Source organism: Podarcis cretensis (genome assembly GCF_951804945.1).
Source record: "Podarcis cretensis genome assembly, chromosome: 7".
NCBI classification, from domain to species: Eukaryota; Metazoa; Chordata; class Lepidosauria; order Squamata; family Lacertidae; genus Podarcis; species Podarcis cretensis.
This window is the reverse complement of record NC_137176.1, coordinates 92,740,001-92,790,943: the sequence shown is the minus strand read 5'-3', so window position 1 is coordinate 92,790,943 and position 50,943 is coordinate 92,740,001. Positions and strand designations below refer to the sequence as shown.

At 47.3% G+C, this 50,943-nt stretch overlaps 2 protein-coding genes across 2 annotated transcripts; both read left to right on the top strand.

Annotated features, from left to right (window-relative positions):
• Nucleotides 1-1,675: 1,675 nt before the first annotated feature.
• Nucleotides 1,676-20,742, top strand: LOC307220528 (ras-related protein Rab-19-like). Its single transcript, XM_079984545.1, has 5 exons — nt 1,676-2,325; nt 8,049-8,336; nt 13,667-13,829; nt 15,400-15,519; nt 20,110-20,742. Exons 2-5 carry the CDS (start codon nt 8,148-8,150, stop codon nt 20,229-20,231), a joined length of 594 nt encoding a protein of 197 aa, XP_079840671.1. The 5' UTR covers nt 1,676-2,325; nt 8,049-8,147; the 3' UTR covers nt 20,232-20,742.
• A 6,395-nt stretch (nt 20,743-27,137) lies between these two features.
• On the top strand, nt 27,138-49,591 carry ZFTRAF1 (zinc finger TRAF-type containing 1). Its single transcript, XM_079984422.1, has 4 exons — nt 27,138-27,587; nt 39,282-39,520; nt 40,510-40,721; nt 43,845-49,591. Exons 1-4 carry the CDS (start codon nt 27,228-27,230, stop codon nt 44,234-44,236), a joined length of 1,203 nt encoding a protein of 400 aa, XP_079840548.1. The 5' UTR covers nt 27,138-27,227; the 3' UTR covers nt 44,237-49,591.
• The last annotated feature ends 1,352 nt before the right edge of the window (nt 49,592-50,943 follow it).

Sequence of the window (50,943 nt, the reverse complement as noted above, 5' to 3'; positions counted from 1 at the left end):
TTTCCTGGGTGCACTGCTCAGGAAGCCAGGCCGAAGGGGAACGGGTGGAAGTTATTAACTCAAGGTTTTGTTGCAGCAACCTACAAAGGCGCTAGGTGTGTCACAGCTGTGAAACCAACAGGCTACTGGTTAAAAGGGATCACGTGCCTCTTGTCAGCCATAATAATAATAATTTATTATTTATACCCCGCCCATCTGGCTGAGCTTCCCCAGCCACTCTGGGCGGCTTCCAACAAAATATCAAAATACCGTAATACATCAAACATTAAAATCTTCCCTAAACAGGGCTGCCTTCAGATGTCTTCTAAAAGTGTGGTAGTTGTTCTTTTCTTTGACATCTGGTGGGATGTTCCACAGGGCGGGCGCCACCACTGAGAAGGTCCTCCACCTGGTTTCCTGTAACTTGGCTTCTCGCAGGGAAGGAACCGCCAAATGGCCCTCGGCACTGGACCTCAGTGTCTGGGCAGAATGATGGGGGTGGAGATGCTCCTTCAGGTATACTGGACCGAGGCCGTTGAGGGCTTTAAAGGTCAGCACCAAAACTTTGAATTGTGCTCAGAAACATACTGGAAGTCAATGTAAGCCTTTCAGGACCGTTGCTATATGGTCTTGGCGGCTGCTCCCAGTCACCAGTCTAGCTGCCACATTCTGGATTAGTTGTAGTTTCCGGGTCACCTTCAAAGGTAGCCCCACGTAGAGTGCATTGCAGTAGTCCAAGCGGGAGATAACCAGAGAGCAACCACTCTGGCAAGATAGTCTGTGGGCAGCTAGGGTCTCATCCTGCGTACCAGATGGAGCTGGTAAACAGCTGCCCTGGACACAGAATTGACCTGCGCCTCCATGGACAGCTGTGAATCCAAAATGACTCCGAGGCTGCGCACCTGGTTCTTCAGGGACACAGTTGCCCCATTCAGGACCAGGGAGTCCTCCACACCTGCCCGCCTCCTGTCCCCTAAGAGCAGTACTCCTGTAGCCTGCCCGGGACTGACCAGCCAGGCAGAAAAAGCCAGGTATTCCCTTCATAGCTCCTCCTGGTGGCCATCAAACCTGTGGGCTGCCTTAACCCTGAGGGGTCACCAGTTGTCCTGTGATTTACATCAAGGGTCCTGGGGCTCCATGCGCAGCCTCTCTCATATGGGTCTTCCTGCCGGGTAGGGAGTCAACAGGTAAACATTGCGGTAGCTGCAAACACAACGAGTATTGCGCAGTGGTAAGAGTTTTGGACTTGGACTTGAGAGACCAGGGTTCGAATCTATCACGATGCTCACTGGATGACCTTGAGCTAGTCACTGCCTCTCAGCTGAGCCTACCCCTCAGGGTTGTTGTGGGGAGGAGAACAACCATGTATGCGTCTCCACCCCCATCATTCTGCCCGGACACTGAGGTCCAGTGCCGAGGGCCTTCTGGTGGTTCCCTTGCTGCGAGAAGCCAAGTTACAGGCAGAGGGCCTTCTCGGTAGTGGCTCCCTCCCTGTGGAATGCTCTCCCACCAGATGTCAAAGAGAACAACAACTACCAGACTTTTAGAAGACATCTGAAGGCAGCCTTGTTCAGGGAAGCTTTTAATGTTTAATAGGTTATTGTATTTTAGTGTTCTGTTCGAAGCTGCCCAGAGTGGCTGGGGAAACCCAGCCAGATGGGCTGGGTATAAATAATAAATTATCATTATTATTATTATTATTATTATTGCCACCTTGAGCTCCTTAGAGGAGAAGGCAGCGTATACGAAATACAGACAATAGTTCACCTGTGACAATGTCCTCCCAGTGCAGATTTCCAACACAGAAGTGATGGAGGACGGGGTACCCTAATAAACAGCCGCCTGGGACCTCGGTTTCCCCAGATGAGTCTGCCAGCTGCCTGCTTCCTTTGCCACTCCAGGCAACCTCAAGGGCACTTGGCTGCGCTTCAAGCGCCAGCATTTCACGGTTCGCAAACGCGCCGTTTCTGAGCTCGGAGGAGAGGTGAAGAATTCTCGCGGCTGTAAAACTAGAAAACAAACAAACCCCAGCCCCACATAAAGAGGCATATAAAGATCTGATGTGACGTGGGCGACATTTGCCCTGCTTCTTGCCATCTCCCGTCGGAGACAAGGAACTAGGCTGGGTCAGGGAAAGGCGGCCATCGGTGCCAACCTCTTACCACACCCCCGGAGGCTTAAGGCCTCTTCAGGAGCTCCTGGAGGAGAACAGACGGCCCTCTCTGGACATTGGCCTTGTGACTGGCATGTGACTGGCAAGGCGAGGATCTCTCCGGGGATCCCTCAGAGGAAGAAGCCTCTTGGTCAAAGTGGGTGGCTGACTCGGCTGGCGCGAGGACAGACAAGGTAGATGAGCCCTGGCAAGACATTCCATGTCTCAGTTGGTGGAGGAGCTGGGTTGGGATGGGGGCGCCTCTTTCTGGTCCTGTTTTGTGGGGTTCTGCTAGGCTGTCCCTCACCCTGGCAGAAGGGGGGTGCCCTCAAGGGCGGGCTGTGTGTATGTCTCTGGTGTTTGGACCAAGGATCCGAATACCAGTGGGGGCAAATGTAAGGTTCTACACAAAGGCAGGAATAATCTGGATACACACATACAGGACGGGGGACGCCTGGCTTGGCATGTAAAAAGGATGTGGGGGTCTTGGTGGACCACAAGCTTAACATGAGCCAACAGTGTGATGCAGCAGCAAAAACAGTTAATGCAATTCTAGGCTGTAAAAAGGTACAGTCATAGCTCAGGTTACATTTTTTCGGGTTACAGACCCGTCAAAACCCGTAAGTACAGGAACGGGTTACTTCCGAGTTTCAGCAATCGTGCTTTGCGCATGCACAGAAGCGCCGAATCACAACCCACGTGTGGCAGATGCGCCACTACGGGTTGTGAACGCTGCGGGTTGTGAACGTGCATCCCCATGCACTGATCACGTTCACAACCCGAGTGTCCACTGTAAAGGTAAAGGACTCCTGGGTGGTTAAATCCAGTCAAAGGCGACTATGAGGTTGCGGCGCTCATCTTGCTTTCAGGCCGAGGGAGCCGGTGTTTGTCCACAGGCAGCTTTCCAGGTCATGTGGCCAGCAGGACTAAACCGCTTCTGGCACAACGGGACACCATGACAGAAGCCAAAGCGCACTGAAACGCCGTTTACCTTCCCACCGCAGCCGTACCTATTTATAATAATAATAATAAATTTTTATTTTATTTCTACCCCGCCCTTCCCGGTTCAAAACCAGGCTCAGGGCGGCTAACAACAAATTTAAAACACTTAATTGTAAAAGCAGCATAAAATACAGTATAAAAACATGAATAACAATAAAATTCAAAAATCAATTTAGGAGAAATAAGCCTTAGATAATCCCCAGGGCTAGCTGGCTGAGTTGGTCCTATTTGGGCCAGCGAGGAGGCCAGGGGAGAATTAGCTGTGGGGTCTCAGAGCAGGTGATCTTCATAAAAAGGGAGGGAAGAGAAGGGAAATAAAAGATCAGGCTGAATTGAAATTAAAGGCCAGGCGGAATAGCTCTGTCTTACGGGACCGAGCAACGGGAGCTCATTCCATCGTAGGGATTCAAACAGCTGACCTTCCGATCGGCAAGCCCAAGAGGCTCAGTGGTTTAGACCACAGCGCCACCCGCGTCCCACCTGAAGTCCTCTGTCTGGTCCTGGGTACATTAGTTTATTATTATTATTATTATTATTAACAAGTTGGAAGGTGGGCAGAGGAGAGCAACCAATATGATAAAGGTTCTGGAAATGAAGCCATATGAAGAACGGTTGAAGGAACCAGGTATGTTTAGCTTGGAGAGGAGAAGATTGAGAGGTGCCAGGATAGTTACCTGGAGGGCTGTCACAGGGAAGAGGGAGCAAGCTTGCTTTCTGCTGCTCCGGAGTGTAGGACTCGAACCCATGGCTTCAAGTTACAAGAAAGGAGATCCCAACTATATTGATTTTCATGGAGGGGGGCGGGTATCGATGGCTCCTAGCCAGAATAGCTCTGCTCTGCCCTCCACAGTTGGAGGCAATGAAGCTTTTGGCTCCCGGTGGAGTATAGGGTCAGGTTCAAGTCTTGACCTTTAAAGCCCTTTGTGCCTTAGGGCCCTCGTATGTACGGGACCGCCTCTCCTGGTCTGCCCTGCAGAGGACCTTAAGGTCCATGAACAACCATAGTTTAGAGGTCCCGGGCCCTAAGGAAGTCAGATTATCCTCCTCCAGGGCCAGGGCCTTTTCAGTGATGGCTCCGAACTGGTGGAATGCTCTGTCCCATGAGACCAGGGCCCTGCAGGATTTAACCTCCTTCCGCAGGGCCTGTAAGACAGAGCTATTCCGCCTGGCTTTTGATTTGAATTCAGCCTGATCTTTTATTCCCCTTCCTTCCCTCCCTGTCCCCTTTTATGAAGATTACCCTCTCTGGGATCCCACAGCTAATTCTCCCCTGGCCTTCTCGCTGGCCCAACTAGGTCCAATTCAGCCAGCTAGCCCTGGAGATTATCTAATGCTTATTTCCCCTAAATTGATTTTTGAATTTTGTTATTCGTGTTTTTATACTGTATTTTATGCAGTAAAAGGGGGGTGTTTATTTCCCCATGGAAAAGGTAGCCAAAAATGGAGTTTCACTTAAAAAAAGGTTATGTGTGCCATTTAATCAGCCAGATCTTTTTCTGTACACGTTTTTGTCTGCTATGCCTTTCTGTTGAATGCGCTTCAATGTTTGCTAAAGAAATCTGCGCTGAATGTCATGCTAAGTTGGTGCTGCCAGAAGCCTTTGTTTGTTTTTCCATTTGCCAGCCGGTGGTTTTTAATCTTCACATTTACACCTGTCGTGACTCTGCAGAGAAGTAATCTTGCACTGATGTTGATGATCATCATTATTACAGTCATATGTTGTGTTGCATTTGCTTCAGGCTGAGCGTTTTCAGACTGCGTCCCACGGTGACCCGGAAGTACCGGAAAGGGTTACTTCCGGGTTTCGCCACTCGCACATGCGCAGAGGCTCAAAATGATGTCACACGCATGCACAGAAGTGGCGAATCGTGCCGCTGTGGGTTGCATTCTGCTCATGTTGCGAACGGGACTCTGGAACGGATCCCGTTTGCAACCAGAGGTACCACTGTATTATTATTATTATTATTATTATTATTATTATTATTATTATTATATTTATACCCTGCCCAGCTGTCTGGGTTCCCCAGCCACTCTGGGCAGCTTCCAACAAAATATTAAAAATACAATAAAACATCAAACATTAAAAACTGCCTTCAGGTGTCTTCTAAAAGTCAGATAAGTTGTTTATTTCCTGACGAGAGGGCATTCTAGAGGGCGGGTGCCACCACCGAGAAGGCCCTCTGCCTGGTTCCCTGTAACTTGGCTTCTCGCAGGGAGGGTGTTACAGGAAAAATCCGAGGGCTCCCTTGGACAAAACAAAGACACCAACCAGGATAACTTGGAGCAAAACAGCAGCCTGTAGGCTTGGTCTTTATTGAACTGTTGCAACAGGGTATTCCCCTCACTTGCAGGAGAGAGGAAAGACCCAGAATAATGGTGTGCAAGACCTTATAAAAACTTTTGAAATTCCCCTCCTCTAGGTCTAGCCCACCCCCAGAAACATCATGCATACATTACAGAAAGGAGGGGTTGAGGGAGGAGTTGTGGTGGTAACATCATGCATACATTACAGAAAGGAGGGGTTGGTGGTAACCTGAGTGTCTTGTCACCTGGCTGGTTCCTCCTTTCCCCCTCCCCATGAGTCACTTCCAGGAACTTCCAGGAGACAAAGGGGAGTTTGCAGTTTCCTGCCCCCTGAGGGAAGATCTGATCAGTGTCCTTTGTTTCAGTCCATGCTGAATCCACTCCCATATGCAAGTTCTTTGTGATCTTGATTGTCTTCTGTCTGGGACCATCAGGGTTGGCATAGCAACTGGGCAGGGCACCTGTGTATGTGCTGGGATAGGTAAAGGTAAAGGTACCCCTGCCCCTACGGGCCAGTCTTGACAGACTCTGGGGTTGTGCGCCCATCTCACTCAAGAGGCCAGGGGCCAGCGCTGTCCGGAGACACTTCCGGGTCACGTGGCCAGCTTGACATCGCTGCTCTGGCGAGCCAGAGTCGCACACGGAAACGCCGTTTACCTTCCCGCTGGTAAGCGGTCCCTATTTATCTACTTGCACCCGGAGGTGCTTTCGAACTGCTAGGTTGGCAGGCGCTGGGACCGAGCAGCGGGAGCGCACCCCGCCGCAGGGATTCGAACCGCCGACCTTTCGATCGGCAAGTCCTAGGCGCTGAGGCTTTAACCCACAGCACCACCTGCGTCCCTATGTGCTGGGATGCTGAAGGGATTATGGCTGCCCTGTATCAAACCTGCCCCATTTTGTAGTCCTTCCTTCATGGAGTAAAATAAAAGTGGAACAGTGCAAATCCAATGTATGGTTGATTTTTCTATGAATTTATAACAGAAGCATAGCGTATGTAGTGTGTGAGTGTGAGTGTGTGTGAAGTTTGTACAAACAGAATGATTGGGGTGGGGGGGTTCCTGCTACAAGGGAACCACCAGAAGGCCCTCGGCGCTGGACCTCAGTGTCTGGGCAGAACGATGGGGGTGCTGACGCTCCTCCAGGTATACTGGGCTGAGGCCGTTTAGGGCTTTTAAGACCAGCACCACACTGAATGAAGCAGTCCAATGCACATAAGTAGGCATCCTTCAGTTTCTTTTTTTTTTTTATAAATATTTATTGAGTTTTTTTTAAATACAAAATGCAAAAATGATAAACAATGTAACATGTATCATAACACATTTTTCAAAACTTCTTTGGACTCCCTCACGTCTCCCACTCCCACTTACATCATTGTGACCTTTTTCCAGCAATTTATCATCTTGTTTACATTCTTAAATCTCGTTCAATTAATTTAATCTAATAATTCTCCAAAAATTTTATATTTTCCTCAATCTCACTTATCGTCAAATTCAAATCTAATTCAATGGTAGGCAGTTATTTATGATCTAGCATCCTTCTTAGCCTTCGACCAAATTGCAATACTTTTGTAAATAAATCTTGAATTTCTTCCAGTCTTCTTCAACCCTCTCTTCTCCCAGGTCTCGAATTCTACCAGTCATCTCGGCCAGTTGCATATAGTCCATCAGCTGCATCTGCCACTCTGGCATCCTTCAGTTTCTGTGTCCCCTTTGTGGGTCCACATTGTAGGGGGCTGGACTAAATGACTCTTTGGTTCATATTCCAGCTGTACAATTCCATGACTCACTTAAAAAACAAACAAATCAGAGATCTTTCTTTTAGGCATTTTACCACTAGAAATTAAAAAGAATTCTTGTGGCAAGCAAGAATTCTTGTGGCGAGGAAGTGGGAAAACGAAACAGTACCGACAATCACAGATTGGCAGATACTCATGTTAGAATATTTACAACTAGCAAAACTGACAAGGAAGAGTTAGAGGAGTATTGAACCAGAAAATATCTGGAGAACGGAGAATATTTAAGGATTATATAAGATCATATTGTACCCACCACACCATATTAGCAGAACTTGAGCGATACCTGTAAACACAACAAATACCGTTTGTGGAGTAGACGGGAACAATATTAAAGAATATAAAGCTGTGGGGGTGGGGAACGACAACAGTATAAACAGTACAATGAGAATGATTGGAAGACTCGTTTTGTCAGAAGTCTTTTTTATTTAAGTATTAATTAGGAAGATTAAGTTTTTTAATGCCCGTAAATCTGCTTTTTCTTCTTTCTTCTTTCTATATTTTCTTTTCTTTTTCCTTAATTCTTTTTCATTTAATTTTCTTTTTGTAGTATGAGATAGCAAATTCTTTGTGTATGTGTGTAATTTAAATGAATAAAGATTATTATTTTTAAAAAATTAAGAAATGTGGAAATTAAGGTGATCCAGCTTGGGCAGATCTCTCCTAACTAGCTTGCATCTGGATCTGGGCTTTGCCTCTTCCAGCAACGGGGAAGTGTTTGCGTACTGGATCCCTCCTTCTCCAGAAAAGAGGGAGAGAGAAAGCAAACATCTATTCCCCTCCTTGAACAAACCCCGCCACATTTCCTCCTCCCCACAGCTGAGCCGTGACTTCAAGGTCTACTACTCTCGCTTGGCCAAAGAGCATCTCTGCCCGTCAGGTGTGTGCCACACCTGCTGCTGGTGAAGACGCCTAGCCATGGCAGGGACGAGGAGCCCCAGGTTCAAGATGATCCTCCTGGGCGATTTTGGGGTGGGGAAGACCACGCTCTTCCATCGGATCAAGCTGGGGCGTTTCCTGGAGGGCGACCACCCGCCCGGCCAGCACAGCTACACGTGTGAGAAAACCCTGCCCCTGAAGCTCAACAACAGGAACTGCCAGGTCCAGGTAAGGGCCCGCTTCCCGGGCAGCTCATTTGGTTGGTGGCTTGCCCCTGGAACTCCCTGCCTCATGAAAGGGGGAAAGGGAGAGGGAGAAACAGCAGGGTCTATGCCCCTTCGTAAGCTAACTTGGGTGCTTGGGCTTATACAGGGTTGGAGTTGATGGCTTGGTCCCTCTTACGATTCTGAGAGGCGCAGGGGCTCAATTTCCTTTAAAAAAAAATATTCAAAATTGAAACAAAACATATTATCCAGAAACATATCATCCTTATTTTTTTCCCCATTTTTCCTCCCTCCCCCCCCACAACCCCCCCCAGCTTCCCTCAGTTCCAGTCTTTGATTTCTCTAAGAATGCTGTTTTCTGCATGTTACACAGTTGTATAGATCCTCAAACTTTTTAGCTGATTATCATCAATAGAAAAGTTTGTGCATGTTTATTCAAAGCCAGCCAAGGAGTCCAGTTCGCTTTGTTGCGTCTTTGTAAAGGGTTCCCATTCATCTTTAAAGTCACAGTTATCCTTGTCCCGTAGCTTGTATGTCAGTTTTGCCAGTTCTGCATAGTCCGTCAATTTTTCTTGACATGATTCTTTAGTTGGAATTGCTTCAGTCTTCCATCTTTGTGCTACCAGAACTCTCGCGGCTGTTGTCGCAGACATGAAGATGTTTTTCAGCTTTTCTGGCAGATCTTTCCCTACAATCCCTAACAAAAATGCTTCAGGTTTTTTAACAAATGTTAGATGGAACATTTTCTTCAATTCGTTGTATATCATTTCCCAAATTTTTAAAATTACATTACAATCCCACCACATATGATAAAATGTCCCCTCCTTTTCCTTACATTTCCAACATGTATTTGAACTAGTTTTATACATTTTCCCTAACTGTACTGGTGTCATGTACCATCTGTACATCATCATCTTATAATTCTCCTTCAACAGGGAACAATCTGTAAATTTTAAATCAGTTTTCCATAATTTTTCCCAATCTTCCATCATAATGTTGTGACCTACATCTTGTGCCCATTTAATCATAACTGATTTTACCTTTTCGTCTTTCGTCTCCCATTCTAATAGTCTGCTGTATGCGGCCTTCAGTAATTTCACTTTCCCTTCAATCACTTCCGTTTGAAACCTAGATCGGGGCTCAATTTCCTGGGGGCCACAATGCTTGCTGTGGAAGCTGAGATTCTCCTGCATGCTGCTCTGCATTCCCCTCTCAGAGAGGAGGAGGGCTGTTTCTGTCATGGAGGACGGGGATATAGGGTATTGTGACCCATGGGGGTGTGTGGTGAATAATAAAAGAACCGGCTGGGTGTGCCTAGATTCAAAATTTGGGGCTTAACACACTCTCCAGTGGGAGGGAGCCCCTAGCAGCAGAGTTTAAACTCACAAAGTTGGACACCCTTCCAGCTTGATAAATGCAATGATTCTACAAATTAAACCTCTTGCATATCCTGTTTGCAAAGCATGCCCCTCTTTCTACTCTTCTTGCAATGAACAGACCACACCCTGTTAAGTACAGTCATAACTCGGGTTACAGATGTTCAGGTTGCGTTTTTTCAGGTTAGGGACCCGCCGAAACCCAGAGGTACCAGAATGGGTTGGTTTCGGGGGTCACGCATGTGCAGAAGCACTAAATCGCTCTTTGTGCATGCGCAGAAGCGGCGAATCGCAACCCGTGCATGCGCAGACGTGCCGCTGAGGGTTGCAAACGTGCATCCTGCACAGATCACATTCGCAACCCGAGCGTCCACTGTAACTTTAAAATGATTTACTTACAAAACATTCCAAAGGTCCAATTCATGCATTTATCCAAGCAGCAGCAAGGAGAACGTAGGCAGAATCCTCTAGGGTAGAAAATATAGAAGATAGTTCCAAACACATGTTCAAAGCTTTGGAGATGGCTTCGACGCATCCCACCTGGTGGGTTACATGGTGTGGAGAAAAAGTGAGGCACAGGATGAGAAGGCTTAACTTCTTCACTCATCAAAGAGGGGCATGACCTAACTGAGTCTAGGAACACAGCTCTATTGTCTTAACCCCTTCATGTACCAACTAGTACTCATGTATGTTTGACTGCAATTTTCCACATTTATGGCACCCAACTTTTCGAACTCCTGGCATTGAAGTCCTGAATAAATCCTAGCACTGACAGGTGAAGGTCTTCTTCTTCTTCTTCTCCTCCTCCTCCTCCTTCTCCTTCTCCTTCTGTGATTCCTGCATTGCAGAGTGTTGAACTAGATGACCCTTTAGGATCTACAGTTCTATGATTCTGTTTCCCAGACTTCACCAGCTCGCCCCAGGGCAGGTTACAATAATTTGAAATTCAGAATTAGAAACAGTGAAAGCAAATCGCTGTCACAGGAATTGGGTGGATCCTGAAAACACACATCTCAGGTATCAAAGATCAGGGCAGAGCGGTGTGGCTTCAGCATTTGCTGAAAGCTGCATAAGGAAGGTGTCAGGCTCGCTGTGTGGGGAATTCCACAACCCATGAGCTGCCACAGAGACTCCCTTTTACGATACGATAATCTTTATTGTCATTGCCCCATACAGAACAACGAAATTGAAAAAATCTACATCGGACATTCAAAAACCAACAAGCCTGCTATCCCAGCTATCCCAGCCTGGTTAGCCCCCTAAAAACTCTGATACCCCATAATTAAATACAGTATACTCCCACAACGACTACCTTACACTGCGTTTAAAACCAAAATCGCATTTGGATAGAAACTGTTTCTCAGGCGGCTAGTCCTAGTCTTTATAACCCTGTACCTTCTTCCAGAAGACAGAAGTTGAAAGAGATAATTTCCGGGGTGCACACTGTCCTGCGCTATCTCTGCAGCTTTCTTATGGCACCTGGAAGTGTAGATTTGATCCAAGGTGGGAAGAGTGCAGCCAATTCTTCTCTCCGCAGTCTTTACAACCCTGGACAGCGTTGTTTTTTCCCTGACCATTCAGCTCCCAAACCACACACACAGACCATAAGTTAATACACTCTCCACAGTACAATGGTAGAATGCCATCAACAGGTCCTTTGAGAGATTGCTTTTCCGGAGGATTCTCAGAAAATATAAGCTCTGCTGTGCTCTCTTCATCAGGTCTTTGCTGTTTTCTCCCCAGGTTAGATCATCTCTCAACTCCATTCCCAGAAATCGAACACCGAGACCTGTTTCACACACTTCCCCTCAATAATGAGCAGCTGAATATTCAATTTACATAATAATAATAATAATAATAAATAATAATAATAATAATAATAATAATAATAATAATAATTTATACCCTGCCCATCTGGCTGGGCTTCCCCAGCCACTCTGGCCAGCTTTCAACAAAATATTAAAATATTTAAAAATGCATCAAACATTAAAAGCTTCCCTAAACAGGGCTGCCTTCAGATGTCTTCTAAAAGTCAGGTAGTTGTTCTTCTCTTTGACATCTGAAGGGAGGGCATTCCACAGGGTGGGTGCCACCACCGAGAAGGCCCTCTGCCTGTTTCCCTGTAGCCTCACTTCTCGCAGCAAGGGAACCGCCAGAAGGCCCTCGACCCTGGACCTCCGTGTCCAGGCAGAACAATGGGGATGAAGATGCTCCTTCAGGTATACTGGACCGAGGCCATTTAGGGCTTTAAAGGTCAGCACCAACACTTTGAATTGTGCTCAGAAACATACTGGGAGCCAATGTAGGTCTTTCAAGACCGGAGTTATATGGTCTCGGCGGCCACCCCCAGTCACCAGTCTAGCTGCCGCATTCTGGATTAGTTGTAGTTTCCGGGTCACCTTCAAAGGTAGCCCCATGTAGAGCGTGTTGCAGTAGTCCAAACGAGAGATAACTAGAGCATGCACCACTCTGGCCAGACAGTCCGCGGGCAGGTAGGGTCTCATCCTGCCTACCAGATGGAGCTGATAAGCAGCTGCCCTGGACACAGAATTGACCGGCGCCTCCACGGACAGCTGTGAGTCCAGAATGACTCCCAGGCTGCGCACCTGGTCCTTCAGAGACACAGTTGCCCCATTCATGACCAGGGAGTCCCCCACACCCGACCGCCTCCACAATAATCTCCTTTGTTTTCTTTAAGTTAAGGAGTAAGTTGTTTTCTCAGGAAGCCATCGCTTAGATCTTGACAGGGTCTGCAGGAAAGAAAAACGACAGAGGGCCATGTCATACCTGACTGTTGTTGTTTAGTCGTTTAGTCGTGTCTGCCTCTTCGTGACCCCCTGGACCAGAGCACGCCAGGCCCTCCTGTCTTCCACTGCCTCCTGCAGTTTGGTCAAACTCATGTTTGTAGCTTTGAGAACACTGTCCCACCATCTCGTCCTCTGTCGTCCACTTCTCCTTGTGCCCTCCATCTTTCCCAACATCAGGGTCTCTTCTCATGAGGTGGCCAAAGTCTTGGAGCCTCAGCTTCACAATCTGTCCTTCCAGTGAGCACTCAGGGCTGATTTCCTTCAGAATGGAGAGGTTTGATCTTCTTGCAGTCCATGGGACTCTCAAGACTCTCCTCCAGCACCAGAATTCAAAAGCATCCATTCTTCGGCGATCAGCCTTCTTTATGGTCCAGCTCTCACTTCCATACATCACTACTGGGAAAACCATAGCTTTTACTATACGGACCTTTGTTGGCAAGGTGATGTCTCTGCTTTTTAAGATGATGTCTAGGTTTATCATTGCTTTCCTCTCAAGAAGCAGGCGTCTTTTAATTTCGTGACTGCTGTCACCATCTGCAGTGATCATGGATCCCAAGAAAGTAAAATCTCTCACTGCCTCCATTTCTTCCCCTTCTATTGGCCAGGAGATGATGGGCCCAGTGGCCATGATCTTTGTTTTTTTGATGTTGAGCTTCATACCTGACTAGGTAAAGGTACCCCTGCCCGTATGGGCCAGTCTTGACAGACTCTAGGGTTGTGCGCTCATCTCACTCTAGAGGTCGGGAGCCAGCGCTGTCCGCAGACACTTCCGGGTCACGTGGCCAGCGTGACAAGCTGCATCTGGCGCACCAGCCCAGCACACGGAACGCCGTTTACCTTCCCGCCGGTAAGCGGTCCCTATTTATCTACTTGCACCCGGAGGTGCTTTCGAACTGCTAGGTTGGCAGGCGCTGGGACTGAACGACGGGAGCGCACCCCACCACAGGGATTCGAACCGCCCACCATGCGATCGGCAAGTCCTAGGCGCTGAGGTTTTACCCACAGCGCCACCCGCGTCCCATACCTGACTAGGCCATCACAAAAACCCAGATGAATCCCCCTCTAGGTTCCAGTCGGTCTCTCATAAGTTTCCTGTGGCAGGGAGTTCCCCTGTTTGGTGCTCTAACCACCTGCTCTTTCAACCTGCACAGATTTCGCTGTGGGACACGGCTGGGGAGGAGCGCTTCCTGTCCCTGAGCAGGAGCTACTACCGGAACGCGGATGCTGTGCTCCTCGTGTACAGCCTGCAGCACCTCCTCTCCTTTGATAGCCTCTTGCACTGGCTGTACCTGGCCAGGCAGTACTGCGCGGATGGTAAGTGAGAGGGCAGGGGGAAAGGAAGAGTCCCAGGGTACACAGAGGGGTCGGTGGCCACTTTCCCCCCTCCGCCTCTGCACCTGCGCCTTTAACAGCAGCCGGACACACAGACGCAAAATCATAGGGTTGCTGGACGGGACCCCAAGAGTGTCACGGTCCAGTTCATGGGCGATCGAAGACTGGGGACATTGGGACCGGGGGGCAAGATGGCAGGGTGGGGGAGCAGGAACAGGGGTCCAGAAGCCAGGAGTCCGGAAGCCAAGAGTCCGAGGTTCCAAGCGCCAGGAGTCAAGAAGCCGAAGGTCTGAGAGTCAGGAAGCAAGGAGTCACAAAGTTAGGGGTCCAAGGATCAAGAAGCAGGGAGTCAAACGCAGCAAGGCAGGAACCGTGTTGCTGTGGCAAAGAGCGGAAGGTAAAATACTGACCTTATATCCCTTCCCGGCTCTTGCCACCAGGTGCTGTGAGTTAACGATTGGCCTCACCTGTGTGGCCGCGCCTTATGAAGGTCCCAGTCCTGCAGAGTCCTATTGGTCACAGGCCCTGGCTCCTGCACGCACACCTGACAAAGGGTCGCAATGCATGGCACATTTATTAAATTAAAAGTATTTTGGTTGATGAATTCAGTAAAACAGATGAACTTGATCCAGTCGTACCGTAACCTGTCATCGCCAGCTGTTTTTGGACTACAACGCCCATCATCCCTAGCTATCAGGTCCAGTGGTCAGGGATGATGGGAATTGTAGTCCCAAAACAGCTGGAGGCCCAAGTTTGGGAAAGCCTGCCCTAGGTAATCCCACTGACCACCAGGAGGCAGTATTGGCCACTCTGAGAAGCATTGTCCTAAATAAGGCATAGGCAAACTCAGCCCTCCGGGGCTGCTAGGTTGGCAAGAGCAGGGACCGAGCAATGGGAGCTCACCCTGTCATGGGTATTCGAACCGCTGACCTTCTGATTGACAAGTCCTAGGCTCTGTGGTTTAACCCACAGCGCCACCTGCATCCCTCATATAATCCACTACTTTCTCCCAAATCTTAATACGTATAAGACATTGTAAAAACATGAATTTTAAAGAAGCATTATCCTTATTCCTTATTACATCTCCAACAAAATGCAGTCTTAGGCAGTCCTTTTCTATGCAAACATAGTGGAGTTCAATAAATTCAAAATATTATTTTCCGCTGTATAAGTCATCATTTAAGGTCCATTTACCTTTGCTATAGAAGTGAAAAAACTCTCCCATAGGCAACACAGCAACCACAAGTTCTTTTTTCCAATCATTTCTTAACATCTGTCTGTCAAATTGATTTATTGATAACAAATATCTATAAAAAAGTAATTGTGGGTGGTGTTTTTGTTGTTTTAATGAATTTAACCAGTAGTATCTCAGGAGTCTCAGAAGCTGAAAATGCTGCTGGCCCAAAGAGAATTGTTCACAAATGTTGGAGCTGCAAATATCCTTCCTACCGTAAATGAACTGGTCGCCTCCTGCCCTGCCAGGGGCTCAGAGCCTTTCGCCCCAGCACCTGTTCTCAGATCTTCCTGTTCTTTCTCTCTCTCCCCTGCCAAGCCAATCTTTTCCTCCTGGGCAACAAGAGTGACCTGGAGAGCTGCGTCCCCGAAGAAAAGGCCGAGAGGTTTGCGGTGGAGCACGGCATGTCCGGCAGGTTCAAAGTGTCGGCCAAGACAGGTAAGGAGGGGAGGGTCGCCTCGTCTTTCCGGCTGAAAAAGGGCTGCCTTCAGATGTCTTCTGAATGTCAGATAGTTATTTTTCTCTTTGACATCTGGTGGGAGGGAGTTCCACAGGGCGGGTGAGATATACTCAGAGTCGCAAAGTGATTTCATGCTCTTTATTCAGCTCATAGTGGTGAGGAGGAATGAATGAAAGTCCCCTCAAAGTATCTGCTTTATATACATTATTTACACAATGGGCTGCACATGATTGGCTAATTCCGGAATTCTACTGTAAGCCGATCAGGTTGTGGATTCACTTCTATCTGGAGCATGATTGGGTGGTTCCTGCCAACCAATCATACTGCTGCATTGTTCTAGGACCAGTCAGACTGCTGCATTCTGAATCCTATTGTTCTAGGACCAATCAGACTGCTGCCTTTTGGATCCTATTCAACACAGTACATAGCAGTGGGTGCCACCACCGAGAACGCCCTCTGCCTGGTTCCCTGTAACTTGACTTCTCGCAATGAGGGAATCGCCAGAAGGCCCTTGGTGCTTTCAAGGTCAGCACCAACACTTTGAATTGTGCTCGGAAACGTACTGGGAGCCAATGCAGATCCCTCAGGACCGGTGTTATGTGGTCCCAGCAGCCACTCCCAGTCACCAGTCTGGCTGCCGCATTCTGGATTAGTTGTAGTTTCCGGGTCACCTTCAAAGGTAGCCCCACGTAGAGAGCATTGCAGTAGACCAAGTGGGAGATAACTAGAGCATGCACCACTCTGGCGAGACAGTCTGCGGACAGGGAGGGTCTCATCCTGCGTACCAGATGGAGCTGGTAAACAGCTGCCCTGGACACAGAATTGACCTGCACCTCCATGGACAGCTGTGAGTCCAAAATGACTCCCAGGCTGCGCACCTGGTCCTTCAGGGGCACAGTTGCCCCATTCAGGACCAGGGAATCCCCCACACCCACCCGCCTCCTGTCCCCCCAAAACAGTATTTCTGTCTTGTCAGGATTCAACCTCAATCTGTTAGCCGCCATCCATTCTCCAACCGCCTCCAGACACTCACACAGGACCTTCACCGCCTTCACTGGTTCCGATTTGAAAGAGAGGTAGAGCTGGGTATCATCCGCATATTGATGGACATCCAGCCCAAACCCCCTGATGATCTCTCCCAGCGGCTGCATGTAGATGTTAAAAAGCATGTTCTTATGGAGGGGATATGGCCTAGGGAGAGTCTCAGAACCCAGCTTGAGAGTCCTGGAAGTCCAAAAGAAGCGAGTACTGTGGTGAAATTTAGTTTTGCAGCTCTGTGTACTTTTGCCTCTGGCAATTGTTTGGCTGCTTCTCTTTGACGCCTCCTAGAGCTTTCAATTTACAGCAGCTTTGTTTCCTCATCTGCTGAGGCTCCCCTTCCTTCCTTCCTTCCTTCCTTTCTTTCTTTTCCAGGTTCTTTAGCTTCTTATTCTGCTGATGGGCCGGCGTTTTCGAAGATGCCAAGTCAGCCTTGTAAAATCGTCACCGAGAGTCAGCATAATTTCCCCAGGCAGCTGGCACAAAATGACACAGAGATCGAGCTGTGCTTGGCATCCTCCTGAGTCCATTGTGTCTGCTCTGCTCTTTGCCTAAATGGCCGAGGTTAGCAGAGTCCAAATGAACAGGTTAATCATGGAAGCATAGAATTCTAGATCTGGAAAGGACCTCCAATGGTCAAAAGTGTTTTAAATTTGTTGTTAGCCGCCCTGAGCCCGGTTTTCTGAACTGGGAAGGGCGGGGTATAAATAAAAATTTATTATTTATTATTATTATTACCTAGCCCACCCCATGCAACGCAGGAATCGGAGCTAAAAGTCCTTGACAGATGGCTGTCCAACCTCTGCTTAAATACCTCCAAGGAAAGAGACACCATCACCTTTTGAGGGAGTCTGTTCCACTGTCAAACAGCTCTTGTTGCCAGAAAGCTCTTGCTGATGTTTAAATGGAAACCCCTTTCTCGTAGCTTGAAGTCATTGGTTCGAATGCTGCAAGCTTGCTCCATCTTCCATGTGGCAACCCTTCAGATATTTGGAGATGGTTATCCGATCTCCTCTCAGTCTCCTCTTTTCAAGGCTAAACATACCCAGTTCCTTCAACCATTCCTCATCAGGCTTAGTTTCCAGAACCTTGATCAGGCATAGGCAAATTCGGCCCTCCAGATGTTTTGGGACTTACAACTCCCATGATGCCTAGCTACCAGGACCAGTGGTCAGGGATAATAATAATAATAATAATAATAATAATAATAATAATAATAATAATTTATTTATATCCCGCCCTCCCCAGCCGAGCGACTAACAACAATAAAAGTAACACAGCATCCTAAAATCAATTCATTCTAAAATCAATTCAGAGTCAAATTGATGGCAACCATTGGGCTAGAGTTCTGTGAGGATTACCAAAGGAGGGGGTCAGGCTGTGCCTTGGCCAAAGGCCATGGGGAACAGCTCTGTCTTGCAGTCCCTGCAGAAAGATGTCAAGTCCCGCAGGGCCCTAGTCTCTTGTGACAGAGTATTCCACCAGATCGGGGCCACGGCCGAAAAAGCCCTGGCTCTGGTTGAGACCAGCCTAACCTCCCTGTGGCCCTGGACCCCCAAGATGTTTTTGTTTGAAGACCTTAAGGTCCTCCATGGGACATACCAGGAGAGGAGGTCCCATAGGTACAAGGGTCCTAAGCCATATAGGGCTTTAAAGGTGAAAACCCGCACCTTGAACCTGATCCTGTACTCCACCGGGAGCCAGTGCAGCTGGTAGAGCACCGGGTGAATGTGATCCCGCAGCGAAGACCCCATAAGGAGCCTCGCCACGGCATTCTGCACCCGCTGGAGTTTCTGGGTCAGTCTCAAGGGCAGCCCCACGTAGAGCGAGTTACAATAACCCAGTCTGGAGGTGACCGTCGCGTGGATCACAGTGGCTAGGATGATGGGAACTGTAGTCCCAAAACATGTGGAGGGCCGAGTTTGCCTATGCCTGACCTTGATCACCTCATTCGCCCTCCTCTGCACACTTGCCAACATCCTTCGTAAATTGTGGTGCCCGGAACTGAACACAGGACTCCAGGTGTGGTCCGACCAAGGCAGAACAGAGCGGAACTACGGTATTACCTTGATCTGGGCACCAGATTCCTGCTGACGCAGCCTAAAGCAACATTAGCTTATTTTGCTGCGGCATCACACTGTTTGCCTCTGGGCTCCTTCCCCTGCCCCAACCATCCAATTAGGCAGAAGCCTGCCGGTTGCTCAAGCTTGCTTTAAATAGTATTTATTAGCTTGCGCCAGTCTTGCGTGAAGCTGTGGGGTTTGCAGCAGGTTGGGTAGGTGCTAATTACCCGCCCGGCCGCCAAGCAAGGTCACGAAGGGCCTTCAAGCCAATCTGACAGGCGGAGGAAGGTAAGGGTGGGGTGATGGTTTGCAGGGGCGCCAGCCAGACTTCTCTGGAGGAATGTTCATCTCTCAGGGGGTTGAGATAATGAATGGGTGCGCAGCAGCAGGTTCTATTTCTGGACTGGCAAGCACCGGCAGAGAAGGGCGCTTTGCTAATATTAAGTAATACAGCAGTCTGCTTTCCTGGCACAGAACATTGGGAGGGGCAGAGACCGGTCTGTGCCAACAGCGCTGCTATTATTGTGGCACAACCAGTCCATCAAACAGCCTCCCTCCCACCTCACCTTCATCCACAGCCTCGGTGCCTTTTGTTTATATATATATATATATATATATATATATATATATATATATATATATATATTTGTTAATTTTTAACATATCATTTCCACCAGTCATTTAACATACATTTTTATCTTGTACAATTTTTTTAGACTCCCGTCAACTACCTCTGAAGATTTTCCGTTCTTTATCACTTAATCTGCATTTCTTAATTTCTCTGTTACTTTTAATTATCCTTAACTAATATTCTTTTCAAAGTCTTTCTTGCAATATTTCACAAAGTCCTCCTTACAGAACTTCTTGCAGCCCTACTAGCGTAATCTGTTTGTTACAATTGCTTTGCAAATAGTTCAAATATTTACTCCAGTCCTCTAAGAATCTTTGGTCCCGCAGGTTTCGAATCCCTCCTGTCATTTTGTCTAATTCTGCATAGTCCATTAATTTCATTTGCCACTCTTAAGGATGTCACATAGAGGAGGGAGAAAGGTTGTTTTCTGCTGCTCCAGAGAAGCGGACACGGAGCAATGGCTCCAAACTACAAGAAAGAAGATTCCACCTAAACATTAGGAAGAACTTCCTGACAGTAAGAGCCGTTTGACAGTGGAATTTGCTGCCAAGGAGTGTGGTGGAGTCTCCTTCTTTGGAGGTCTTTAAGCAGAGGCTTGACAACCATATGTCAGGAGTGCTCTGATGGTGTTTCCTGCTTGGCAGGGGGTTGGACTCGATGGCCCTTGTGGTCTCTTCCAACTCTATGATTCTATTATTCTATGATTCTTCCTATATACCTGTAATAATCAGAATAAGTGCAAACAGGAGACTTGCCTGCCCACTGCCTGGCCTTCTTCCTCTTTCCCTCTCCCTCTTCCTCCTCCAACCTGGCCCAGGCTTCCTTCTCTCTTCCAGGTGAGAACGTGGAGCGCAGCCTGCAGGAGATGTTGGAGAGGCTGTTCCTCAGGAACGAATTCCAGCACAGCAGCCTCCATCTCCCGCTGCAAGATGCAGGCTACGGCCAATGTGGATGCTAAGCGTGGGATTGCCTCCTGCCGCAGCATTTTAGAGGATGCTTCAGGTAGCCTTTGGTCTCAGGTAGCCTTTCTTTCTCCGTGCGTTTGCCGCATATCGGATCGGGACATTTGCCACTTCCTCGGAGACAGCTGGGCTATAGCAGCCGCCTGTGTCTGACCTGAAGAGTCTCTGCAGCATATTCTGCTGTGGCGCTGGTACCCTTGGCTGGAAGTCACCTTGGTGGGCCAATGATATTCCCTCGCTTCAGCTCCAGTAATGCTTCTCTTTGGAGGCCTGTGGGCCATTTCTTACATGATGCCGAGCTGACGAACTGACCCCACTGTGGACATGCAACCAACTTCTGGGAACTGCAGCTTCTGAGCTACTATGGGATCTGGGGGGGGGGGGGATGTATGTGTGAGGGTGCAACCTTTGGCCTTTCCCCACGTCCTGTTGGTGTTCCCAACAAGGTAGTACATCATACTTGGTCTCCTCCTCCTATTCCACACTTTCTCTTAGAATCATAGAATCATAGAATTGGAAGAGACCACAAGGGCCATCGAGTCCAACCCCCTGCCAAGCAGGAAACACCATCAGAGCACTCCTGACATATGGTTGTCAAGCCTCTGCTTAAAGACCTCCAAAGAAGGAGACTCCACCACACTCCTTGGCAGCAAATTCCACTGTTGAACAGCTCTTACTGTCAGGAAGTTCTTCCTAATGTTTAGGTGGAATCTTCTTTCTTGTAGTTTGGAGCCATTGCTCCGTGTCTGCTTCTCTGGAGCAGCAGAAAACAACCTTTCTCCCTCCTCTATGTGACATCCTTTTATATATTTGAACATGGCTATCATATCACCCCTTAACCTCCTCTTCTCCAGGCTAAACATGCCCAGCTCCCTTAGCCGTTCCTCAGAAGGCATTGTTTCCAGGCCTTTGACCATTTTGGTCGCCCTCCTCTGGACACGTTCCAGTTTGTCAGTGTCCTTCTTGAACTGTGGTGCCCAGAACTGGACACAGTACTCCAGGTGAGGTCTGACCAGAGCAGAATACAGTGGCACTATTACTTCCCTTGATCTAAAGCAGGTTTTGTCCTTCCCATCACTTGAGAGACATGTCACTTCTGAGATGCCCTTTCTTCCTATGAAAGGGGCTGACACAAATTCTGCTGAGGTTGTTGCTATCAAATTTAAGCTAGCATCATCAATGCATGCAATGTTCTGCAGACTTCAGCTTGTGCAATGGGACATCCCCCTCAAAATTGACTCTGGGGGAGTTGGTATAAGCCCTGGAACAGCACGCACAGGGATGGCTCTGTCTGGTGAGCTGAAATGCTTGTGGAGGCAGAACGCTGATCACAGCGTGACATTGAATCCCACCCTATAAACCTGCATTTCTAGCATGTTGGAGACAGCAGAATACTTAAGCAATGACTTTGTGCTCCATTTGAGGTATGCAACAATGACCTTCTGAGGAAGGAGGTACTTTGCAATAGTATGGCATTAAGAGAGACATTTTCCTTTTTTGCGGCCAGAGAATGACTCAGCAGCAGTCTCACTGAAAATCCAAGTAAACATGCTTAAAATTATGCTGGGAGGCCCCTAATTGTCTTTGATTTGCTACTTCGTAAAAGGCAAGGGCTTTGTGCCTTTGTGGCTGGATGATGACAGGTAGAAATCAACAGCTGGAGAAATCTCTCGGCTTGGAGATGTCAGCTCTGACGCAAGAGCTTCCTCTGACTCTGCCTGCAATGTTTTCTACAAATATAAAACCCAGTACAGCACCTGTTTCTTGTTTGTACTGCACATAGGAGCAAAAAGCAAAGCCAAGCCTAAGAAAAGGAACAAGTAGCACACCTAAATCTTCATTTCTCTGAATTTCCCTGAACAAGGAACAGTAGGGTCTGAATAGGACTGCCTGGTCGCAGTGGCGTAGCGTGGGGGGTGCAGGGGCGGCCGGCCGCACCGGGTGCAACATCTGGGGGGGGGCGCGCTCGCCGCCTCCGGAGTCGCCGAAGAGCCTCGGGCGCAGGCTGTAGCAGAGCCCCATGTCTCACGGAACCGACGAGCTGTGCGCGCGTCCGGGCTGAAGGTGTCCGGCAGGTAGCGGCTCTCAGCGCTCGCCGTGGTCCCCGCACGTCAGGGCCGTGGAGGGCGCGCCAGGCAGCCCCTCCTCACAGCCCCGCCGCCGCCACTGCTGCTGCAGCTGCTGGGCCATGTTGCATTTTCCTCGCCTCTCTGCCCTCCTCCTCCTCCGGGCAAGCGGCGTCGTTTGGGCGGCAGCGCCAGCGGCAACTCGCCTCAGATTGAGGCATCTAATCATAAGCCTGCATTTTTATCAAGCTTATATTTTGATCAGGGCCTGTATCTTAAAATGAGCTTAAAGATTTTCAAATGTTCATGCCAGGCAGAAGAGCAGCTGCCTAAGAACCTTGGCAAAATGTTTTTCCTCCTAGACAAGGGGGCCCCCTGATTTATAGCAGAAAACAATTCTCAAAGTCGTAAAAAGGGAATTACAGGCTGACAGCCAAGGTTACACTGACCCTACATATTACAGAAGATAAAAAAAGAGACAAACATAATTAAGAGTGGGTAAATAGTAAAATAAAACCATGTGCCTCCCATTAAACTTGAGCCATATTTTCCTAAGGTTCAAAGGTCAAGAGCAATGGAAAAGCATCTAGCTGGCAGAAAGGAAGAGAGTATTTTGGGAAGTCTTTTTCTAAAGTTGTTTCTTTCTTAAACTGAGATCCTTTTAAGATTTCTTTTCCTTTTAAAAGGTTATTTATGTTATGTATTAAATATATTGGCTTAAATGTAATTATGCAAAGGAATTAGAAGCTAAGAAATGTTAAATCCTTATGCTAGATTCTTATTTCATATAGTTGGAAGAGATCACAGGGGCCATCAGCCACCAGCCCAGCCCCCCCTGCCAAGCAGGAAACATCATTAGAGCATTTGTCAAGCTTTTGTTTAGAGACCTCCAAAGGAAGGAGATCTTTCAATGATGATCCTTGACATCTGTTTAAGATAAAAATTTAAGATTAACCATCTGTTTTGGAGGGCAATAGGGCGAGGTGAGCTGGTAATTAAGGTTCCTTGTTGAGACACATGTAAGATATATTACTACTTATTTGTCATTTATAGATAGAAGAATATATAGCTTTTTGTTTCCCATAAAAGGACAAGAGGAAATGGGTGTATCTTTTGTGATTGGTTCTAGCAAACAGCCAATAGGAATTTCAACCAGGCTGATTGGACAGAGGCAGCCACAGGAGGAGCAAGGGGGCTGGATTAAGGAAATATAAGTGCTGGCCAGAATGGCAGGAGGCCAGGCCAGAGCTTGGTAACCATATACCACTGTGCCTCATCTTTATTTGTCTGACAAATAAATTATTATTTTAATTTCTCTATTGCTGCGTTGAATATTTCATTCCAGCTAAGCGTTAACCACAAGCAGGGTGCTACAAGATCACCTGACACGAACCCGCTGCCGCCGCCGCCGTGGCTACCTTACCGTAAATACCCCAGCCCAGGCAGCAGCAAGAAGAAGCTGGCAGCGGCGGCAGGTTAGGGGTTAGGGGCGCAAATTACTTGCCTTGCCCCGGGTGCTGACAACCCACGCTACGCCGCTGCCTGGTCGTGAGCATCCTAGACCCTGAGATTCCAGGACCCAAACCTTAGACTTAGGGGAAGCTTCTGCTGATGACATGAGGGCATCCCCTGGTGATGTCACAGGGGTGGGTCCTGGTGATTCTCCCTCTTACCACTGAGCCCTGGAGATGGAGGTTAATTGGGAGAGGGGAAGGGGGCAGACCCCAGAGAGTTTATGTGGGAATTATCCTGCCAGGCTGCAGCTTGCAAGCTGCACTCATAGTCTTCTTAATATAAATAAATAAAAATAAAGGCGTACTTGCCCAAGTAGAGATCCAAACCCACCCCTTCTCCCCTGTAGGGAGGTCCAAAAATTGTACGACAAATTGTACGACAAATAAATGTTTCTCTTCTTTACCACCCTGTTGCTTTTTTGCTCCGACTTCCAGTTCCTTTTGGGGGATTCTAAGATCTCATATATATAAATCATATGTCCATAAATGTACAAGGCAAACACACATGCATAAGTATAATGTCCGAAACAGTACAGGAGAGCAATCCTGAAGGCATTTTGACTTTCCCAAATTGACCTCAAATATTTCCTCGCAAGGAGGAGGGAAATGGGGAAAGCTTTCCGGTTGTCTTTGGACCGTAGGAGCTTACACCTCCCTTTTCCAATACAGTCTGGCAAGTATCTGTTAAGCTGAGCAAACTATCAATATATGTAAGAGATTCAGGAACTAAACTATTTACCATCTCAAAGGAATGGCCAGGATGCCCAGGTACAAGAATTCAGTGACCATTAGCAGGTATCCTGGAAGACAGGATTTCTGCTGTAGACCCGCCTCCTTCAGTGATGTATGTATGGTGTTTTTTTGGGGGGTGGTCTTGAGCTACAGGGGAGGCAATTTCAAAAGTCTATATAAGGGCTTGCACACCATTGTTCTAGGTTCCTCTCCTCCCTCCTGCGTGTGGTGAGTGAGGACCCTGTCGCAACAGTTTAATAAAGATCAGGCTTACTAGCTGCCTTGCTTCTCAATTATCTCTGCTTGGCCTCTGTTATTTTCTCCTACCGATACAGAACCTATTTAAGGACTCTGTACGGGCTCTTAGATACCCCATAAGGGAAAAGGAGAAGTCTTTTTCTTATAACAGCTGTCATATGGAGGATGGAACAAGCTTGTTTTCTCCTGCTCTGGAAGGGAGGACCCAAATCCTCAGATTCAAGTTACAGGAACGGAGATTTGACAGTAATAATAATAATAATTTATTATTTGTGCCCCACCCATCTGGCTGAGTTTCCCCAGCCACCCTGAGCGGCTTCCAACAAAGATTAAAAATACATTAAAAGGTCACACATTAAAAACTTCCCTGAACAGGGCTGCCTTCAGATGTCTTCTAAATGTCAAGTAGTTGTTTATCTCTTTGACATCGGATGGGAGGGTGCCACCACCGAGAAGGCCCTCTGCCTCATTCCCTGTAGCTTAGCTTCTCGCAGTGAGGGAACCGCCAGAAGGCCCTCAGAGCTGGACCTCAGCGTCCGGGCAGAACGATGGGGTGCAGACGCTCCTTCAGGTATACTGGACCAAGGCCATTTAGGGCTTTCAAGGTCAGCACCAACACTTTGAATTGTGCTCAGAAACATACTGGGAGCCAATGTAGGTCTTTCAAGACCGGTGTTATGTGGTCTTGGCGGCTGCTTCCAGTCACCAGTCTAGCTGCCGCATTGTGGATTACTTGTAGTTTCCGGGTCACCCTCAACGGTAGCCCCACGTAGAGTGCATTGCAGTACAGTGATACCTCGTGTTACAGACGCTTCAGGTTACAGACTCCGCTATCCCAGAAACAGTGCTTCAGCTTAAGAACTTTGCTTCAGGATGAGAACAGAAATCGTGCTCCGGTGGCAGGAGGCCCCATTAGCTAAAGTGGTGCTACACATGGAGATGGCAGAAATGACTGGCAGAATCCGAGACCTGGGAGAAGAGTCGGTGGAAGAGGATTGGAAGAAGTTCAAAGACTACTTGCAGAAACACTGCAAAATTTATGAATGTTAAAATGATGTTGGATATAAAAATAATATGGCATTAGTGACAAAGTTAGAAAGAGTATGCAAAAATGAATTTAAAAAGGGTGAAAGGCTAGAGTTATACTATGTCAAATTTAAACATTATGGTATAAGTGATTAAGTTATAAGGAATTGGTAAGAACGAATTAAAAAGAGAGGAAAGATCAGAGACATAATAGGTTGAACTACATAATTAACAATGAGATTTGAAAGAGGGTAAGGATTTGCTGAATTTGATTGGGCAAATGGGAAGACAAAAAAGGGAGGCGTGAGGAAGTCAAGAAACAGGGTTAAATAAGTATAAAGCTAAAAAATGGATTTTTTCTTTTTTATGTTTTTTACTATCTTTTTTGGATGATTTTTTTGTGTATTTTGTTGTTGTTTTCTGTATTTTTGGCTATGTTGGTTTTCTTTTTTGTTGTTGTATGCATGTATGTGTCTTTGTGTAAAACCTTAATAAATATTTTAGGGGGGGAAAAGTGGTGCTTCAGGTTAAGAACAGTTTCAGGTTAAGAACGGACCTCCGGAACGAATTAAGTTCTTAACCCGAGGTACCCGAGATAACTAAAGTAAGAGCTGTTTGTCGAAAAGGTGGTGGCCTCTCCTTCCTTGAAGGTTTTTAAGCAGAGGTTGGGCGGCCACAGATGCTTTAGCTGAGATTCCTGCATTTCAGGGGTTGGACTAGATGACCCCTGGGGTCCCTACAAGTCGATGGGTCTATTCTCTGCTTCTTTGCAGGGCAGAATACCTAAGGAGCAAAATGTCCCCAACTCTCATGCATCAAATTGCAGAGCTGCTTCCCTGCCCTGAGAAGCCCAGCCGGGCTCTCCCAGACCTAAGTCAGCTGTTACAGCATCACACATTTCGGACTACAACTCCCATCAGCCCCTGCGAGGTGGGCCTGACAGGAGTCGTCGTCCCAAACAGCCGTTTGGGGTAAAGCTGCGTGCCTCACGACGCCGGAAGACTACAACTCCCGGCGGAGGCTTCTGGGAAAGCGAGTCCAACGGCGCTGGGGCGAGATGGTCTTTTGTGCTGTCCCAGCGGCGCGGCGCCCCGCCCTCCGCGAGGGGCGATTGGCTGCTTCGGAGGGGCGTCCCCGGAGCCTTGTTCCCGTCTGTGAGGAGAGCTGGCACAGGATTGGTCGGGAGAGGCTGCCCGTCTCGCCGCCGCTATTGACGGGCGTCGGGTGGCGACGCCCGCTTGGCTCTGATTGGCCGGGCGTGTGGGCGAGGAGGCGGGCGGAGGAGGCGGGCGGGGGAAGAAGGAGCGGAGCGGCCCAAGCAAGATGGCGGCGTCTGAGGCGGCCGAGGCGGGCCTGGGGACGGCGGGCTGAGCAGCCGCGGCCGAGCCAGAGCGCCATGTCGGGGCCAGACGAGCGCGAGCCCGGCGGCGGCGGGGCGGTGGCGGCGGCGGGCGCCGGGGGTCCTCTGGCGCTGGGGGAGGCGGCGGGGCCTGGCCCGGGGGGCGCCGAGGAGCCGGGGCCGCCGCCGCTCGGGGCTGGGGGGGCGGGCGCGGGGGGAGGCGGCGGCGGCGGCCTTGTCCGGCAGCCCGAGCCCGGCGGCGACCGCGACTCCGACGCGCCGCCCAAGAAGCGACTGAAGCTGCCGGGCGGAGCCGAGGGAGGCGGCGGCGGCGGCGGCGTCAAGCTGGAGGAGCGCCTCTACTCGGTCCTCTGCTGCACCGTGTGCCTCGACCTGCCCAAGGCCTCCGTCTACCAGGTGCGCCCCGAGTCCTCCTTCTACACGTGTACACGCGTGTACGGGTCCCCTTCCCACGTGACGGGTTCCCCTCTCCCCGCAATGGTGGCGTTCGGAGGCGCGCACGGGGCTTGCCTCCCGCTGAACCTTTTTGCCCCGGGGCGGGAAGGGCTACCTGGGGGCAGGTGTTCGTGTGAACGCGAAGGTAAGCGGGGATGCACAGGAACGCAGGCAGCGGCGACCTTGTCGTGAGCCAGGCCCCAGTATGGTCTCCACCCGTCTTTCCCAACCTCGGGGGTTATTGGGACTATAACTCCCCAGCCAGCAGGACCCGGGGTCGGGGATGATGGGATATGTAGTCCAACAGCTTCTAGGGACCCGAGGTTGGGAAACGCCTGGCAGGCAGCAAGGACTCTCTCCCAGCCTTACCTGCAGGTGCCATGGGGATTTGAACCCGCGACCTTTTGCATGCATGCAAGCAAGGCATGGGCTGCCGAGCTTTGGCCCATCATGAAATGGCCCATATCAGTTATGACTCCTGAGCCGCCCATCTCATTTCGCTCCTTTCAAACTTGTAGTCAGCTGCCCTTGGGTTGGGTTAGGAGCTTTTCAAAATGAGGGGAGAAATGCAAGGAAATGCTTGAAATAGGGGAGGGGGGGAGAGAAAACCACACTTTTAAAAAATGGTGTTATATCCGCGCTTTCTAAGGATCACCACTTAATAATGCGGGTGGGTTGTCTCCTAAGTTAAGGCGTTCAGCTGATTATTCTTGCCTGACTGGTAAAATAGTGGTGTGGATCAGTCCCCTTCTCTTCCTCCCCCCCCCCGCCCCTCCTTCAGTGCATATTCTGGGCAGAATAGCCAGCATCATGGCAGGTAAGTGCAGAAGTAGGGAGGCAGTAACCAATTGAATCGGAGAGATGTGCTTGTGGTGTATTTTCTTGCATTGTTCTTCCCACCGTCTTGCACAGAGTGAGTGTCTATCAAGTAACTTACATACATTTCCCTCTTCCCATTATGCTGTATTTCTGTAAGCCATGCTGGAGAAATCCCTAAAATGGAAACAATTATCTAGTTCCACACATCAGACACGCCCACCTTGTTTTGCTTTGTCTGAGATCTCCATTTATCCAGCGTTTGGGCAGGGTAACCTTATACCTCTTCCTGTGTGCTGCTTGCTCCTGACTCATTAATTGAGCCTCTTGGGTGGCAGGTTTAGCTGCTGATCTTTCAGCCTGTGGTATAACTTGTTCTGCTCAAAATTGTTGCTCTGAGCCTCCCTTCCCCCTGTGTTTTGGAGGAAGGGTGGGATGTAAGCGCAGTGGTACCTCAGGTTACAGACTCCACTAACCCAGAAATATTACCTCAGGTTAAGAACTTTGCTTCAGGATGAGAACAGTAATTGTGTGGTGGCAGCACAGCGGCAGCAGGAGGCCCCATTAGCTAAAGTGGTACCTCAGGTTAAGAACAGATTCAGGTTAAGAACGGACCTCCAGAACGAATTAAGTTCTTAACCCGAGGTACTACTGTAGTAAACTAGGAGTGAGAGTTGTTGGGATGTAAATGGTGAACTAGGAATAAGCCATTGTACAGCTCCACTCATCTACAGGGACTCCTTAGCCCTGAAGTCAGGTTCAAAAAACCACCATCTCCTGACTGTTTTATGGTAATGTTCAAAGTGCTGGATGGGACTGGTGTGTTGATTCTTCTTGTTGCCACTGACTCTGCAAGTCTCATCAGCTGTGATTCCTTAAGATACTTTGCTTGCATATGATGAGAATTCCTCTCTGCTATCTTTATACCTAGTGAATGTGTGCATGAGTATTGGAAGGAGAGCAGCCTAACAGCTATAAAAGAGTCTCTTTCTTCTCTTTGGTGATCACTCGTAGCTGAGTAAGATTGTTTCCCATAAACACGGTTTTAATGAGTCTGTAAGTGACTGTGGAGGCCAATTCTGGATCCACACGTCCTTCCACAGTGGGGACATTGGTTTCCAGATGGGAGTTGATCACGGTGTGGATTTGCCAAGCGTGCCTTCCTCTTAGCACGTTTCTCCCTTGCTTCCTGCGTTTGTCTTCAAAGCCCATGACACCTTTGGTAAAGGCTGTTCTCCAACTGGAGCGCTCGCAGGCAAGTTTTTCCCAATTGTTGGTGTTTATACTACATTTTTTTTTATTTGCCTTGAGACAGCCTTTAAAACTCTATTGTTGACCGCCAGCATTACGCTTTCCATTTTAAAGTTTGGAATAGAGTAGTTGCTTTGGAAGACGATCATCAGGCATCTGCACAGCATGACCAGTCCAACGAAGTTGATGTTTGAAGAATCATTGCTTCAGCACTGGGGATCTTTGCTTCTTCCAGTACACTGGCATTAGTTCGCCTGTCTTCCTAAGTTATGTGTAAATTTTTTCGGAGACACCGTTGATGGAATCTTTCAGGGAGTTGGAGATGGCATTTATAAGTGGTCCATGTTTCACAAGCATACAGTAAGGTTGGTGGTGATCCAGCGAGTGAGTAAGAGAGGCACTAGAGACACATTAAGGGACAGTGGTGAGAAGATTGGGAAAGGTTCAGAGAACCTCATTTAGCCTACAGGTTGAATGAATTTTACTGGGACCGGGTTCCTACTTTCCTATATGTATGAGAAAGAACTGCTCGTCTTTCTCTACAGAATTAGAGATACTTGCTATCTTCACTTTTAAAACTGTGGCTTGCTTCTTCTCATCTCATCTCATCTCTTCTCTTCTCTTCTCTTCTCTTCTTTTCTCCCTTTCTACCTACTTTCAAAGATATGCCAGACCAAGCCCCCACCTCCTGTACCTAAATGAGAACATCCAGACTATAACTTCCAAGTACCTAGTTCCTTGCACCTTACAAATACACAAAACTTTCAGAATTAGCTGCAAGGTACTAAAATCATCTCAACAAAATTAAGCGTTGGCATTTATTTTCAAAGAAGTCAAGGGATGTTGTTGGACTTCTGATCAGAAATGGAGAGGCCAGAGAAGTTGTATGGACATTTTTAAGAGTCCCAGATCCTCTTGCTGGGGAAGAAGTCTGGTGTGTTGTTTTGGCTGACAGATGTGCCTTGCTGTTCTGACCAAGTGAATGCTCTGGGCTTCCTGAGCTCCATGCATAAATTCAGGTACTGCTACCAGATGATGCTTTTTGCCTCTCTGTTTTGGTAATGAAGAGCTCTGCAGTGTCCACCAAAGCTTGGAGAAACCCCCTTCCCTGTTTTGCAAAGATGTTCCCTTAAAGTGCTTGTTTAGCGCTTGCATTATCAGAACCTGCTTCGTTCCCCCCATTTTTGTGCTCCATTTAATTCCTGCAAACATTTTAGGGTAAAGAAGCCACAGAGGACTCTTCAGGCAATCTGTGCAAACAAATCAACAATCAAATGGACTTATGTCCAGTTGTGCCTCTGTTGTTGGCTGTTCAGCTGCATGAAAGCCTCCTGTTCTCTCCCCTGCCCCCCCCCCAATGTTTGCACTTAATTGGTGCAGAACAAGGACTCCAACTAAAAGAAGCCAAGTGTGAACCAGAAGCATGGAACATGTGACTTGCAGCATGTGACTTGGCTTAGTTAAGTCCCTAAATGCAAAGGTCATCGCCTTGGTGATGTTACACTTTGGTGGTTGCACCCTAATAATATCCGCGCAGTGTTCGCTGCCTCACTGTAGAATAAAGAGATGTCAGATGTGCCATCTCCATAATTCCTTGCTGAAAAACAGGGCAGGAATTGCATTTCTTTTTTGGAAGAGCAAGATTAGTGATAGCTTTACCAGTTTGAAAACAAGCTCAAGATCCCAGGGAAGAAAAGCATCATTGTTGGTTGCAGCGCTATGAGGAGAAGCACACAGGCAATTAAAGTCTGGCAGTGACAATAATGGAAGCATTTTGTGTTAATACATTATCTGTGTCTGGAGTCCAGTGGTTGTTGCAGTCATATGAGGCTCCATGATAATTGAGAAGCTTCAGCCGATACAGAATGCAGTTGCTCGTCTCAGATACCAAGACATGTGCCTATAGTCAGCCTGTTTTGCATCAGTTGTAACTGGTTGTTGGTTTGTTTCTGGACCCAGTTCAAGGTGCTGGTCTTGATCTTGAAAATCCGTGACCTTCAAAGGCTGTCTCTCCCCACATGACACATGCACAGACACCCCTGCTAGGTGAGATCTAATAAACACTCTGCTTACCATCCCAGCTCTGGCAGGTCAGGAGAAGGATGACTAGAAGCTGAATCTTAAAGTTTATGATCATGGTGCCAAAGTTGTGGCACTTTCCAAGCCGATCTACCAGCTGTCTTTTTGGAAGGACAGAGGCCGGGAGCCAGTCTGTCCAATGTCCATCAGCCACCTGCTAAAGTTAACTGGCCTTCCTTTCTAAGGTTGTCTATCACCAACTGCTGTGTGGGAAGGATTCTGTTGACTTCTGTCTTGAATTTTTTTAGTCATTTATTTGTTTGTTTATGCATTTAGATGTTGTTTGTAAGCCACCTTCAAATATCCTGAAAGGCAGGACACAAATAATTATAATAAATTATGGAAAAGTTCCAGGACCTGCTGACCTATTATTCCTGATTTATGATGTCCATCTTTTATGTTTTTTTGTTAGTTCTGGTTGTTCTTTTTCAATTATTTGATGTTTGCAATTTTAGTAGAGGCTTTGTGTAAATATTTTATCTAAACTAAGAATAATTGCCTCGTTTTGCCATTCTGTGGTTTGAGCCTCAGAACTAAGTGTCATAGATTTGTAAATAGTTGTTTCCACTCCTTTCCATACAACATTTTCCATACAGTTGGGGAAACAAGTAAAAGCTGGTGTTCTCTTGCACACTGGGGAGATTGTAACCTAAGCAGCAAAGGATAGCGGCTGGTACAGAGGAAGGTGTTTAAGAAAGCATACTACTTGTGTTAAAGGTTGCAAAAGGAAGCAGGGTTCCTGGAAAGGTCAGTTCAAAGTTGTCTGTGGCTGCTCCAAGCCCAGGAATGTATTCTTGCAGCTTCATTTGAGAAGACTGGGGATGAGCTGTAGCTCAGTGATAACAGTTCATGCAATAGGTTCCTCCCTTGCCTGTCTGAAACCCCTGGAGTCTTGTCTACTTCACAGTATAGATCTGGTTGCCCTGGAACAGAAGTCTTCAGCCCTTTCAGACCCAGGACCCATCTTTAGTCCAACCGTGCATTTAGGGAAGTCTCTTTTTAACTGCTTGTTTACCATATATTTATATGTTGTTGTTGGGTGTTCCCACCTTAGAAGAATTCGCAATGCAGCAGTGGGGCATCCTGACCCACCAGTTGACAACCAGTGCCCAGATTGTTGAGCAATCAGAGCTGAGGAGAGGAAGAGGGTTTTACTGCAAAGCTCCTTCCCATGCAAATTGTGCAAGCAGCTTAGAAACAGGAAGGGGCTATGCCCTGAGAGTGTAAACAGATTTGTTGCAGGATACAGTCCTGGCTGGTAGGTAGCCTTGAATGCTTTGAGTGTTCAGGCAAACTTGCCCTTCCCGAAGAGCTTCAGTGTCAGAAAGAATTGTGTAATAAGTGCCATTTATACTATGATGTGCAAATGCTTTGGAAGATTGTTTTGTATTCACAGCAGTCCTGAGAGCTAGGTGGTTGCAAATAGAAATACACTGGTGCCTCGCAAGACGAAATTAATCCGTTCCGCGAGTCTCTTCGTCTTGCGGTTTTTTCGTCTTGCGAAGAACGGCTATTAGCGGCTTAGCGGCTATTAACGGCTTAGCGGCTTTAAGAAAAAGGAAACAAACTCGCAAGAACTCGCAAGACGTTTCGTCTTGCAAAGCAAGCTCATAGGGAAATTCATCTTGCGGAACGACTCAAAAAACGGAAAACTCTTTCATCTTGCGCATTTTTCGTCTTGCGAGGCATTCGTCTTGCGAGGTACCACTGTACAGTATGCAGATAATGGCATATTTTGCAGGCAACAGAACTGAGGCTGAGAGACTTGCCTATTATAGTCAAGTGTTTCTGTTGATTCTTTCACTGAATAGGGGTTTGAGCCCCTGCCTAAATGCTGCAGGAGCCTACCGATGTTGTCTAGACTCAGAAAAAGAGGGGAGAGGTTTCTTGAGTGCCTTCAGCTTACGAAATGGCAGAAGCACTTCTACTGAGTTATTCCCTCCCCCAACTCAGGGTTTGCTACAGTAGTAAGCATAGGCCTTGGCAGCTGTGTGGGCTTGTTGAGAGGTTAGTTTGTCAGGACTTGACGTTTCATGATCATATTGCATTCATCATTTTTCTCTGAAATGTTTCTAGGAATTCTGCCTGTCTGCCGCAGCTCTTGTGCTCTGCTCTGCTGCCAGGTAGATGGATTCAGGGTTTAGACTGAACTTCCAGGAGGTGACTGAAAGGTCTCCCAGGCTGCCAGAAGCATCTGTAACCTTGCATGAGTGTCTGAAGGGAATATGTCTTGATAGACGAATGTAGTCAGTGTCTCCTTAACTTGACATGTTACTTTGATCATTGCAGTACATGATGCATCTATCCTGCTTTGCTTGGAGTGTGTGTGTTTTATACCCCATTTTCCTATCCTAGTTTGTTGTATACCCAGGTCTTCCAGCTGCCACAATCTCTTTCCAGGTAGTTGATTTGTAAATGAAGAGGAGCAGCTAAAGGCAAGGGGCTCTCTAACAGATTTATTAATGCGACTTGCCTCCCTCCCCTTTCTCCAAGTAGCCTACAGCTGACATTTTAGGCACTCTATGTGGTGGGTTGGGCCAAGGGATAGTGACTTGTTGAAATCATCAGAGTGAAGTTTGAACCCGGGGTTTCCACATTGAAACCCCTGACTACACCTGCGTGGCCTAAGCAGGGCTATTGTGTGCCCCTGCTTTCCCCCAGCCATATTGTGATGTCAGATCCTGCTTGGCTCTGTTAGTGATGCTGTCTCTGGTGACTTCATCCTGTTGAGAGGTTGTGCGCCTCTGCAGTATACTTGACCTTCTTTACTCTGTCATTAGTAGCTGTTGCCCCAGGAATGCCATACCTGTTGTCTGATGATTGCCTAGATTAAGGTTACCAGATTTTTTCAATGAATCCGGGGACACTTTTCAACTCCAATGGATTTTGTATGGGGACTGATTTGTAAATCCGTGGCTGTCCCCAGGAAACGGGGACATCTGGTAACGTTAGCCTAGATGCCTCTTTGAGAATCCTTGGGTGAATGACATCATGCCCACCTTGCTAACTTAATGTAGTATACTGAATGAGGGTCAGTAAACGGAGACTCAGTCCACACTGTAGTCCAGCAATATCTGGAGGCCAATGGGGTCATTAGCCAACTCTGCTCTAAAGAATTAGGTTTGTAGTTTGGGGGTGCTCTTGGACCTAGTACAGTGGTACCTCAGATTACATACGCTTCAGGTTACATACGCTTCAGGTTACAGACTCTGCTAACCCAGAAATAATACCTCGGGTTAAGAACTTTGCTTCAGGATGAAAACAGAAATCATGCTCCGGCGGTGCAGCGGCAGTGGGAGGCCCCATTAGCTAAAGTGGTGCTTCAGGTTAAGAACGGACCTCCAGAACGAATTAAGTACGTAACCAGAGGTACCACTGTACTGTTGCTGGATACATAGGTGGCCTTCTCTCATCGTCTTAGGGCTGTGGTTGATAGATCAGCTTGATAGAAACGGCGTTGCCACCATTACCCACATTCTGTCATCACCGTTTTGGAATACTGCGATGCGTCATGCGTGCGGCTGCCTTTAAAAAACCTCCAGATGTTTCAGTTGGTTCAAAATAGGCATCATGATGGTTAATATTATGCTCTGTTATCTTCACTGGCTGCCCATTCCTCGACCCATTTCATAATGCTGGTATTAAAGTCAAAAACAGGTTGTGGCCAAGGAGTGCCAGCCTCCGCCCATATATGCCCACATGTACCATAATATCGTCTTCTGAGGCCCTTTTCTGGATGATTCTGTCGGATGAAAACCTTTCTTAATTTCCCCAAGCTTTTTAGTCCTTCAGCTTTAAAAATGGGTTGCCTTTTAAAGAAAAGATCTTTGCAATACTGTTGGTTTTGCTTTGGCTTTATTCTGTGTATGTTTTCACATGGTTTTATCCTTGTATTTTATGGTTCTAACCTGGGTGGCTAACCCATGACCCTTGATATATTGGTGGACTATCATTCCCATCATCCCTGACCATGCTGATGGGAGCTGTAGACTGACAGCATTTGGAGGGGCCAGCCTATTTTGTAAACCACCCAGAGAGTGCCTGCTATTTGGCAATGTAGAAATGGAGTTAGCAAATACATAGAGGCTTTGTTTACAGGTCACTTGTGAAATCTTTGCTATACCAGTGTTCCTGTTTAAGTGTGTGGTGATGTGTATATTTCGTGCCAAGGAGGATTTTTACTTACTGCTCTAGTTTCTCTCTCTCTGATGAATTCCTGGCCAATACAGTCAGGGGAATTCATATTGGTCTTTAAATTGAGCAGAACGTGGTTTTGTGCAGCCCCTCTGCACAGAGTTATTTATTTGTACAGTGATGCCCCGCAAGATGAATGCCTCACAAGATGGAAAACTCGCTAGACAAAAGAGTTTTCCATTTTGGAGGTGCTTCGCAAAATGAATTTTCTATGGGCTTGCTTCGCAAGACGAAAATGTCTTGCGAGTTCCTGCGGGTTTTTCCCCTCCCCCCCCCTTTTCTAAGCCGCTTATCCGCTAAGCCGATAAGCTGCTAATAGCGCTAATCCGCTAAGCCGTCAATGGGCTTGCTTCGCAAGACGAAAAAACCGCTAGATGAAGAGAATCGCGGGACGGATTCTTTTCGTCTTGCGAGGCACCACTGTATTTGTCCTTCAGGTGTTGTGCCTTCATTTTACTTCAGCCTACAGACCACTTGGTTTGGAGCAACTGCTTTGGGGTATTTTCTGTTATGCTGTTACCTACTTAGGAGAAATGGCTCCTTGCACAGGAGGCAGGTGGAGCCCTCCATTCCTAACAGGAAAAGAAAAATCAAGTTTCTGTTCTGGGAGTTATAAAACATTAGGGAGACAATGATGGAGAGCTAACTGAATCTAGAGCCCATTTGAGGTTCCTTTTATGGTGGTGGCAAAAAGATATCTGTCTTTTGTGTCACGAGTATATTAGTGGAATCTCATCCAGCAGAGCTGTTGCGTGGTGCCTTCAGGGTTAGCAGTGACTCTGGGCAGGCAGAGTTTACAATGCTTGCATGGTCTAAGCTATTTATTTTCTATCTGTGCTTGAAGAAGAGACCTGTAAATTGACCAGCAATGATACTGGGCCAGAGGGAGATGTCTGCTGAAGTTGCTCAGACTAAGGCAGTGTTCTTCAGTGTTGAGTCCCCAAATGTCAGACTACAACTTGCATTATCCCCAGGCAGCCTCACCAGTAGTCGGGGATGAGGGCAGTTGTAGACTTAAGAATGCATTAGAGGTTTTCTTACAATCAAGTGGTATATAAATCCCAAGAGTAAGAAATATCTCCCAAGGGAGGGGGTATGGCTGAGGAAAATGCAGCGTTCAGGTATGTTTGCTTTTTATTTAAATTTTTTAAAGTGATGTAAGAGGCATCACACACCTCTGATATCTCTGCACAAGTGCCAGCAGACATTGATGAGTCTGAAGGAAGGCAGGCTAAAGGAATCCAAGATGGAAGCAGTTGGCCAGGTGCTGAATTATTTTGGTCCCTTCCGTCCAGCATTCGTGTATAACTGCACTTGTACTTAGCCTTGTATGTGACTTATGAGACAAACTGGTGAAAGAGGCAGTGAAATGATGATCTATGGCTTTTCATGCCTCCCCCCCCCCTCTTTATTGGCTGAGATTATAGGTAGCAGTCATTCCAACATTTGGACTCCACCATCCTAGCTCGTAGGTGCTGTTACTGACAGCCACTTCCTGTGTTGATGCGAAAGTATAATTGCTCTGTTTTTCTCTAATTAGGGTTATGAAGCACCATGTGGTGTTTTGAGTGAGAATAAACAGGAAAAACCAGGGTCTTGTTTTCCGAGCCGCCTGCCACCTCCTCCTCATGAGGACTTGGAAAGACAGGTCTGTTAAATGCAGGGCACAATTGTGCTTCCACGGACAAAGCCTTGTTTATTAAAAACCCCATAAAGGGATGATTCAGTTCTTTTGGTTGTTATCCTTCACCTGGTTTTGCGTTAGGGCAGAAAATATAGTGATGTTTGTGCATTAGCATTGCTGTGATATGAAAATAGCATAAAATAATGACTGAGTAAAAGGAGCTCCTTGGAAGAAAAGATTGTATATCAGTCTGGTACATTAAAGAGATTATTGCCTAGACTCACAGTAGTGGTTTGCAAACCTGCCCTCAAATTCTGAGTAGTGGGATTTTATCCATGTGCACAAACTCATCAGGCTCAGATTGGAAACTGCTAAATATGTATGTAGTAAGCAATAGAATTGTCTGAACCTCTTGTAGGTAGGTATCTTACAGCACAGTCCTGTTCACATTCACTCAGAAGTAAGTCTCACGGTGTTCACTGGGGTTTCATCCTAAAGAAGTGTGTCTTTGGATTGCAGCTGAAGTGTAGGGCGGTCTATGCAGATCACTTTTCTTCTTTGAGGATGGTCTGTATCTGAATGAATGGGAGGATAAACACACTTGAGATGGGGCTCTTTAAGTTGGCAAGAAATTAAGGAAGGTGGATAAAAGAGGCATCTCTGTTATCAGATGTTCTGCACTTGACTAGATGACTCCCAGCTGTATGTTTGGTGACTGTAAGTAAACTGTACCTGTTGAGACTGATTGCCTGAGGACAGCAGGCTTGCCTAGCCTGAATGTATTTGGCCGATTTGAAGGCACAACTATTTTTGGAAAGTGTTGTACAGTCTTTCTCACCTCATTTGCAGCTTACAAAATCACCTTCAGGTCCCTGAGTTGTGTGGTGGGCTGAGAACATTGTCCTCTGCATGTTTGAAAGGAATGCTTCTCGGGTTCTTGCTCTGGAACAGTTTACGAATGGACCTCCTTGAGCTTGCAGAGTGGCTGGGTCTGAAGCAAGTATGCTGGCCTTGGGCCATGATTGCCTAAATAGAGAGGACAACTGTATTCTAAGTCATTTCCGTCCTTGCTCTTTTTCTCACTAGAGGTGATGAATGCAATGAAGGGGCTTCTTGAGCAAATAATTTTTTTTAAAGTGTAGAGAATTGAATGTTTTTTTAATGGGGAACTGTTTAGAAGAGGAGAAGAAGAAGAGTTTGGATTTGATATCCCGCTTTATCACTACCCTAAGGAGTCTCAAAGCGGCTAACAATCTCCTTTCACTCCCTCCCCCACAACAAACACTCTGTGAGGTGAGTGGGGCTGAGAGACTTCAGAGAAGTGTGACTGGCCCAAGGTCACCCAGCAGCTGCAGGTGGAGGAGCAGGGAAGCGAACCCGGTTCACCAGATTACTAGTCCACTTCTCTTAACCACTACACCACACTGGGAAGTTTTTAATGTTTAATGCTGTATTGTGTTTTTAATATTCGGTCGGGAGCTGCTCAGAGTGGCTGGGGAAAGCCAGCCAGCTGGGCGGGATATAAATAATAAGTTAGTAGTAGTAGTATTAGTAGCATTAATATGTAGGCAAGGAAGAATGGAAGTATAAATGATATAAGCTACGTAGAACTCAAGCATGACACAGGGATTGAGTGAATCTTCTGCAGTTCTAGAAAACCTCTGAAGTTCTGGTTTTCCTTTTTCTCGCAGTGTACAAACGGTCACTTAATGTGTGCTGGGTGCTTCATCCACTTGCTGGCAGATGCCCGGCTGAAAGAGGAGCAAGCCACTTGCCCAAATTGTCGCTGCGAGATCAGCAAGAGCCTCTGCTGCCGAAATCTTGCCGTAGAGAAAGCAGTGAGCGAGCTGCCGTCGGAGTGTGGCTTCTGCATGCGTCAGTTTCCTCGCTCTCTTTTGGAGAGGCATCAGAAAGAAGAATGCCAGGACAGGTAAAGGGCTCTTCTTGCCATTTACCAAAGAGTTGCTGTTGAATCCAAGGCAGTTTGCTATGATGGTATGGGATGGGCAGGAATGGTGCCGACAGGAAAAAGGGGCACTCCCTCTAGTCGTCAGCGAAGTTGGGGTTCTGTGCTTAATATGTATTGTACAAATCTTTTGCAGGAACACTCTTGATGTGTGTGTGTGTGCGCGCGCTACCCATCTTACGGTTCCATAGAAAACTGTAGGGTAGTGATGAAGATGATGATGATGAGCATTTATGTCGCTTACTACATAAAATGGCTCAAAGCAACTTACAGTTATAAATGCATGCAGAATACAAAAAAATTAAAATAAGATTGAAAAGATGAAAGAACATTAATGATTAAAAGTGTTCATACTTCAATAACACCAAAAGGATGACTTCTACCCTGCCCAAGATGAAAGCCAATACAAGGTTTAGGGTATGATCATACCAGAGGGCCCCAATTAAAAGCCAAATGCCAGGGTAAATAGGCATGTCTTTGTTCATGACGGTTTCTCCAGTTTTGAAATGGACCCACAGGTACAAAAAGGCTGGCAGCCCATGATTTAGGGTGCCAGAGCAGGTGGTATAAAGACCAGTGGCCTTGCCTTGGCCATGGGGGCGAGAGGAATGGTAATGTAATGAGATGACTTAAAATGTCTGGTCTTGTTCTTCAGTGATGAAACATTTTATTTGTGTCCTATCGACAAGCCCTTTCCTGGCGATGAAGGCACAGCTTTTCTGTTCTGATACCTGTTAGTAACATCTGTGCTGGGAAGCTGTGGTCAGTGCAGCTGTCCTGGGGGAGAAAAAGGGGTCTGGTAGTTTCATATCAAGGGTTGGAATTCCAACCCTTTTTGGGACTACTTTTTGCCGCAAGCATTGCTGCGCAGTGTGCCACCCCACCTCCATCCGCCCTGGCATCCTACTCGAAACAGCTGCTCATTTGAGTTTTGCCCTCCTTTCCGCCTGCAGAGTTAGTCGGTGCAAGTACAAGCGGATTGGGTGCCCCTGGCAAGGCCCTTTCCACGAGCTGACTGTACACGAGGCAGAGTGCACACACCCAACAAAGACGGGGAATGAGCTGATGGAGATTCTGGATGAAATGGACCAAACGCATAAAAAGGAGATGCAGCTGTACAACAGCATATTTGGCCTGCTCAGCTTTGAGAAGATTGGCTATACAGGTAATTGCTGGGATTTGATCAGGCTATAGATAAAAAGAGCTTTTGTGATTGATGCTGGGTTGCTTATTCCTTGCTTCCCCCCCCCCCCTTGGTACATTAGTGCCATTTGTCTATTGATAGTCGTGTTTCTCTTATGCAACATTTATTAATTTGTTTTCATTAAATAAACATTCAGCAACTGTTCCTCTAGATCAGAAGAGCGAGACTTTGCTGATCAGACAGGGCTACAGCACAAAATGTCTGCCCCAGGAAACCTCCTTGTCCATTTGAGAGTTCAGGTTTAAGGGTGAACCTCCCTCTCTCTCTCTCTCTGTGTGTGTGTGTGTGAGAAATGTTTTACATGATGCTGAGGGCCTGGGAAGAAAAGTGACCGTGTGTGTGTGTGTGGTCACAAGCTGCACAGTCTGTGCACAGCTTCTGGTCCCTGAGCCACGCGCTCAGAGACTATCTTCTTGAGCAGAACTGACTGCTTCTTTGGCATTCTTCTTTGCTGATTATTCCACTGTGCAGCATTGATGTCGCGTGGAAGAAGGACCTTTCATAGCTCCAGGTAAGGCGCTGTAGTTGCATTTGTGGGGCTGATGAGCCAGGTCTCAGACTAAGGCCGAAAACCAGTGTTGGTTCTGTTGCTTTGTATGGGGTTGGGGACAGTGGGCGGGGGGACGGGGACGGGACAGTGTTTTAATATTGATTGCCCTTTGTCAGTCATCCAGTTTGGTTGGGAATTTGGTGTATTAATATCCATGTTACTTAGGTTGCAAACTCTACATGAAATCTATTCTTTGCGAAATGAAGTATTATTGCACCTTCCAGCTTAAGTTTTGATTACTATTCTGACAGTTGGTTGTTCATGTGGTTGCTATACGTATTTTGAAAACTTTGGGAGTTTTCCATCCAACCCCTTTTCCAAAGAGGTTGAAACATTGTCATCCTTTCCCGACGTGGAGCCCTTTCCTGGTTTTCTTGACCTAGCAGCAAAGTGTTTTCCCCCTTAAGTGGGGGAACCATAAAGGTAAATCTTCAAGGTTAGGGAGGAAGCTGTCATTTTATCCTGATAGAACTAAACTGCTTTTCCAGGTAAGCCTCTGACTCCGTTGGTATGACTCCTGAAGTAGTCTTGGCAACATGTTCAGCATAATGTGTGGAAAAATCACTGTTTATTGATTGGGGGTGGGAAAATAGATACTGAAACCTCCTTTGTTTTGCTGTAAATGTTCACCTTTCCTGCAGAGAGGACCTGAATGAGTTTACCCTGTTGTCTCCAGTCCTGAGAAGTAGTGGATTTTCTCTGTTGCCCCAGGAAGTGCTGCAACCTGCAAAGAGGATTTTGCTTGTCTTGGCTAAGTTAGAAAAGGTGCTTGGAGCTTGAAAAAGCAAAGCGACAATAAGAGTCCTGGTGAACTTGGGATGTGGAGCAAGGTGGCCAAGTGCCTCCCTCCTGAGAAGTTCCTTGTTGTCCGGGCAAAGCAGCCGGAATTGGGGGTGGCAGACAGTTCAGTTGGACACCCTGGTGGTGCCAGATCTGAGAACCGCAAGAAAACGGCTCTACTGAAGAGCTAGGCAGTGCCCGCATGGCAGTGCTGAGGGCAAGGGTGGTGGGTTCAACCTGCACAGGTTGAGAGCTGGCTGCTGAGGGTAGCGCTCACCTGCCCAGTGTCCTTGAACGCTGCGCAGCCTCTGCCCATGAGAGAAGAGGGGTGGAGATCTTCCTCTGCTTTAGAAAAGAGGCGGCCTCTGTCCAGAGAGATCAAAAGTGCTGAGTCGGGCTGATTGTGTGGCTTGAATAACTCCATCACCTCCTTTGTCCAGGTGTTGCTGCCGTTCCCCGGAAACACCGAAGAATGCAAAAATGTACACAGAGGTTCCCTGTCCCTGAGTTTCTGTGAGATTCCATGGGTTTTGTACACCAGAGACTTTTAAAACACTGAGCCAACAATCTTGATATACTTGAACAAAACACAGCACTTCGTAGCACTGTGGACTCTGCTGGAGAAGGGTTTTAAGAGACTGACACTGGACTTGTGCTAAATTGCATAGAGCTTTCAATGATTCAGTGTACTGTTCTCTGTCTTTCATGTATCTAACCCCAGGATTTTCTGCACTGTGTGAAAATCTGAAGGCTTTCTTCTTCATCCACCCCACTCCCTGTTTCTTGGTTTGCATTGTGGTGATACCTAACTGTGCCATCTACAGATCTGTATCGTTAATGCAAATAAAATAAAGGTGCTGTGTTACATGAACTGCATTGTCTGACTTGGTTTTTATGCACCCGTATGTTGTTATGGACACTCATAATGAATCTGGAACAAGCGGCCTTTCTCCTACAATTCTGAATGGCGCATGAGTTGGCTTCGCTGCCTGTCAGTGGCCCAAGAATTCTTAATCGGGTACTTGAAGAGGCCTCCAGTGTGGTGCTGCAAAGGGTCTGGCCCTAGACCTAAAGTCTGAATTTTAGAGCTGTGATGTGATTGTGCGCCACAAGCCGCTGCTGGTGGCCTCTTGAGGAAATGCTCCTTATTCAGTGGGGCAGCATCATGCAAAGAATGGAGGGCAAGACCAGAAGACTTGAAGATGCTTCGGTGATAGCACCTTCCATGTCCTGCGATAAACGAACGTGAAGCAGAAACCCTCTTGCTTCCAGACGCCTCCCATCCTGGAGTGGTGATTTTTGGATTGGTTACTCCTGACGCTCCCACAGGGTTCCTTCAGGCAGTGTGGCTCCAGACAGGCAGCTTCGTAGTAACAGTGGTTGCATTGTTCACATTTGAGCTTCCTTGCCACTTCTCTTCCTCCCTCCCCCTCCCCCTCCCCCCCCCCACAAACTTAAGCAATGATGAAACTGTGTAGTGGTTTTTAAGTGTTAAAATGCATTGATGTTTTATCTCATTTTCTCCTCTTCCCTACTCCCTTCCCTCCAAGAAGCCAAGTTGCTTCCTCCCCCTAACTAGCTCTGAATGGCTACTCTCACCCTTGTTGTCTCCTTACGTCCTGGCAAAGAAGGCCCCTCACAGTAGCTACAGGTAACTTGAGCTTTGTTTGTTTCTGCTGCCAGCTTCTCTGGTTTAACTGTGTGTCTCCTTTCTTCCACACACCCCCAACCCCCTTCTTCTCGCTCTCTTGCAGAGGTTCAGTTCCGTCCTTACCGAACAGATGACTTCATCACCCGCCTCTACTACGAGACTCCGCGGTTCACGGTGCTGAACCAGACCTGGGTATTGAAGGCTCGAGTTAACGACTCGGAACGAAACCCTAACTTGTCGTGCAAGCGGACTCTCTCCTTCCAGCTCATTCTCAAGAGCAAGATCAACTCCCCCATGGAGTGCTCGTTCCTGCTGCTCAAAGGACCTTACGATGACGTGAAAATCAACCCTGTGATCTATCACTTTGTCTTTACCAACGAGAACAACGAAACGGACTACGTGCCGCTCCCCATCATAGACTCTGTGGAATGTAACAAATTGCTGGCTGCCAAGAACATCAACCTGCGTCTCTTTATATTCCAGATACAGAAGTAAGCGTAAAGCAAAGCTTGGCTTTTCCAGGAGTGACCGAGAGAGAGAATGAGAGGGTGAGAGAGAAAAAGCGTGCACCACTGAACCAGAGTTACCTCGAACGGCTGCCTCGACCCCTTTATGATTCCACAGTTATTTGATTATTTTAAAGAGAACATTTTGCATGTGTGGTATATAACAGCTTTGAGCGGCCGCTACCTTCCTCGTCTCTCTCTCCATCTCTGCCAGGAATAGGCGACTGGGGAACCGGCTCGGTGCAGGGTACTGACGAGGCTTGAGAGCGTCAAGCTGGCAACCACCAATCAATACATTGTGAAAAGGCTGCATCTGTGTCATGATTGTGTGTGATCTCCACAATGTAGTGTCAGGGCGGTTGGGTGGCGGAGTTAAGGTCCTTCACTGTGTCCTCCTGCCCTGGTGGGGAGACATTCTGGCTTGAATAATATTAGCAAGAATTGGGCAGAATCTGGAAGTGGTGGGTTCTGTCTTCGATTTACTGGAATAAAACAAATGGGAGATTCTCAGATAACCAAGTCATCTTCAGAGACCCCCGCCCTTCCCAGGCAAGGGGCTTTTTGCCAGGCTCCTTCTAACTGGGCTAAAATGCCACATTCTAACAAGTTCTGTAGAGAGGGGAGATAATAGTGTACTGGGTGCTTTGTGGCATGAATGAGTAGCGGGCTCACCAATCTTGCATTTGTGTATCAGTAGTTCAAATCATCCCCCTCCCCCAACTTTTTCCGTACGGTTCAGCTGCTGGCTGGTGAAGAAGCGTTTGAAATGAAGTCAGGATTAATAGAAGGTTAATGATGACAAATGGAAAAGTTGCTGGCTCTTCCTTTCCGGCAGGAAGTAGCATCCTCAACATGGCTTGAATTGCACTTCGCGAGGAGAGAATCCAGAGAGGTCCCGGCGTTGCCCTGTTCCTTCTGTTCCACCCCAGTCCCCCCACCATCAGGCTTGAGATCTTGACAGACTAGATAGGAACCTACATAGAACTGACCCAAATCAGTGCAGACTTCTCGGAATGCAGGGTGATTTATTCTGTCTGTTTTGGGAACTTTCCCAATACTTTGAAAAAATCTTTCTTTCTTTCTTGTGCAAATGAGTTAACAGGCTCTTCTAGTAATTATGCAATTTTACAATGTGATTTTATGTATGTAATATATATATATATAGATATATGGATGAGGATAGCGTGGCCGTTCACCAAATTTCAACGAGATCTACAGGGATATTTTGCTTGATGCTCTTAAACATATTTTTAACTGGGGTGGGGGGAATTGGTGGTGGATGAAGACTGTATCATGAGGAACTAATAGGTTACGTTGCACATCCAAGATGATTTTCTTCCCTCTCCTTTTGACTCCTTCCCCCTCATCCTCATGCCATTTTTTTATTTAAAGGAAGCTACTTTTGGTGGCAATGTATGCTTTATATGGACTAATTGGATCAGGTATGTTTTTTAAAACGTGAGAATTTGCTGCAGGTGCTGTCCTCCTTGGGACTTATTGCTGTTAAAAGGGTAGCAAAGCAGTCCCCATTCTCCCCCCCCCCCCGTTTTAATGTCCTCCTTTCTCCCTTCAGCCTCCTGGTCATAGTGGTGGCAGGTGATAGTCAAAGAAGTGTCTTTAGAAATGTGGGGAATTAGTCTGCGATGTCCCAGGAGTAGGCTGGTCTGTTGTCACTCTGACCCACCAAGCTGCACACTGTGCCATGCCAGGTATGTAGACACCCGTCTTGTGTTTGTCCTGGCAGGGCAGCAAAAGCTCCTGGTGACTGCCTGGGCCACATTCATTTTAGCAGGCCACATGCTCTTGGGAGTCCCAGAGTAGGAGAATGTCTTAGCATGTGTTTAGAAAAAGCAAAGTGCCCAGGGATAACGAGAACTGAAGGTTGGCAAGCTGTTTAGCAGGATGTTCCAGCTGATGGCATGTTAAACTGTTCAGCAAAGGAGTTGCCCCATATTATATCAGTCCTGTCTGATGGGAATGTGAAGGCAGAATTTCTTTCCTGAACAGCATGGGTGGGATATATGGAATATCTGAAACAGTTGTGAGCTTCAGAGGAAGAGCTTTTCAGACATGCATACAGCTGTGGCTTGTTTGTTTGTTTTAGCTGGTGATTAGGAATTACTGACCAACTAGGCAGGGTTTTGTTTTTGTTTTACCAGTTGAGGGTTGCCAAAGCCAAAATTATGTCTCTCTTGTCCTAAGGTGTTTTAATTGCAAGGACTCTGAACCAGGAACTAGTTCTTAAGATCTCCACAAAGCAGGCTGCATGCTAAAGCCCCCCTTCCAGGCAACTTCTTGTAATGGGCGCTTTTGAGAATTGGCAGCCTGCAAGATCAGCCTTTGAAATGGTCTGTGTAGGGCAGCGCACTTGCTCAAAACACTTGGAACAAGACTGCCCCTTAGATGCCTGTGTGTGCATGGAACTGTCTTCCTTGTATTTGGGAAGGCAAACCAGCACTGAGCACTTTCTCAGGTATTTGGAACGAAGAGGCTGTTTCTGGGCTCAAGTGCAGAACATGTGGATCGAGGAAGCTTGTAGCTTGTCCTGACATGGATGGCAGGGAACTAAAGCTCATGGATCCTTTTATGGTGGAGCAGATTTCAAGACTGCAACCTCTAAATAATAGCCAGAATTTGCACATCACTTAATCCTTAAACTGGAGCAGGTCTAGACTTGAAATACTTCTTCCCTACTTTACTCGTGTAACTGTGGTTGCTCTGGAAATAAATGCACACACCCAAAGTTTTACTTGTAGAAGGAGCTTATGTATACACTAATGCAGAGGTTAGAAATCTGCTTGTCATGCTTCCAGGGACTGGCTTCAGCATTAACCTTATGAGTAGAAGTGATATACAAGGAAACTGCAGAAGAAGGAATGCTTTCAATGGGCCTGCCTTTCCTGCAGCCCGTCTCTGGAAGGCCGTAGGAAAACTCAGACCTCGTCCTCATGTAGATTGAAAAGGCAACATCAGTTCCCACAGAGGCTAGCAATGGAAACTAAAAGTTTCTGATGATGCCTATGTCTAGAGCTTCCCAGACCCTGATGTTTGGTATGTGGCCATGTAACTTGGATGCAAAAGCATCTTTGGGAGTAGCTCTTACCGGTTGGATGTTGGAAGAGCTACCATGGTAGTTAGGAGGAAGGTGTTCTTAGCAGGACTTCAGACCCCTCTCATAAGAAACGGAACACAATCCTGGGGATGGGAAGAGAAGGAAGATGAGATTGTGAACCATCTTGTCCAATAGGCAGCACTGTACCTCTCTCTCAAGAGATGGAAGTGTCTGGAGGAACACCGGTGGAAAGAGGGGGTTTGCTTGGCATCCCACTTGGGTGTGGGAAGCGAAATGGGCTTGATCCTTGAGATTCAGAACATGGCAAACTGAGTGGAGCCTCTTCCTCTCCCTCCCTTTAGATCCTACCAGAGAACATCTGTCAATATTTTCAGAATGCACTTGAGAGATATTCAAATTTGTTTTACTTGGAGCAGACCTGTTTAAATTAATGGGTCTAACCTAGTTATGTTCTTTAATTTCAGTGGGTCTATTCTAAAACTTAGTTGAATGCTACCCATGGAGTCTTCCATGTGTGGACTTTTTCTACTGGGTCATCTGTATGTCTCCTGTTGCTGCTTTTTTTTTAAAAAAAAAGAGACCTTTTGCTCTAGTTAGGAATAGAGGAGACAGAGTTGGCTACTGACGACTGGAGCGAAGGTCTAGAGGAATTTGTGATGTCGTAACTTTGAATGAAGTGCAGTTGAATTGTGCTGCAAACAAGCTGTAGCCTGGTGGTTGTACCTCTCGGCTCCTTTCCAGAGTTGGGATATCTTGGGTGTGAGTTCTCCCATCCAGACACTTCAATACATTTGGCATCTACCTCCTAAAAAGAGACCAGCTGCCACATTCTTCCTTCCCCAGCAGATTCCTCTGCTAAGACATTTAGTGGCTGATCATCTCAGTCTAGCCAGTGGCAAAGAGCTAACTTCGAAGTTACCCATTGGGAGCGGTTCATGGGTAGACATCATTTCCCTTTTTCCTGTATAATTGAAGGCAGTTCTTCCCCCTCCCAACGGTTATTGCAAGAATCTATTATCTATTTGCCAAGCTTCTGACTTCTCCAGTATTTCTGGGAGGGAGGGGGCAATGTGTCGGAACAGCAGTGGCTCATGGGACAGAAGGGACCCTCCTTGTTTCTTGAGAGGCTGTTGTTTAGGCATGATGGCATCGTGGCAGTGGTTAATTCTCCTTGAGAGCCAAGTGAGGGATGGAATTGGCTGCAGAGCTCTCCCTCCCCTGAAATGAAGAGAGCAACTGTGGCCACCGCAAGAATCTGTATGTAGTGAAGGACAAGCACTTTGAAAGTGGAAGCTGAGGAAGTTTTCCCAGGGCTTGACATGAGAAGCATGTTAAGACTTTCTGATCTTCTGCTGGGAACCATTTGTGTGATTGGGGGGGGGGTCCTCCTTGGACATATCTCCCTGCCAGGCTTGCCACTGCCAGCATTTTTGCTTCCCTTCCTTTCATTCTCATCCTCTCTGCCTCACACCACCACCACCACCTCCTCTTCCTCCTCCTGGGTTGCCCTGTCCTCACTATGGGACTCTGTCCAACTTCTACTTGGTAGCTGAGCCTTATCTGTCTAGTTCTGTGCTAGACGCCTAAAGATTGTAGCATGCTTATCCATGCCAGGGCCTGAAGGACTGGCAGACCACAAACCTCCTTACAGTATTCACTGTGGGTAATTTATTTAACTAGCGAATGTAGAATTAAAATAATTTAAAAGAAAACTAATGGTTTGTTTGCAAGATGGTATGTCCGTTGTACTTGGCCTGATTTTTCATTATTTGTGTTCCTGTTGATCTTTTCTTCTTCTTTTTTGTGGAGAAAGAGAGAGAGAGAGAGAAAGAAAGAGGGGTTCTCTGTTGGACCTTGGAATCCAGCTGGAAGCTCCGGCTTGAAACCAGAAGAGAGTGGGAAGGGCAGTGTCAGTCTCCAGGCACTTGTATAACGGAAGGCTGCCACTTCTGTCATCACCCCCTCCATCTCTCCACCCTGCAGGCTGGCCAAGGAGATGTGGGGCAGGGGGCTGCAGCTGCTCCAGCGTAACAGCTATGGGGGCACCTGGCCATAAGCTTCTGCCGCTGCCGCCCGTCCCACCTTGTGTCTTCCCCATTTTTGCGAGCACTACACATGATACCGAAATGGCTTTTTAAAAAATGAGGGACGGTTTTAAATGTTGTTGGGAATGATTTCTTTTGTTCCTTTATCTGGTCTGCGTTTGTTTGAAGTTTCTGTATGTAATGTAGTTTAAACGAAACGAAAAAAAAAAAAAGTATTGCCAACCCATGGCTGTCTGTGTATGTGTGTGTGCTTGACCCAAGCGTGGCTTCTTTACCAAGGCGGAACTGAACTCGGGACTGGGGTGAGCACGGTCCCTTCCAAAGGGTGAACAGGGGCCTGTGCTGATTGCATGTGGCGTGCAGCTCATAATCCCGAAGCTGAACGACCATCGGGAAAAGCTCTCGCTATCTGGAAATAGATTTTCTGAACTCCTGCTCACTGAAAAGGCTGGCAGTGTAAGCAGAACGTTAGACCACAGTTGCCCACACCAAATGGGCAGCAGTTTCTGCAGCAATTCCCCCTGAGGCCTCTTTCCTAACCCCAAACGCTTCACCTTCAGGACCTCAATACTTCGTCTCAAGTATTTCAGCACAAAAGTAGCCAGCATCCTTTTACCCCTCCCTCTTTTCAATCGCAGCATTAAAATTTATACAAGGAAGGGTTGTGTGCTATGCCAAATGCCCTGTTTCTGCCCTCTATAATGGAGTGTGCCTTCATGCAGAGAGGAATGCAGTAGTCTAGCCAGGAAGTTGCAAACCCGCTGCAGCAAGAGAGTTGGTATGCCAGGCATAGGCAAACTCAGCCCTCCAGATGTTTTGGGACTACAACTCCCATCATCCCTGACCACCGGTCCTGTTAGCTAGGGATGATGGGAGTTGTAGTCCCTGAACATCTGGAGGGCCGAGTTTGCCTATGCCTGTTGTATGAGCATGGGCAAGCAGGTGTGGGCTGGCCGTGCCCATGGCAGGCATGCAACCCACTGTCCATGTGAGTTCTTCTGTAAGTCTTGATCTTGCTGTGATCCCAAGGTTTTGGCTTGGGTTTGTCAACGCTCTTCCACTTGTGATCAGGTCTGTAATTCCACTGTATGTGGCCACTTAGGAAAAACAGTCCCTGTGCAGCCTGCTGGGCAACTGTCCTGGCTGAAATAATAAAGTAATCTTTAGCTGCTTTGCTTTATGAAGCAACAGGTTGTTTTAAATTTATTAGAAGGCAGTGACCCCATTCAGAGCAACAGTTTATTAAATTCATATACCACCCTTCATCCGCAGATCTCAGAGTGGTCCACAACATAAAAAGACAATACAAAAGCACAAAATATGTGATGAAAACAAGAACAAAAAACGATAAGGCCCACCCCCCAGACTACTCCTGGGCACTGTAAATAGACTGCAAATAACACTCCTTTATAATAATAATAATAATAATAATAATAATAATAATAATAATAATAATAAATTTTATTTATATCCCGCCCTCCCCAGCCGAAGCCGGGCTCAGTGCGGCTAACAACACTATCTTCAATAGCTGAGTTGTTCCAGTCACTAACTGGCTGGATTGTTTGGAGCAAAGATTTC

What these genes read in the sequence shown, in the direction of transcription:
- LOC307220528 (XM_079984545.1), top strand. Translation starts at nt 8,148, where the DNA reads ATGGCAGGGACGAGGAGCCCCAGGTTCAAGATGATCCTCCTGGGCGAT. An exon ending in ACAGGAACTGCCAGGTCCAG is followed by an intron (nt 8,337 to 13,666) that starts GTAAGGGCCCGC and finishes CAACCTGCACAG; the next exon opens with ATTTCGCTGTGGGACACGGC. An exon ending in CAGGCAGTACTGCGCGGATG is followed by an intron (nt 13,830 to 15,399) that starts GTAAGTGAGAGG and finishes TCCCCTGCCAAG; the next exon opens with CCAATCTTTTCCTCCTGGGC.
- ZFTRAF1 (XM_079984422.1), top strand. Translation starts at nt 27,228, where the DNA reads ATGTCGGGGCCAGACGAGCGCGAGCCCGGCGGCGGCGGGGCGGTGGCG. An exon ending in AAAGAAGAATGCCAGGACAG is followed by an intron (nt 39,521 to 40,509) that starts GTAAAGGGCTCT and finishes TTCCGCCTGCAG; the next exon opens with AGTTAGTCGGTGCAAGTACA. An exon ending in TGAGAAGATTGGCTATACAG is followed by an intron (nt 40,722 to 43,844) that starts GTAATTGCTGGG and finishes GCTCTCTTGCAG; the next exon opens with AGGTTCAGTTCCGTCCTTAC.